Source organism: Populus euphratica, unplaced genomic scaffold (assembly GCF_000495115.2).
Source record: "Populus euphratica unplaced genomic scaffold, PopEup_1.0 scaffold18.1, whole genome shotgun sequence".
Lineage (NCBI taxonomy): Eukaryota > Viridiplantae > Streptophyta > Magnoliopsida > Malpighiales > Salicaceae > Populus > Populus euphratica.
The window spans coordinates 413571-483796 of record NW_011499881.1 but is presented as its reverse complement, the minus strand read 5'-3'; the positions used below and the strand labels follow the sequence as shown (position 1 = coordinate 483796).

Sequence of the window (70226 nt, the reverse complement as noted above, 5' to 3'; positions counted from 1 at the left end):
ACTCCTAAAAAAATTAAAAATTTAAGTGGGCTGTTGACTTTTACCAACTGGTCCCTTTATACACACGACATGTAGAGGAGAGACAAGTAATTAACAGTAAGAAATCACTTGCCTTATGAATCGGGAAGGAGAAACGCTTTGTTCCAGCCTAGGAACGCAATTTCCGACCTGAAGCAACAGAGAGGGAGAGAGCATGGAATCTTCGCGTTGTATTGAAGGAAAGCAATTGATGAGGCACGACGTCAATTCTTGCCCTTATGAGTATTTGGTTTTTATTCAATGTGAACATGAAAAACATCAGTGCCATTTATACCCCAAAATAGGTTCGCTTCAGCAGTCGTCACACATACCAAAGTAAGAACATAGAAGAACAGCCCTCGTAAGACCCCCAATGCATATGGCTTAACCTCCTATCTCCACGTTTCGAGCCCCTGCATTCCACGCAGGAATCACACAGGCTGTTGCTTGTAACTGTATAAAAGGCACATCTACAATCCCATTCCTCAAGTACCAAATCCAATATATTTCATCTTCAAGGTTTTAAGCACAAGAGAATTTAGAAATTCTAATGCCTCCATAAGGAGAGTTTAACTAGTAATTTGAAATGTCATCAGCAAAAAACAATGCTGAAGAAACAGGGCTACATTTTGGAAAGACAAGCAGCAAGGCCGTCCTTTATGCTTCAACCATTCGGTCCGGTTCTGAAGCTTCAGTTGACACAACTGGATAATAATTGTAGTGGAGCTCTGAGACATCATCACCAGATAATTTCTTCCATCCATCAGGTCCCACATAATAAACTGTTTACAAAGCACAAATTGAAACCACAAATTAGCTCATGAAAGCATGCATGTACACAGACATGCACTAGCAAACAAACGTAGGGGGGAATGGGAAGGGGGTGGGGAGAGTACCGCTTGCTACTCCACCACTGGCTCCATCACGGAAAGTTGCATGATAAATAGCTCTTCTGCCCAACTCTGCAGCTTCCTCGATTGACATATCAAATCGATACCTGGCATAAGTGTAAAAATATGTTTAACATAAACTGTGCACTATATTTTTGTAGCAAAGCAATGCAAGTGAAATGGCATAAAATTTCAGAAAAATGTGTCTGGCCATAGACCATCCACCTCCCAATCATTGTTTTTCAAGATTGAACTGTCCACACAAACAAGCATCTTTACAAATTTTTCTTTCTTATAGAAGATACATGAATTCTGCAGATGTATTCAACATCATCTAAGCATTTGTTTCAAGTGTTTGTGTCATATTTTCCTGTGCTTCTTTGCTCTTTCATTCTTCTTCATTGTCATATTTTCCAAAGTGTTTCCAATGAGATGTTTCAAACAAAGACAGACTCAAGCAATGGGCTAGTTTCTTATCTAATTCCTAAATTTAAGGAAAGAATTATTAAAAAGAAAGTGCACTCACCCACTATCCAGTACACCATATGCATATGGAGAACCAGATCCAACAGAGAATCTTGTTCCTTTCAGCCTTCCACCTTCACTGTCCACGTAATATAGTCCAGGACCCTGCAACATAGAAAAGATAAGCACAGGTTATGCAATTTATTAAAGGATACATGGAAGGGTAACATTCACAAGTCTTTACCGTTTCATCCCAACCAGCAATCATGGTCCCAACAGACAAGCCCATTCCACGGTAAGAGTACAGAATGTTTGCCAGAAGCTTTGATGCCCCTGTGACTGATATTCTCCGCTTGTTTGCCAATTCATGCAGTCGGCACTAAATTATACCAAAAATACTTCCATTAGCACTGAGCATTATGCACACAATTACAAATGAACATCAAAGAATTTACATGGTTAATCCCAGAATCAATGTCAGGCAGAAAATAATACCCAGGAACATAGACCCAAACTAATTTTCCACTACTTGATGAGGAGAATGCAATTGTACTTCATTAGACTTAACCATTCAATGAGTATTCTGAAAGGATATGCCTATGCCTGGCCTGACAAATCATTGCCCTAAGGTCTTGCAATAGATAATTTACTTGAACATGTAAGACTCACTTCAGTGAAAAACATAAATCCTTGTCATACAGCTTCACTTCATCTAGTACGACACATGAATGTATTAGAGAAATAAAGCAGGCCTTAGTTTCAGAATTTATAACATAAAATGGTTGCATTTGCATTAGACATTGAAAACATTGCATTGGGCATTGATAAAAAAATTTCAGCAATTGAATTGACAATATTATCAGATCAACAAATAAGAGTTTCCACTGACTTCCCTCTTTTCCTGACATATAGATTGCCTAGTTGTGGAGAACATCTAGCTGCAATGTTATTATTTCACACTTTATTTCATAAGATATTTTGAATTAGTTTTACAGTCTTGTCAGTCCATGGGTGACTAAGGAACAAGAATTTAATAACAAAAGGTAAGACCGTCGAATGTGCAAACAAGAGAAAATATGTTGGTGCAAATGCCACATAAATTAAACATCCCTGAAGCGGTAGAGACCAGACCCAGTGAAGCATGAACCACCACTACCTGACTTTGCCAAGCAATCTACCAAGCTGTACTCAATGCATCTAATAGGGAGAAAGGGAGAGATGGTTTGGCCATTAGGGCCTGATTATTCTCTGGTACCTAAGATTTAAAATAAAATACCACATATACTGTTTCCTACCTGGTCAGTGGACACTTAATTCCAAATTCTTTATAAAGGGGAACACTTTGCCTAAGAAATCTTCATGCCCGTAGGTTTTGCATTGCCCACAAGATTATCTAATATTAGTTAATAATTCTAGCATTGCAGGGAAAACAGTAAAGATACCAACATAAGCATATTACCTTAATGCCCAGATTTCTATGCCAAAACTGACAATCAGCAGCTCCTCCAGCCATTGTACCAAGCATGTAGGGATTGATTTCAATGATTTTTTTAACTGATTGTGATGCTGAAAAAATTTGAGGAAAGGTTAAAAAAGCAGAGCTGGATACACCATGGAAAGCAGCAATATTAATGCTCGAGACATCTATTAATAACAATGCAAGTGATGAAGATGGCTACACAGCATAACTTGATACAAACCATTACAAGGACCAGCACTAAGTGAAACGCATATCCATCCTACAACAACAATTGCAACATGTCCAGATTTTCTTATAACTCAAGCCAGTTGATCTGACTGAGCACTTTACACCAGCAGCATTTAATATGAAAAATAACATCCAATTTCATACACATCGACACACACATATATATAACAAAACAATAAGCCACAAATTTACCCAAAAATGAATCAAATAAACATACAAACATAGCCTCTCACACATATACCACGTAACAATACAATAAACCAAAAACTTTATCCAACAACAACAAAAAAAAAAAAAAAAAAAAAAAAAAAAAAAAAAAAAAAAAAAAAAAAAGATAAAATAAACATACAAATATAGCCTCCCATGCTAGCACGAGAATCAGCCGCGACAATGACACCATCCTTAAAGATAAAGGCAAGCGTAGTTGTCCCCTTGGCCGGCTTCACCATCTGTACAGCTTCCTTCTGGAAGCCATCAAACTGAAACCAAAACGCAAAATCAAACTCGACCCATAAACAATTCTGACTTTCTCCCTCCCACACAAATCGCAAAGCATAACAACAAAACTAAAACTCACATCTGTAGTAGTGGGTAGCTCAAAAGCTGGAGCAGCAGAAAACCCATCAACAAGCTCACTGCCGGCCGTTCCAAAGACCGAAGCCGTGGACTCGAGACCGCTTGTATCAAACTTCATTATCTAAAAAACCAAAGACCACGACAATTCAATAATTTATTTAACAGCATTGAAAAGAATAAAACCTAGCCCTAATTTTGGTTTTGAAAAATCAATCCGTCAAAAGTAACCGCATAATTTATGAAACACGAGATAACAAACCTTAATCTCTTATATCTGATAGATTTTATGAAATCAAAACCATATAAAGCTACGAATTATCGAATTGAACGTTGCTAAAATGTGATTAGAAGTGCAAAGCCCTAAAAAATTGATGAAATATACCTTAGGAAGAGAGATTGCGAAAGAGAAGAATCTGTGCAGAGATCGAGTAAGATTACTGGCTACTGGATTTCAAGCTTAAGGATTGGATTGCTGGGTTTTATTAAAGCTATAATCTTTTCTTGTTCAACAGGCAAGGCAAGAGCAGGGGCTCCGCGCCTGGTTTTTATTTGGGCCTTTTGAGATGTAATAACATGGGCGTTTGGGCTGAGTCTGAAGTGACTTGGATTTTGATTTGAGTTTTAGCCCAATTCTTCATAAATAAAATAAAACAAGGCTTTCCATGGGTGATAAGCTGAGCAACGACTAACGAGACTATATATCCAAGTAATAATTAAAAAAAAAAACTATTTTATACACGGAAAGAGGGAACGTGGTTGACAGTTAAAGTAAAAATTATTTTTAATAGGTTTTTTATTTAAAAATATATTAAAATAATAATTTTTATTTTTTAAAATTTATTTTTTATACCAGAATATTAAATAATTTAAAAATTTAAATAAAAAATATAATATACTAACCAAATCATAAAAGCTTTCATCATTCTTATTTTTTATTTTAGAGTTACTTTGTGTATTAATTATTACCTAACAGTTTTCAAAAGCAAAGTTTTGAAACTTAGTCTGAATGATCGATCGAGCTTAAGGCTCGGATCACTAACTTTTTTAAAATTATTAGGTTTTGACCGGTCATGTAAATCAATTTTATTTTTTTATTTTTATTAATCTACTGCACTGAGTCGATTTTAAAACTATGCTTAAAAGGTCATATATGAATTTTAATAATTTTTTTAGATTATTTTCTATATTTAATTTTAGAACATTAAAATTATGAAAAATATTAAAAAAATATTTATTCAAATTAAAAAAAACTTTTTGAAAATACATAAAACAAAAATAGAATTTCTTCCGGACACCCCTACCAAAACTTTGAAGATCACCCCGCACGCATCAGGTGACTGTCCTTAATTGATATTGTGTTGGTACAATTATTTCATAACCCCACCACTTATGCCCCACTCGTGCATGCTATTGCTGGTGGTGTTTTGAGGGGAAAGAGAGTCCTCAACCCAGAAAAAAAAAATGTTCACTTTTACTTATTTTATGAGTGATTAATGAATAATAATTTTTAATTGTGAATCATAATTTAAATATTGTTTTTATATAAATAAATTGTGACAAAAACGAGTTAACTTAGAATAATATTTAATAAAATTACTCTGAGTAATTATTTTTTTAACAAACATGTTTAAAAGTTAATAAAAGTGAAGAATTGAAAACAAAAATTCGATGATCAACACAAAATTTTTAATTTATTTTTATTTAAATTAAAATTATTTTGGATTATTAAAAAAAAATCTCAAATCAACATATAATAATTATATTCTACAAAATCTTAATGAATTAACACGGGTTCTTACAAGTTCTATAATCAAGAGTTATGCACGCTTTTACAACTATAAAGTTCGTAAAAATTAACTTTTTTAATTTAAATTCTAGTATTTAAAAGTTTACTAAACACCAACTAATCTAGTCAAGCCAAGATGAATTACTAAAAAGTAAATCTTTTTTAATAATTATATATTTTAGAGATGGAATTAAAAAATAAAATTAAAAAGAATTTAGATTTAAATTGTTTTGTTATTTAAGATAAAATTATAAATATTATTAAAAGAAAGACTAGAAAGAAAAAATTTGTAGCGGCTGGGGCTCCTGCCAGCCTCCAGTTGCTGCTTCTAATGTGCTCCATTTACAATACTGGACCACAAGAGTGAAAGAAACAAATACTTGCCGCATTACAGTGCTTGGTTTAGCGGTAAAAGGAGTTTGTCTCTTTTCACTGCACCTGGCTTCGAGCCCTGGTATGCATGCCTGTTACCCCTGCGGTGCCTTACATGTCTACTGGATTTGCAGGGTATTCAGTCGGGCGTGGGGATTAGTCGTGGTGCGGGCAAGCTGGCCCGGACACCCCACGTAAATCAAAAAAAAAAAGTGAGTAAAAACAGCACTTGAAGGAGTTAGTCTAGTGAGAGGGATTTTTTTTTTTTTGCATCTGGATTTTAATTTTATTATGCATGTCCGGTAGCCTTGCAGTGTTTTATATGTTTATTGGGTTTACAGGCTGTTCAGTAGATCATAGAATTAATCATAATGCAATTAGGCGGACTGGAACATCCATTTAAATAAAAAAAAATTAATGAAAACTAATATGAAGCACCCCAAAGAATTAAATAAATTTATGAGCAAGATTTTCATCAGTTAAAGACAGGCAGAAATATGAGCAGAAGTCAAAGCCTGGTGCAAGCTCTTGCCAGGTACCATTAATCATTGATTGAAAATTCCTATGTGGTTTATAACTAATATATAATTTATATATGTACATTGTATTTGGAAAGATCACTACTAGAAAATTAGAAGAAAATAAAACAATGAAAACATCAATATAATATTTTTTTCTGTTTACCAATGAAAAATATGATGGAAAAATTTCATTTATAATTTCTAAATAAAACAGCGAGAAAATAAAATAGAAATTCACTAGCAATTTTGTAGATATTTCTGATGTATCAAATTGAAGACATAATAACATAATTCCCGATAGATTTTTTGTCAAAACTTTAAAAAGAGATAAAACCAAAACGTGCCCCCCTCCCCTTTTCTTCTTTTTCTTTTTTTTTTATTTGATTTCAATTCGAGCTCTAACCTAATTTCTTTAAGCTTTAGACATAACCCTCTAAAACTCGGCCATCCACCTCATCAACACCGACACAATCTCCCTGTCGAACTCATTTCTTATTAAGTTTCACACTATCAAGTAATAAAACTCATTTATTTTTGTAAAATAATTTAAATATATATATATATATATATATATTAATATCAATGGTTTTTAATTTAAATATTATGAATTTAACTTTTGCTATTACATCATGAAATAAATCGTACTTTATATAAAAAAAAATACTTTAACAAAAAACTATCTACAATTCCATTACGGTCAAAATTTATCCGACAAGAACTATAAAATTAGATAAAATATTATCAAAAATAAAATTAATATTATAATACAAGTAAATTTAATTTATCTTAAACTAATTTTTTAAAAAAATCATTGCTCGCATTCACGTGAACAATACAAATAAAATTAATTAACTGTGTTAGTTTTTCAAAAAAAAACCTGTTAACTGAATAGTGGAAGCGAACAGTAAAGGCATGCCTCAACTGTTTCCAAAGAAGAAAACTGTTTAGTGAACAGTAGCATGGATTAGATTTTAGCCGTGTAGAAAGCAGCTCATAGCTGCTTTTTTTTTTCTAGCGTTTCAAACGCAATAGCATGTGAAACCCAGTAAATAACAACACGTATTTATTATTAACCAAAAAGCTTGTTGCATGAAATCACACGAAACGTGGACGCTGCCACGTTACCAAATGATTTCTAAACAAAAGTTGACCGAGGTAGTGCATTTTATCGCGTGGATTATGTCTTAAATCAGACATGGATATGTGTCATTACTTGTTTGACACGTTTTCATGAAGCGGCACAAGATTTTTTAAAATCAATGGATTAAATTATCAAAATAAAAGAAATTAACTAAGACATAAACTCTATCTCCGAGTTACTAGAGGATATAGGAAGAAGTGATTGCTTTTAAATGATGAATAAAAACACTATCAATTGATAACCCAAAACCCTTTCTTTTATCGCACTAGACAGTGTATTCTTACAAATCCCCCCTTGAAACATATGGAGCTACATGCATAAAACTAGACAATATAAAACACTAATCATGTTTGGGCGTGCATGGTTTGAAACATATGCAGAATCTGAGGCCGGAGAAGATTACAATGGAGAAAGCATTGGAGCTCCGAAAATGCAGAATTTATTAAAAGAAAAAAAAACAAAAACATTGTTAGAAATGTTGACAGAATTGCCAGCAAAATAAAAAACCTCACCGAACAAATATTCTGTTGATATCTTCTAATTTCCTAAGTGGATAAGGAGACTTAGAACTAGTAAACCATACAGATTAATAACGACGACAAAAAAGTATCGACTTTTTAAAAAATAATAAAGAAATTTAATTTAATAATTTAAACAAAATAAACACATTCTTAAGGATGCTTTTATTAGGTTTGGGGACGAGGAAAAGCGGGAGCAGACAAGTTTACATGTAAAAAGAACCCCTCGTTTCAACTTTCAGGTTAAAGCAGTCAACGCACCTCCTAACCCTATCAACGATGTCGGACGAGGAAGGAGGCATCTGCATGAGCACCATGCATCACTTAGAACGATACGACTCTTTTATCCTTGAATTCCCCTTTTCCTCTCTGATTACCTCCCTCATCATGACGAGTTGGTGGTGGTTCTTGATTGCCGACGAAAAAGGTTTTTCACATGTCCCTGTGCTCTCGACCCAGATTCTTTTATATTAATTAATTACTATATGTTTTTTTAAAAAATGACTTGTTATCCTAAATAATATCATCAAAATCAACATAAATCCCCAAACAAAAAAATTAAAAAAAAATCTTCAAAGTTTCAAGAAAAAAATAAATATCGGGAATTTATCCAAATTTATCTGGGGTTGGTAAGTTGGAATTTGCATCGCTTGATGATACACACAGATCTGTATTATTCTGCAGGAAGAAATTTATTAGATACATACTCTTGACATGATACTCCTTTTCTCGAAGAACAATATTGCACTAGAAAAAACCTATTTATTGCCATTAGCTTTTATGTTCAAAAATTGTATTCCTTCTCTGGTATAGACATGTAATTGGAGTGGGTTAACTTTGATTATGATATTTATTTACACTGTAAATCAAATGTGTGTGTGTGTAAAAATATATTTACATTATAAATATAAATATTAAATTAGCAAGTAAGGATATTTACTTTATCATCACAAAAATATGTTAAATAAAAAATAGTTAACAAAAACATAGAGTTTATATTGTTTAAAATTATAAATATAAAAAAATATAACTAATAAAAACATTGATTTTAATACAGAAATAATAATAAAATACTAAAATTCATATAAAGCATATTTTCACACTTGTAATTGATATAGAATAAGAAACTTTAGCATGCATAATTAATCATGTTTAAATTAAAATAAAAAGGATACATCATTTGTCTTTAATTAAGGCTTTATTGTTTCTAATTTATATAACTAAGATATTTGTAATACACGTCTCAATATTCTAATACCACCATGTTAATTTAGAAACACTTCAAAATAAAAATTTTGAATTGAATATTATGTAACTCAAATATCTCTTAACAAAAATAACTTAAACTCTGAATTTGAGAGAAAATTAAATCAAAATATATATATATATATATATAAACACTAGAGACTAGATGAGGGATGAGAAAGAGGATATAAAATCTGAAAAAAATCAAATTAGAGAAATCAATCCTTCACCCTCTTTTCTTAATTAATTTTAAAAGTTAGAAATTTGAAGAATTAATAAAAATTAGTTATCATCATTATTAACTTTTAACTAACCATCATAAATTAATATGAATTAAATCTATAAAAAAATAAGGATACTTCAACTAGAAAACTGATTTAATCAAAACAAACTTCCAGCACATGCCTCGTATGAACATGAAATTAGTGGCGAGGAACACAATTAATTAATCAGATCATAAGCATAAGTTCAAGATCATGAATGTGGATGCCATTGATTGCTTTAAAATATGAATTAGGAACTTGGCTAAACGAGAGAGTGGTTCGAAAGTGTAGGGCCAGCATCATGTACATGACCGAAAGCTGAGACCATGTCTTGGTTCGAGGGAGCATGGATAGCAAATGCATTAGTCTTCGAATCAAAATTGAATTTGCGTCTTTAAGTATCTAATTAACGTGCAGCTCCATAATTCCACGCACGATGCTTGCAGTGGCACAAAACCATTGACCAAATAAAGCACATAATTTGCGTTGAGAAGGGGAAGACTCGCTCATTAGTATGAGCCAGAGTCCAATCATTTCATTTTCTAACTAAGCTCGAGATACGAAGTTTTTCGAAAGGGAGATAAACAAATATAATACCATGATAGCTCCTTCTCCTTCAAGCTTGGCTCGTATGATGGAATTGCTTTCCGCATACCATTTTAGATTCGAGTATAATGATAAAATTGTGAAAAAGTTTGTCAGTATAAATAACCTAGTCAAGATCAAATCGAATGAAGATTTATATATCCTTACGTTAAATTAAGAAGAAGAAAAACTACTAACCCCTAGTTGTTTCTTTCATCTGGTTGCGTGATATATATATAAGGCATTTTCGGGGCTTCGACGATTTCGAATCACCAAAGTGGGCTAGTTCTAATTACTATTGCAGCTTTCGGGTCTGCTATTGGTAAGAATGAAGCCAATCTCTCATGTTGATGGTTCATAAGCACTGCTAGCCCCGTAGAAGCTATTATGGCATAGCCGCTCTTGGGAAAGTACCAGCTCTTCTAACCACTGCTGGTGATCTCTTTGAAATATCCACCGATAGCCCTGTTGGAGCTCTTGGTCTATGAGTTCTCGTATCAGCTGTGATTGAATTCTCTCTGCCACTTTCTTTTTTTGAACTAAGGGCACATCTTCAGGAGCTGAACTCAAACCTTGTCTGCTATAACTTGAAAACAAGGTTTTAAATGTTTAATACTAGGTTAATTTTATGTTCTATTAATTTGGTTAATTTTTTTAGTCAATGTAGCTAGTGGTCATGTGTGCAAAAAAAAAAAAAGAATTTCGAGACTTCCTAATAGTTAAATAAATATATTTTTGAGAGAAAAATATAATAATATTTAAAAAATTAAAAATTAAAAACCTCTTTTCTAAGAATTTAGGTTTTTATAACTCGTCCTTTTTTTTTGTAAAAGAGAAAAAATATACTTAATTTTATCAAAGAAGAAATATATCTAACTTAATTAAAAAAGAAAATTTATACATACTTGAGTTTAATACATGACTAAATTCATCAGAGTTGGGTTTGGCAAATCACCGTATTAATACATAATTGGACTCAGTGCTTAATCAAGCTCAAAAAAATTGAGTTACACAAGTTAATAAATTTATACATGATTAGATTCGGTATTTGACTGAGTTCATGAAAGTTGGAAGTGGCAAATCACAATCTTTATTTATGCTTGAACTCAACGCTTACGTGAACCCATGAGAGCTAGGTTTGGTAGATTCTTAGACCCAGTCATATCTAAACTTAACACTTGACTGGACTAGAAGATATTGGGTTATAATCCAGTATTTGGTTTCTTTGGATAAAAATAAAGAAAAATTATGTTGATGCATCATGTGTGTGTATTTATATACTAATTATATGACTTTGTTTTACCATGGGTTATATATTTAAATTTTTAAAAAAAACTTATACATGCATGTTTTTTTAATGTATTTCTATAATATAAGAAATTTTAGTGTGAATCAAAAAATTCATACATCCATGAAATTAAATAAACCAAAAATTATGTGTGTTGATATATAAATAAAAATTCATTTACAATATCTATAAATAAAACTTAAAAAATCAAGAGATAGTTATAAACTAAGATATTTAATCTTGAAATATAGAACATTTAATTGGTTATCTTTGCTAAATGTTTTTTATTATAATATTTTTTTTGCTCGGTCAAACAATAATAGAAATAGACAAACACATTAAATTGATTGCATAAAAAAATAAAAAAAATATTATGCAATGCTATATGTATTGGAAATATTATCTGAAAATAAATATTTTTTATTTTAAAAAATATAGTTCATCTATATAAAAGATAAAAAAATTATTAATGAATTAGAAAATTTTCTTTAGAAATTAAACACATAACAAAAAAATAATTTTTATTTAAATAAGACTCTCCAAACAAAATAAAAGAGAAGATAGGTAATAATCTAAATATAAATGTATTTTAAAAAATATATAAAAAAAAACCATTTATTTAAAAAAAAATAATAATAATAACAAACACTGCTGGGTTGGCAAGCTAGACTAACCTTCTTGTCCCATTTTGTTAGGATCCGCACAATTAAGTCCCTTTTTTGTTGCACCTGAGGTGAAATGTTGTTCGCCCCAGTTCTTTTTGAAAAAGATATCAAATGATATGTCATTTGATTTTGCCTAAATTTTAATCATTGTGATGGTTAAAAAATTGAGATTTAAGTTTTTTATCTAAAAACTTTATTTTCAATTCATTTTAACTCAAAACACCTTAAAAACTATGATAAATCTATTAATAGCCTAAAAAACCAAAAAATTATCTCAAAAACTAAAATCAACCAAAAATAAAAAAATCTACCTGAGCTCACATCTGTTTTTTATTTCATGAATTTTAAAGTTAAAAAATATATATTATGGACTTTCCTTGTAAAAAAACAATTTGATACAAATATTATCTATTTTGGTGGTCTAAATTAATATTAACGATATGTTTTTTTTACTATTAAAATTCAACGAACTTTCTCTCTCCTCTCTTAATTAGAAACTAAAAAATAATAAAAATAATTTTTTATATTAAAATTAAATTTAAAAAATATTAAGACACCAAAATTATATAATATATGTTATTTTTAAGTTTAATAATCAAAGTATATTTTTTTAAAAAAATTATGACACACCATCCATATTCAATGCCATTTTCATCTAGATTTTTTTTTTTAGTCTTGTACTTTTCCAAGAAATTAAAATTAAATGGTTTCTAATCAGGACTAAATTATTAATAAAAAATTAAAAATCAAATTGAAAAAAAAAGGCATAACACATATAAAAATATATATAAAAAGGATGAATAGTAGCATTATGCATATTAAAAAAACCCAAACCTTCTAATTAACGCAACACAATACCAGATACCCCTCGAGCTATCCCTCCGTTTCTAGCTCTAGCTTTTATATATATATATATATATAAAAGCTAGAGCTAGAAACGGAGGGATAGCTCGAGGGGTATCTGGTATTGTGTTGCGTTAATGAGTTTTGGTATTAAGCTATTTTAACTCTAAGGTTCTTCCGTCAGGGAAGGAAAAAGGTTAATTTATAATTTCAAGAGCACAAGTTTTTTGCAAAAAAAAATAAAATAAAATTGTGATTAATGGAGAGTAAAAGAAATCTAATTTGCACCATCCAAATCCCTTTTTTACAGTTTAGTAGCCTGTTAACCTCTAACGGTCCTCCGCCATGCATATACGCAAGATCTGATGGCCCCCTCCATGATTTTCTTTTTCGAAGGCGAGATCAGTGCTCGACGACTCGAGGCAATGCCATTAGTCAAAGTTTGTGGGCTATAGTGTTGACTCGGGCCTGTCCGTTATTGCTGTTTGGCCGTGACTTTTTAGATTATTTTTTTATTGATTTGATGTTTTGATATAAAAGTAAATTAAAAAAATATTATTATAATATATTTTCAAAAAACCTCCAACAATATCAAAGACTTCCCGAAAGCGGCACATTGTGATGTTAGACAAGAGTGGATCCACTCCTTTATCGGAAAAAAAGGTATAAATGGATTTCTTTTGGCAGAAATACACTCCCTGATATTTTTATTTATTTAAAAGGTGTTTGAGAATATTTATTTTTAAAAAATTATTTTTTGTATTATTATATAAATGGATTTCATGGCAACGACAGATGTCGTGCTCCAAGAGAGCCAGGCATTCAATTTTTCCCCTGATCGTGCTGAATTGAGCGGGTGTGGAGCATAAAATCAATTGATTGCCATGTGTTGTCAAAAGGAGTGATGTGAAGTAGACCCGGTCGATGTGAGCGAGGCCAGTGATGCTCGGCCTGCAGAAGACTTATTTAAAATCACAGGTATTGCATGAAAGGCAAAGATGCAAAAGCCTGCCACTCGATTGGTTGTTGGATGCCTGGCTGCGGAGGTAAGACGGAACAAAATCTATCCCTTGTCCAGGTGACCGGATTCTGACTTGATGGTAAGAAGTTGCTTAAGAGAAAAAAATCACAAATCTTGGAGGAATTTTTTTAAAAAATATAATGATAAAATTTTAGAATGTATGCTTTGTGTGTATGTGTATAATTTAAATTTGGAATTATATACTAATAATAAAAATATTTAAGTTTAAATTAGACAAAGAAAGGTACAAACAAAACATTAAAAATAAGGTGAGTAAAAGCGTACAAACATAAAAAAATCATGAAAAACTCTTTGTTCCTCTTATTTTTTAAAAAAGTTAAAAGTTTAAATAATTAGTTATAATAATAATCAAAATTAATTTTTATTGTTATCTATTTTTAATTAAATAACACAAATCAAGAATTAAATATGAGCGGGACATGAATACGAATGTTTGAGCTAACAACTATTAATAATTATGAGCTGAATTAAACAAAATAATGAATTAGAATAAATAATTTTTCTTAAACAAAATCCAATTTTAGTTTGTGAAAAATAATGTTTTGGAATTAGTGATCATTGTAATTACAATCATGAGTTTTGTTTTTATTTAAGTAAATTATCTTATCGAATTAGAAGACACCTGGAGGCGAGAAAGCCATCCCGGAGCGAATTGTTTTTTTTTTTAAAAATCTAGGTCATTTATTTAAATCAAGAAAAAGGAACGTCACTTATTATGAGTTTACGCAAATTTTGTACTAAAAAACAAATTAAAAAAACTGTCAGCGGGAATCATGCAATCAGATAACAAATTCTCAGTTGAACATCCTTTTATATATGGTAGAAGTTTTTAGCTGCTTCCACGCTATACAAGAAACCCAATTATTTTAGGGTTGGGGGACAATTTTGTAAGATTTGATTTGATTTGATTTGATTAGATTAGATTAGTTTTTTATTACACCGCCTCCTGTGGCCCATTTAAAATTAACAGCAACAATAACGACACCGTTTTTTTCCGAAGAGATAATAGTGAGGTGAGGAGTGAGGAGGTGTCTGGACTTACTTTTTAAAGCGTGTTTTATTTTAAAATATATATAAATATGTTTATTTTTTTATTTTTAAAATTTTATTTTTAATATCACCATATTAAAATAATATAAAAATATTAAAAAATAAATTTAAAATAAAAATATTTTTTATAAGAGCTTGGTCGAAACTTGTCCTAAATGAATACGGAATGTTTTCCAAGCGAGACATTTGAGGCAGGGATGGAGGAAATTATATTCCTAATTTGTTGTGGTATTTTCCTTTTCTATTGAAAATTACATCCAGAATAAATATTTTCAGCTCACTATGATAATCGGGACAAATATTCTGTTGTTTGGTAACCAATTTGGACCCGGAACATGGAATATTTAGTTAACGGCTAATCAAAAGTCGGTCTGTTTTTTTTAATTGACCGCAGGGCAAAAATGTTAATGAGCAGATATCACCTGAGTCTGTTGGAGAGCGTGAATGTAATTATTTTTTAAAATCTTTTTTATTTAAATAATATTTTTTATTTTTTAAATTATTTTTAATATTAGCATATCAGAATAATTTTAAAATAATAGAAAATTTTTAATTTAAAATAAATAAAAATAAAAAATTTAATTTTTTTTAATAATACTTTTAAAATATAAAAATGAATTTTCAAATGTGATATTCCTTGAAAAAAAGGCGTGGTTTCTGTTTTTGTTTTTTAACTAAGACTGGATTTTGTAATGGATTTTGAGGAATCACGTTTAAATAATGTTATATAACTATTTTTTTCTTGTAAATACTTAAAAAAATCTACTTTGAAAGGTAATTGATAGGATTCAAAAATTTACATTGAAAGGTAAATGGTAGGATTCTAGTAATTATTTATTTAGATCTATTTTAAATAAAAATTTAAATATAGATAGAAAAAAATTTGAAATCAAGACTTCCATACTTTTTTTCATGAATCACAAGCTTTATACATGCACACGCTAGTTACATGACCTGTATAATGTCGTGGGTTATTTTTTTATATAAAAAATATTAAAAAAATAAAATTTAAAAATATTAAATTTTTATGTAAAGTTATACCCAAGAGTTTTGAGTTTGGTTGCAACACCTGCCTTAAAAATAACATTTATAATATTAAACTTGCATGATCTTAGTTTAAGTGAGTCTGGCTATAATACAAAACCCAAGAGTATTGGATATGAGCCTGACTATAAGGTCATATCACAAAAGTGTGAAAATTAAAAAAAAATGAAGAAAAAAAACTAACATAAAAAAAAACAAACAAACAAAGAAAATTTGAATTAACTAGGTTAATACTTCAAACTAGATTAACTTATCAAATTCAGAATTTGTGTTGTGAAATTTTGATAACTAAATAGAAAAAAAAAATTGACGGGTTTACCTAGAATTTACTGAGTTAACCAATCAGACCAAGTTAACCTGTCAAGCCAAGGATGCATGTCATGATAGTCTGATGATGAAATAAAAAGAAATTTAACATTAACAAACTAAAGTAAACTAAAAAAATTAGAGTTAACTTATCAAATCAGATTAACCCGCCAAGCCCGGGATCTTTATCATAAAAGTCTGATAACTAAATAATTTTTTTTTAATATTAACAAACCAACTCAAACAAAAAATTCATTAAAAAAGAAAAAAAAATGACAATTCTATGACAATAACAACAATAACAACAACAACAACAATAATAATATAAAAAAAATAAAAATACAGTTCTATAGTATAGTATAACATAAAAACCCCATAAAGGTATAACAAATAAAAAAATAAAAAAACAGTTAAGAGTTTCATTGTGTATTGTGTGCATAGTGAAACACTAATATATAAAAAATGCAGGGAAGCTACGGTACTTTTCCATGACTGTTATTGATGAGAAAAAAATCTGAATTAATTGAATTAATTCATTAAATTATGTTAATTTGTCAAACCTGAAATTAATTTTATAAAAGTTTGATAACTAAAAAAAAACAACAGGTTAAACGAAAAAAACTAACCAACCAAACTAAATAAAAAAATTTAATAAAAAAAATATGGGTTAACTCGTCTAATCATGTGAACCTGTCAAATTTGAGATCCGTAACATGAAAATTTGATAATTAAATAATTTTTTTTCATATCAACAAACTTAATTAAACAAAAGAAAATTCATTAAAAAAATAAAACCATAAAGACATAAAAAATAAAAACAAAAAAAATAAAAAAAATTATAAAAAAATAGTTAAGAGTTTCACTGCACTGTGTGCACAGTGAAACATTGATATATTACAGAATCAATCTTCACTTTTCAACCTCCGTGATGGATATAATACAATAATAACTATGTAGAAAAAATAAAAAGGTCGTGTTGGAAAAGTTACAATGCTTTCAGTGTTTTCCTTATATATTTTAGAGTATTGTATAATTTATTTTTAAATAGATCTAAGTAAATAACTAATGAATTATTATTTTTTAGTGACAGATCACCATAAAGTATTTCCTAAATCCTCGTTAAAACGCAAGTGCATGCAGGTTGTTTATTGTTTTTTTTTTTTCTATTGGAAATCGATTATTTATCATATATATATGGAATTCACACTACTACTCATGATTTACAACTCAATTCCTACAAAATTCAATGTAAAAATCTTGTTTGTCAATGATTTATTATCATGTTTTTTACTACAATAGCATGTTATTGGTCTCTTACATGGGATTTAACTAGGTAATTAATTATCTTAACTATATTTATCTCAATGACACGTATTTTTTTACTGTCAATGTTCAGCCCCTGTGGTCAATTTAAGAACATATTTTTTTACAAGTCTTTTTTTTTTTACGTGACAAGTCTTCCGGTCCTTGATAGTGTAACTTTGACTGGTCAAGAGTAAAAGAATCAAGGCTGTCCAGCCCCATAGTTATATACTTACGTGTTTAGTTGAATCTATATTTCTGGAAAATATCAAATTAATATTTTTTTATGTTATAAAACAAAAAAAAAACACGTGTTTTTCTTGTAATCAACGTTTACCTGTTTTTTCACGAGGTTGCAATTTGCTTGTTTTTTTTTTCTTAAAAAACAATTACCGTAGATTTTTACTTTGGGTGGTGGATTAACAGTTACTTGTTAAGAATTTATCTCAGTTATTTTTTAAATAATTTTTATATTACAATGTATGTTAATGATATTTTTTATTTTTTAAAAATTATTTTTAATATCAAAATATTAAAATATTTTAAAAACACTAAAAACATATTAATTTAAAATAATATTAAAAAATTTAAACATTCTAAAAACACAAAAACAAATAAAACCTAACTCTATAAATAAATAAAAATAAAAATATTGATCATAGTTTATAGAAAAATAACATGAGTGAATTGCCTTACTATAAATAAAAAATAAAATCATCTAAATACTAACCGAATTTTTTTGTTTATTACAAATATACAGTGCTATTTATTCAGGATTATAAAAATCCAGAATACAAATTAACTATTTTTTCTGGAGAGAAAACGAATGAAATTGATAAATATCCATATCATTTTTTTTAACATGCACGTCCATGTCATTAAACACACGTCCATGTCATTAAATACAGCTGTCATTCCACGTATCATTTTTTTAGCATGCACGTCCATGTCATCAAACACAGCTGTCATTCCACGTATCATTTTTTTAGCATGCACGTCCATGTCATCAAACACAGCTGTCATTCCACGTATCATTTTTTTAGCATGCACGTCCATGTCATTAAATACAGCTGTCATTCCACGTGAGTTAAAATAAACCGCATCAAGGTGATTAAAAAAAAAAACAGCCAATGAGGAGACGAATGCTTCCAAGAAGTAATCTAATTTATATCATGCTATGAGCAGCATTTCTAGTCTCTCTTTGGTATTTTGTTTCTCGGTGCCACTCTTGGATGGCATTTCTAGTAAATTCTTAATTTATAAGTTAAAAGAGTTATTTTTTTAATCTGAAATATCAACATTATTTTTTATAAATATTTCAATGTCTAATATTAATTGCTGGTAATACTAATTTCAAAAAATAAAAGAGGGCAGCTTACCTACTAAAGAAGTCAGTGGGAGTGTCGTTAGTAACCAGATGAGTGGCAATAGCAGCGCCCATCGTGAGATATCTTTCACCGTTGATTAAGGAGAATACTACAAAGAATTCCCTGAAATGCGGGTCTGGGTGGTGAGGAGTTATTAGCTTGTTGGAATCGAGGATGGAAAACATGGCCACGGTGGTGGGCCCCGCAATTTTCCCAACTTTCTGATTCCGTGCTTCTGTGATGGAGACATCCGCTGACAAATGCCAATCAAGTTTGAGGATTGTTATCTGCGAGAATACCCCCTCCTCCCTCTTCCTCCTTGTTTTCAAGCCTTTCCCTCTCGCAAGCACAATTGCCCTCGCCGGATTAGGAGGCAAACCGTCGTCTCTCCTCTTGCCAGCACCAGGCTAGGAAACTAGTGCTGGAGGAGGTGAGATTTGAGCATGTGAACTAGGATCTAGGTGGGCACGTTGTTAGAGAAGACAAAACCAGTCAGATCAGTTGCCTCGGTGGCACTATGGAATCTGTCGTTACAATTATTGACAGGTGAAGCGGGCATGGACAATCTGTGTCCATAAAATGAGCATATGCAATTTTTGTAATTTGGTAACCAGATTCTGTGATGAAGTCACCTTTTGTCGGTGCTTGGATTTCATAGCTAAGGTTTCATGTGATGTCATGTTTTTTCCCCGTTTTTTGTTCGTTTTAGCCGAGGTTGATGCATTCTGTAACAGAGAAAAATAGTGGATATACACAACGCTTAGGTGGCGCTGTCTTGATGTGCAGAGTATAAACGAAGAAGATAAAGATAAAAATATATTTAATTAAAAAAATAAATATAAAGATATGAGAATAAATATGTTTTTTTTATGATTTTAAAATAAATTTTTATATTTTTAAATTAAAAAGCTTATGGAGACATGTCTTTATAAATAATATTTTTTTATGTTTTATTTTTTAAATATTACTATAAAAAACTTTTAATTTCAAAATTGTTCAACTATAATATACAAAAATAAAAATAATTATTAATACAATTTTAAAATCAACTTAATTGTTGATTTTGGGCAAAGTCCGGGTCTTGTTGATTTCAAGATCATTGGAGGGATTAACCTAATTCAATATAATGATAAAAATAATTATTTTTATAATTTCAAAACTCAGTTTAGGAGTTGATGTAGTATAAAGTCCAAGTCATGAATGAGGTTAATTATTGATCCAAATCAATATAAAAATAAAAATAGTTATTGTCATACTTTTAAAATCCAACTCGAGAGTTGACTCGCTGTAAGACATGGGTCACATGTCAAAAGAATTAATATGAAATAAAAGTAATTATTATAAAGTGATTATTATTTAATCAAGATTAACACGGGTTAATATAAAGATAAAAATAATTGTCATCGTGGTTTTAAAACCCGACCCAGAAATTGATCCGAGAAAATGTTCGTATCATGAGTCGGAAGGATCAGCCTAGTTGACCAAAAAAAACTCATAGCGGCCTAGTTTTAAAAGTTTTTTTTTTAAAAAGCAATGCATTTTTTACCCGTGTTTTTATCATTGACTAATTTTGATTTTTGATCGGGTTAAATCGAGTCAATTCTTACTCTGTTGGTTTCTTAAACTTGGATCAGTTTAGGGCCCGGGTTAACCAATCAAGTAAGTTTTGGCTTTATAATTAGTAGTATCATTATGATATTATTAATTTTAACACTCGATATAAATTAAAGTAAAAAAATATCTAATTATTTTTTAAAAATATATAATTTTGACAATATATACTATAGATAAAATAGACTTTTCATATTTCAACATCACGTATTGTCTATTATAACCAAATAAAATATAAAAAGAATCACTTTATCTTGTGTCTTATTATCAAACATATTATTTTTTTTAATTTGTCTCCATCATCTCTATTTCTTTTGTCCTGGTATAGTAATCAAACATTTTTTTATTATGAATATTTTGTTTTTTTAAAATATTTTTCACTTAAAAATATAATTTTTATATTAAAATCATTAAAAAACATCGTAAAAAAATATTAATTTTATTTTTTTAAAACAAATATAATTTAAAAAAGCAGATAAAAATAAAAGATGCAATGCTTCTAAACGATACCTTACTCGTGTAGTTTGATTTGAATGACCATGTAAAACGATTATTTGTGTCGTAGCTGAGGAATAGCTTGCTTTTGAAAAATCTATATAAGTAAATGTTTAATCTCAGAGGGCAATCAATTGCTTAGGAACCATGGGACTTGTTCAAGTGGGGGCTGTAAGAATCCTCTTCTAACCTTGAATATTTTGCTTTCTGGTGAGTGATGACACTTGCAGTGAGGTGTTGTCAAATTTCAATTTTTTTTTTATATATTATATATGAAAAAAAAGATTATCTCAAACTTAATCAATGTCATAGATGACAGGATAAAAGGATAATTTTAGGGCTGGTTGGAATTATGTTCCAAACAGTTAAAATATTAAAATTTTTGTTTTGCTTATAATTGTTTTTTATATTTTTTTAATGTTTTAATATAAAAAATATTTTTTAAAAAAACCAATCCCTACTATCCCAAAAATCCTAAAATATTTAATTTGAAATGCAGTCAAGTGCAAGTAATTTGTTTTTTGGCCATCACTCATAATCTTCTTAAATTTCACCTGACAGTTTGCATTCAAATCGAGAATTTAACGAGTCAAATACTTTCAACATTATGAAATTTACACACGACACTTATTGCGTATTTGGTGATGTATTATATGTTATTTTTTTATTTTTAAATATATTAAAATACTTTTTTTTTATATTAACACATAAAAAATATTTAATTTTTTTTAAATATTATTTTTACATACTATAAAAAAAATCTAAAAGAAAAATCTATTAATATAATTTGATTATAATTGGTATGTCTTATAGCTTGGTTTGAAAAAAATATATTTAAGTTGGTATTTAATTTTAAATGATGATTACTTATTTTTTAGAGATATTATATCATAATATTTTATTTAATAGTTTAAATTATTAGACTCAGGTAGTTTTTTGATATGGTATCAAAAATTTAATGATATAATATCAGAGTTTAGAGTTATAATTTTTTTTATTTTAATTTACCTAATAAAATTAAATAAGACCTATATGAAATTTAAATTTAAATTTTTTTTATTTGAGATAATATATTAAAAAATAATATAAATTTTATTTAATAATTTAATTTAATTATTCGATTGAAATGATAATTCAATAATAAAACATCTTGACAAAAAAAAAATCGCTTACAAACCTCGTAACAAAAGAAAATTTAATAAACACTCATTAATTGTCGGAACCTTTTCCCAACCTTGAATATTTTGCTTCCTGACGAGTGATAATTATCAAATTTCATTTTTTTTTTATCTTCCATGTACGTGAAAGAAAGAGTATTTTCAAACTTAATCAATTTCATACATGACAAGATAATGGTATCATATAAATAATTTTATTATAAATAAAATTCAAGGGTCATTTGGAATTGCATTGCAAAAAATATTTTATAAAAAAATAATTTTTTTGTTTAGAATATTTTTTGATATTTTTAATGTGTTGCTATCAGAAATAATCTAAAAAATAATAAAAATATTATTTTAATATATTTTCAAATAAAAAAATAAAAAACAATCAATAACATATTACCATTCTAAATTTAATATGAAATACAATCTTAAATGTAAGTAATTTATTTTTTGGCCACCAGTCATGGACTTTTTAAAATTCACACGACAGGTTGCATCCATTTGGTGAATTGATCAAATCAAACAATTTCAATGCTATCCAATTATAAAAACAAAAGTTTAATGGCAATAAAAAGTAGCTTTGCAATTTTTATTAAAAAAAGGGGCTACAGAGACAATTAATGAGTGGAAAAAGATTAATTAAGTTTAGCTTAGTTTCGTTATTGGTTGTCAGTGACGATAAGCAATCTCAATAAGACACGTGTTGGCCATTGAAGACAAACAATCAAATACAAGCATTGTACTGGGGGAGACAGCTGTGCCAATGAGACGTGTCTAATTGATTATCACCAGTGAACATTTTGAATCATTTCGATACTGTACGGCATAAATGAGATATTTGCAAATTTACTAGCTTCATGCCCTGCGCAGATTTAAAAATTCAAATAAAATTATTTTTATTATTTAAATACATTAATTTATATTTAGACTAAATTGATCAAAATTACGTGTATAATTAAATAAACTACCACTTTATTTTGAAAATTTGATCTCAAGTAACAATAAATACTTATACTTTTAGTTTTAGCAAGCTCGCATTTAAGTCCGTTATTATAATAATAATTGTTTTATAAATATATATTTATTAAAATATTATATATATATATATATTTTAATTAATATATTAAAATAATCTAAAAATACTAAAAATATAATTTTTAAAAAATAGAAGATGGGTGATCGTGACTATGCCTCTATCTAGGAGTGCCGCGGTGGCCTTAATAAATGTTGATCAAAATTTAATTTTTTTTTTTATATTTATAAATTATTTTGATATATTAATATTAAAAATAAAATTTTAAAATTATAAATAATATTTTTAAATAAAAAAGACTTAAAAAAACAACCATCATAACCTTTTCAAAACCTTACTATTTTTTTACCCTTACGAAAGACCGAATTCTCATTGCGAAGTATTCCTGCGCCTCAGGATTGAAAAGGTAAAAAGAAAAAATAAGAACTTGATGAACAGTAAACGACAGTCGGTAGCTGCCCGTGGCTGTTGAAGGAAGGAAAGCACCCAAGGGGGAGGGAGTGATGCGTAATTGCACACAATAAATAGTCGTAAGAAAAAAAACGGACAATATGGTAATCCGAAGCATTTATGACAGATCTGCTAACCGACAAACAAGGAGGTCGGCAGTTGTCGGCCGGCGAACGTGGGAGGCGACATAATGAGCGGCGAAAATTCAAACCACACCCCTCCATTTTTCCCTTCCCCAATTTCAAAAACAAAATTAACTAACTTTAATCTAATTTATCTCACTTAATTATTATTAATACTGTTAAGCATTAAGTATTATTTTTCATAGTCACAGACAGTTACTATTTTATTTTATCACATCACTACGTTATTATTTATTTCTTTACCATTGATGCCCACTAGTACCAGAATATAAAATAAAAAAATCGTTTCATCTCCTTCATCTTCCCTTCATAACACAACCGATTTGAGCTCCAACTCTAACGAGATGGAATTGTATAGATCATCATAGAAACTTTACCGATAATCCTCTGTCCCGTTACTTTTTTTTTTTTTTTTGTAAATGCTCTTTTGTAAAGCCTCCCTGACTCGCCCAGACTCTCCCGGTATGCATCTTCATCCTTTTGTTTTTAAACCAAACCCTTAGTTTGAGCTGTTTGTTAGTTGTAACTACTTCCCTTTTTGGATTTCTTCTGGTTTGTGCAAATCATGTTTCAATAAGTTGTTTTGTCGTTGCTACAATTGGTGGGTGTCCTTTTCTGTTGCCTTTTTTAGAAAATGAAAAGAGATTATGATGTTCATTCTGTGTTTCTTACCCTGGTAAAGGATCTCAAAGTCATTCTCGACACCAACCTTTCTTTTCTTTTTATTTTTTTCGATTCCGATTTCATGTAATTGGAGGCAACGTTTTTGTTTTCTCCTTTAGCTTCTCTATGCAATGTCTAAATCAATTTTGTTTGTTCTTTTTAAATTCTCTTCTTCTGCTTTATAACTTTTTTTTCCTCCTGTTTTTGAGGTTTGGTGAAATGTGTTAATCAAATGGCGTTGTTAGTTTTTTTCCCTTTATAGAAAGATGCTAGATGCGTCAATTATTATTATTATTATTTGTTTTTTGAACAAAAATTGAACGATCTCTCCTGTTCATTTTCATAATGCTGTTTTTTCGTGTTTGGTTGCTGAGCGGTGTTGAGATTAGAAGAAAATCTATTCGAATTTTTCAATTAGTTGGCATTTTATTGTCTTCAAGCTAGATGGTATTTTTTTGGCATTTTTTTCTATCCCAAGAAAATTGTAGCATAAACTTTGGCTTCTTATTCTATTTAATGAAGCTTAATTGAGTTTGTTTGATTTGGAAAATTAGGAGGGTTTGTTTTGTGTTCACTAATGTGTTTTGTTCATGTTTCAGTTGATATAAATTTGTACTATAATTTTCCACGGTGGATGTGAATTATGGATATTACCGAGGTTGAAGAAAATTTGTTTGCAGCAAGTGATGCCAAGGTACGAATTTGGTATTCTCTCGTTAGAAAGTAATTGGATTTGGTGTTTTTGTGTACTAAGCATTAGAAATCCCCAGTACCATCTAGGCCAGGCAGCCTATTTATCTGTTTCTTTATTATTATTTTTCGATTCCAATCATTTTCTGATATTCATATGAAAAATGCAATGCCTGTTGCCTGATTGGCTAGTAGACTTGGGTTTGGAGTTGTTGTGCTTCTGGTGCTTGCTATTTCTCTCATTTTGCTGAAAGTTATTTTCTTTGATATTTTTTCCCGGTCATTTGGTGTCTTTTTTACTACATAAATATTAAAATGTTCATATTCCTAACTGTTTTTTAGCCCATGAAAGCATGTTTGCTTTAAGGTCTTCAAAGGCTAGCGTATTCATGAACAGTAACTAAGTTGATGATATCTCTATATGTTTTCAGCTTCATGGAGAAATGTGCAAGGAACTCTCTGTAGTTTATTGCAAAATCTCTACCATTTTCCCTTTCTTGGAAGCGGCAAGACCTAGGAGTAAATCTGGCATTCAAGCATTATGTTTGTTGCATATAGCCCTTGAGAAAGCCAAGAACGTTCTCAAGCATTGCTCAGAATGTAGTAAACTTTACCTGGTAAGATAGCCCTTTTTTTATAGATGCACTGAAATTTGCTTGCCTTTTCCATTTTTTGTTTCTCTGGTTTTATTTATTGGTTTTTGTGATATCTTTTTTTTGATGGAATTGATTTTATGATACAGGCTATAACTGGGGATTCCGTCCTTTTAAAATTTGAAAAGGCAAGATCTGCTCTTGTAGATAGTCTTAGGCGTGTTGAAGATATTGTTCCAGAGTCAACTGGATGCCAGGTAGTAATTTCCTTCTGAAGTCTATTTTTGATAAGCTGATGTGAAAATGATATCATCAATAAATTGGCCTGTCTAAACAAATTGAAAACAGAAATGAAGTATCAGAAGTGTGATTGCAGAAACTTCTTATATTCGTATCCTTGCTGTGTATCAAAAAGAATTCGATCATTTCTATATATTAACATGTCATCTGTAATGATTATATTAACATACCAAGACCATTATATTGAATTAACCAAAATGTAACCTGGCATTATTTTGTGGCCTTTTTCTTCCCTTGTTTCTTGTTCCTGCATAGTTTAGAAGCATTTTTTGATCCCCTTTATTATTTGAATATTGTCAGATTTTGGAGATTGTTAGTGAACTTGAGGGTACTGAATTCTCACTTGATCCATTGGAGAAGCAAGTTGGTGATGATATAATTGCATTGCTTCAGCAGGGGAGAAAATTTGACGATAGTAATGACAATAATGAGCTAGAATCATTTCATCAGGCTGCTACTAAACTTGGTATTACCTCTTCTAGAGCAGCTCTTACAGAGAGAAGGGCTCTTAAAAAACTCATAGAAAGAGCTCGTGTGGAGGAAGACAAGCGGAAAGAGTCAATTGTGGCCTATCTCTTACATCTCATGAAAAAATACTCGAAGTTATTTAGAAGTGAACTTACTGATGACAATGATTCACAGGGTTCAGCACCTTGTTCGCCAACTGTTCAGGGTTCTCTTGAAGATGGAGGCCCTGGTGGCAATGGCCATGCCTTTGAGCGACAGCTATCAAAGCTTAGTTCGTTCAATTTCAAACCAACCTATAGGAAATCTGGGCAAATGCCTCTTCCACCTGAAGAATTGAGGTGTCCTATATCATTACACCTGATGTATGATCCAGTCATCATTGCTTCTGGACAAACGTACGAAAGGATCTGCATTGAGAAATGGTTCAGTGATGGGCATGAAACCTGTCCAAAGACTCAACAAAAGCTTTCTCATCGCTGCTTGACTCCTAATTATTGTGTAAAGGGTCTCGTTGCTAGTTGGTGTGAACAGAATGGAGTCCCAGCACCTGATGGCCCCCCTGAGTCTCTTGACCTCAACTATTGGAGGCTGGCAATGTCCCAGTTCGACTCGTCCAATTCAAGAAGATCAGTGGGGAGTGTCAGATCTGGAAAGTTGAAAGGGGTCAAGGTAGTTCCTCTGGAGGAAAGTGGTCCCATTGAGGAGGCTGAAGAAAAAAATGAAAAATTGTCACCGCAACAGGAAGATTCCATGCCAGAAGATGGCTTCGGGGACAGTATATTTGAAATATGTAAGAATTTCCTGGCCATTTTGAATGGCGATGAAGAGTTGAAGAAGAAGTGCAAGATAGTAGAACAAGTGAGGCTTCTGTTGAAGGATGATGAGGAGGCCAGGATTTATATGGGGGCCAACGGGTTTGTCGAAGCACTATTGCAGTTTCTAGAGTCAGCTGTGCGTGCCAGGAGTCCAGTGGTTGAGGAAGCTGGAGCGATGGCTCTTTTCAACCTTACCGTCAACAATAACAGGTGCGTGGATTCTCTAAATATCAAATGAACATGTAGTGGTAGTGATAATAGTATGAAATATTCAATTCATTTAGGTGTTAGAATCATTATTAGAAACAAGAGGTGTTAGAAATTTAGAATGCTTATCTTTTATAAAACTGACTGGAATGGAGTTAGGATGTAGAGATAAAGCGAGCGACACATGCTTTTTCTCAATGAAACTGTTATGGATCTTCTTGTTGATGGAGGAAATCCTGCTAGAAAGGAGGAGTTAGGTTCTTGAATCATTTTCCATAGGTCTGTGAAGTGTGAAGATGTGCCAAGAATTTTATCATAACTGATTTCCTTTTCCACTATTCCATTCCAGAAATAAGGAAATGATGTTGGCTGCTGGTGCTATCCCATTGTTGGAGGTTATGATTTCCAACCCTGACTCTGATGGATCAGCAACAGCCCTCTATCTAAATCTGTCCTGCCTTGATGAAGCGAAGTCCATTATTGGCTCAAGTGAGGCCGTCCCTTTTTTAGTCCAAATCCTTAAAGGTGAAACTGGAGTCCAATGCAAGCTCGATGCCCTTCATGCTCTCTATAACCTCTCCTCTCGGTCCACCAATATTTCGAATCTCCTCTCAGCTGGCATCATCAGTGGCCTCCAATCCCTTCTTGCAGTACCTGGTGATCATGCATGGATAGAAAAATCCATAGCAGTTTTGATAAACTTAGCTTCTAGTCAATCAGCAAAAGATGAAATGCTATCTGCCCCTGGCCTTATTAGTGGGCTGGCAACGATTTTAGACACTGTTGAACCCATGGAGCAGGAGCAAGCTGTTGCTTGCCTTTACCTTCTGTGCAATGGAAGTGAGAAGGGTAGTCAATTGGTCCTACAAGAAGGAGTGATACCTGCGCTGGTCTCAATCTCAGTGAATGGGACCACAAGAGCTGCGCTGGTCTCAATCTCGGTGAATGGGACCACAAGAGGGAAAGATAAAGCTCAGAAACTTCTGATGCTGTTTCGGGAGCAGCGGCAGCGAGATCAACCATCTGCTGAGGTGTGCTCTCAGCGAACCGAAAGTAGTTCCAAGTCCATGCCGGTTCCTGAATCAAAGCCGCAATGTAAACCTGTCTCAAGAAGAAAGACGGGGAAAGCTATGAGCTTCTTTTGGAAGAGCAAGAGCTACTCAGTTTACCAGTGTTAAGTTGGTGTTGTAAATTTCTGTTGTATCATGTCTTTCTTTTGTTCCTGGGGCGTTCTTTGTTTTTGTTTTCATAGGGAAGAAGAGATGTACATGCCCTTGTAAGCTATGGGTTTTGTTTTTACCTTCGCCATCCTCTTCTCTTTGGAATTCATGTACCATATATGGAAATTATAGTGGAAGCCTTGCTAGATTTAACCTTGCATCAAAACTTGTGGTGTTTTTTTTTTTTAATGTTAGAAAGTGTTATAGCAAGTGTTTTTCATTAAAAAAAATTTAAATAATGTTTTTTTATAATTTATTTTTAGTATTAGTATATTAAAACAATTTAAAAATCATTTTTTTTAAAATTTCATTTTTGGCTTGGGAGGCTTCATGCCTTTAATTTTTGAAAGGCTAAAAAAAATCTCATATCAGCTTTCATTATTTAATATTATAGGACATGTGAAACAAATAATTCTACCAGTTCACCAATTCATCATAGAGGAATCATCACGCATGAGCTTTGGTTCAAACTAGTATAGTAGCTAGTCTTTCACTGCTTGTTAGATTATATATATTTTTTTAAAACTACAAAAAATATTAAGGGTATATATTTTTCTTTAATTATTAAATTTAATTAATCAGTTTAATTTCAAAATTTATTGATGTAGCTCTTAATTGACTTAAATTTTAAATTAAATTATATAAAAGTTAATTTAAAATAAATCATTTAATAGTTTTCTAAAAAAATATTAAGAGGATATTTATTTTAATATTAGGATGATATCAAATTGAATCGCTTTCAATTATCTTATAACCTAAGTCAATATAAAAAACCTACAAATTAGATAATAGATTATATTGGGATTGATAACTTTTTTTTACATTATTTTTTATTTAAATATATAATAATAAAAATAGATATTTATAAAATTCAGTATCAAACCAATGTTGAAATATTTTTCTAAAACTATGATAACCTCATAAAAAAAACAAAAAAAATTATAACACTTGCTAAACTTATTAACATATTCATAGAGTTTCTAAAATTTAATAATATATTTTTTATAGAACTATTTTTTTAACTATATAATAAAAAAATAAATAAACAATCACATAATCAGGTCTAATTAATAATAAAAAAATCACCGCTAAACTTGTAAACTGAAGCAATTAGGGTTATTTTGCCAAACTTATAAATCAGGTCATTGACTTTACAAGGTTTAATATCCTAGTTTTTTTTTCAAAAAATGTTTTTATTTAACTAATTTTTTAAAAATAGATAATACCATAATATTATGATATTTTTTTAATACAAATCCAATGATGAGATATTTTTTGATATCATAATAACCATATAAAAAAAAAACTAAAATAAATTATAAAACTTAAATCCATATAAACACATCATATAAGGATTAAATAAAAAAAATAACCAAAGGAAAAGAAAGGTCAAAATACAAAAACAAATAATGACTATAGATTATAATCTACGGCTAATAAATATATAAATATAAAAATCAATATTTTCACAGACCTTTTAGCTGCTTAATAAGAATTCCTTCTGGTCACCCATCAAAGTTAAAAAGTCTCCAGCAAATTAATGTTGGACTTTTATATCAAGTTTATTTTAATAATATATATTAATTTAGTATCATTGATAGGAACGAGCCCGTCTAGCTCAGTTGGTAGAGCGCAAGGCTCTTAACCTTGTGGTCGTGGGTTCGAGCCCCACGGTGGGCGTTTTAACTTTTATCCCCTCATCTTTTCCTCTTTTGCTGCTTCTGCATTTTCCAACCCTCTCCACGTCCTTTCCAACCATTCCTCGTATTTTTGCATATGACCTGATCTTGAACCAAACCCTGTTTCAGCTTAAGCTCTCAGTCACTCAGATACAGAGCATAAACCACATATTACTGGGTCACTGTTCTATATATTTGCAGTTTGGCACCTTCAAGATCAAGAAACTTCTTGGTGAACCGAGGCTTGAAAAGAAATCAATGGAGGGATAATTGTTTCATACTTTTTATTAATATAGTTGAGAATATGTGCTTCATACAGTAAGCTATTCAAGAACAAGAGACGCAGTAGGATTTATTTTACTTTATGGAATCAAGATAGAACACCTTCGAGTTATCCTCTATTGCTTTCTCCCTTTTGCTCTTCTAGCCATCTTCCTCTTATTTCTCTTGACTTTCCTCTTCTCGCGCTTCTCCTCCATTTCCTGGCTTTCATTTTTCTTGTCATTTTCTTCCTGATTTTCATCCCCTACCTTTTGTTCTTCGACACCAGATTGTTTTCTTTTCAATCCTTTTTTTCTTTCTAGAAATCCAATGATCCCTGTAAGCGCAGTATCAACATCTTCATTCTTCATGAGTTCCTCTGCAACTTCTGCTGGAGTCACTTCCACTTCCATTATCAACTCCTCAATCTGACTGAAAAGGCTGTGGTCCTTAACGTTGAGATAGTTAGAAGCAAGAATCCTGAATCCACAAGGAGTGCAGTAGGACATGTGGATGTGCATGTCCATACGGCCTGGTCTCAGCAATGCAGGATCTAGCTTGTCTTTGTAGTTGGTTGTGAACACAATTATCCTCTCATCTCCACAGCTTGACCATAAACCATCGACGAAGTTAAGCAGTCCAGACAAAGTTAATTGCTACAAGAGAGAAATTCTTAAGGATCACCAACAATATGCTAAATAATGTTAGCGCAGAAGAGAAGCAAACACAATGAACTCACCTGGCTCTCACCCTGGATGTACGCTCCATGTTTTCGGTCCGGCAACTCAATACTACAATCAATGTCCTCAATTACAATTATCGATCGATTTGTTGTCCTAGTTAGCAATGACCTCAGATCTGAATTGCCACGCAAACTTGCAAGTTCCAGGTCGTAGATATCAAACTTGAGGTAGTTAGCCATAGCTGCTATCAAGCTGGACTTGCCTGTGCCAGGAGGACCATACAACAAGTACCCACGTTTCCATGGTTTTCCTACTCTTAGGTAGAAATCCTTTCGCTTCACAAATCTGTCAAGGTCATCCATTATCTCCTTCTTGAGTTCCGGGTCCATTGCTAGTGTGTCGAAAGTGGACGGATGGCTAAGGCTGACACCTTGGTAATTTCCAAGTGCTTGCAGCTTGAGCACCCTGTTTTCATTCTTAATGGCTTTGGATCTTTCGAGTACATAGGGGAGGAAAGTGTTCAAAACCTTTTCGTTGTGATTCTTGTGGAAGCTCAGCAGTATTGTTTTATGCTCCTTTTTTTCTGATGATTGGGACCAGCTTTCAACATCTACAACCGTTTGTTGGGTCTCGGTCGACGCGAATTCCCAAGCTAGCTCAATTCCTTCGAATGTGTCGATAATCTGTTGGCCTTCGTTGATCGTGACAGAAAGGCCTTTGTTCCCTGGATCCTTGAAAACCTTAAGCTGTCCGATAGAGCGAGTGATTCTAGTGCTCAAGTAGACCTCAGAAGCCTCGTACATTTCATTGATGGAGCAACCATTGTATTCATTGACGATGATAGTCAAACGAGAAGAGTCATCTCCAAAAAGGCGTCCGAGACTTGATGATATTCTTTCTTGCAGTTTTTGGGGGATTAATTGGTTAATCACGGCCTGAACTTCATTGAACACTGACCGGACAAGCATTGCAGACGCAGCAAAACTAGTGTATGTTGATAAAACTGATGTTGTTGAAGGCATGCTTGGTAGAGAATACATGTTTGATATTAAAGAAATTACTGCAAGTTGGTGACTTGGGATGAAGGGAGATTTCTTGGCATCGGTTTTTATTCTGCAAAAATTAGTGAATATAGCTTCTAGTTGAAGCCACCAGATGAGAAGAATAATAGAAGCTTGCACCGAAATTTTCACAAAAAAAGGAAAGAATCAGTCACAGCAAAATCGTATATCATACAATTTCCAGTCTCTGGTCAGCGACCGAACAGGTTAATCTTCTCGAGCAATCTTGCAAAGTAGGCGAGCTGTCTGGGCGTCAATGACTTGGACCTTTTCCAAGTCACGGAAAGGAAGTTATTTGTATTGAAAAAGTGGTTTTTTTTTTTTTTTTTAAAATGATCTTGTTTGAAAATATATTCATATAATATGTTTTATTTATTTTTATTATTTATTTAAAAAATAAAAAAATAAAAAATTAATAATGTAAAGTAATTTTTTTAAAAAACATATTCATACTAAACAAATAAAAGCTGCAGTAACTCTTTGATAGAACGATCTGTTTGATCAAAGAAACTTGGTTGGAATAATTAATGGGAATATCTCTTTGGTTTTTGTTGTGCATCCCACTTTGTTGGCTCAAAAGTCTTTTTTATTTGTATTTTTTTAATATATATATATATATTTATTTATTTTTATGATTTTAAGTTGATTTTTTTGTTTTTGTGTTTCAAGTTATTTTAATATATTAATATTAAAAATAATTTTTTATATATTTTTAAAATTTTAAATTGATTTTTTTTTGTTTTTATGATTGTTTTTATTTTCAAAGCAAACCATAGAAAATATACATAGCTCTAAGTTGTTTCACAGACGTGCAAGTAAATTTTATTTTGTGTTGTTCTTTCTTGTAAAGTGAACAATACAAATTAAATTAATTCATCCTACATTATTTATATATTTATATGAGTAATGAATAACATTTTTATTATTCATAATTAGACCGGATTCGGTTTGAATCTAAATATATTGGAACGGTCTGATCCAGTAAAAAAATTTAATTTTTTTAATTATGTTTTATTTAAAAAATTAATATTTAATATTATTTAATGACACTACATAAATTAGAAGGAGATTATATAATTACATAAAATTTATAGAATTTGATCATAATTTTAATTTTATTCATAATGATATTTTATTTAATTTTATTGCATGTTAAAAAACTCATAAAAACTGTAATCCTTAACTGAAGAATTTTATACGTGATAAAATTATAAATAGTTTAATAAAATAATAAAAAATATTTTATATAAAGTATTATGTATTTCAAGATGTAGTAGAAGTAGTTAAATCTATAATATTTAAATTAAAAATAATATATATATATATTAATTTTTTTAATAACCTTAATTTGAAAAATATTCTTAACTAAATATATTAAATTATTTTTATTAAATCTTAATTTTAACTACATTTTTAATCAAACATATATAAATACTAAATTAATCTTAATTAAAAATATTTTTTCTAAAATAACTTTTACAAACTACAAAAATTACTATAACACCAAGCACGTTTAAATTGCAGTAGCTCAACACCTTGCAGCCCTTTAGTAATTAACTTCTGTAAAGTGACCATTACTTTCATAAAAAAAAAAAAAGAATCAAAACAGACTATATAGTAGGATTTTTTTTTTGTTTGAAAGGAAATTTTAAAAATAAATTATTATTTAATTTTTTACTTTAAATTATTTTTTATTTTTATATCATTTTGATTTTGATGTATTAATATTAAAAATAAATTTTAAAAAATAAAAATATTACTTCATCATTAAAATAATTTTTCTAGATTTTAATTATTTTCATATTATTTTGATATATTAATTTTTAAAATAAGTTGAAAAAATAAAAAATATTATTTTAACATTTCTAGAAATAAAAAAATTAAAAAAACATTATTATATTATTGAATATTAAATAGACTTTGCGAATGTATATGTAATTTCTCAGAAAATGTTATACAGCTTTTCACGGTGCACGCTTCTGTTAGAGGTACTTGCACTCATTATTAAAGTTTTCATCATGGATTCCCCAAAACACCCATTCATTTCAAAGCCAAAGCCAAAACTCAAGTAGTCCAAAGCAAGGCTGCTGATAAGTACTAAATATCTAAATAACTTAGAAATAGGATGCTAATATTGAATAATCAATAAGTATTAACAATATTATTCATTCTCCAAGGTTAAGGCAGGGTGATTATTAACTTGTAATTAATTTTTATAAACCAAGATATCTCATGATTAATTATTGCTAAAAAATTCATTAGATTTGATGGAGGCGTGCCAAACCCAGTCTCGAGGTCATGATAGTGTGTGTGCTAAGTCCATCCACACAGGAATTTAATAGTACATCAAGTCCAATCATGCAAGAGTTATAAGAGTTATAATTTGTTTGCTAAATAAAATAATTAAAATATAACTTATAATACAATTCAAAATATTACATTTAAAATGTTCTCATTTAATCTATTTTCTCTAAAAAAACAAAATATATTAATTATAAATGAACCATGGGGTTTTTAGAATAAATATTTATGATTTTTATATTTTATTGCATATACACTTTCAGAATTTTTTCTCTAGAATATTATTATATTTTTTTTATAAAAAATATTAATTTAAATATAAAAAATCTCCTTCTTTATTAAAGAGGACATTTTATAGGTAATAACCATAAATCATCTTGACTTGTAGAAAAATTTATATAAATTATCAATCATTTTAACTAAAAAAAATAAAGTTATTAGAAAGAATTAATTGACCGATTATTTACTAGAAAATTCTATTCCTAGGCTATTTAAATTTATGGAACTTCATCAAATACAATGCCCCGAGTCTTCACTCTTATATACCACAAACTCATCGTCTCATCCGCAATTTATCATTTACAAAAATATACTGCAGCTTTTACGATAGCATAGCACAGCGCAGGGCAGAACCTACAAATAACAAAATATACGCAGCATTCATGAACGAACTTTAATGCTGACTCTTCAGTAATGTCCTCAGATCAAGAGATTGAAATCCCCCCACTTTTCATGTTCAATTGGTTCAAATAGAAAATTACATAAGCTTCCTTTATCATAGGTATGAAGTAGAACATTTACAGCAGCTTTCGTTGCGATTTTATATGTGCCAGGCAGATTCGAATAGTGCTAAAATTGGATCTTCCTTGCTGATGCTTGTCAGCTTTTTATTTGCAGGCAAACTGATTAGATTACCTTCGATGACTGCAGTATTATCCCCTCCTTCTCCAGTTGCTTCCTTGCTAGGCCTCGCTTCTCCTGTCTCCTCCTCAGCAATACATTCTTTCTGTTTCATGCTCTCGTTTGTCTCACCTTTAGTGCTAGTTTCTTCACCGCTAACAATGGATTGGATCATCTGCTCTGTGCTGGTTTCTTCACTGCTAATGACAGTGGATTGGATCATCTGCTTTGTGCTCTCCTCTGAGTTCTGTATGCTCTCTCCTGTCCCCTTCTCTAGTGCATCCTTATTTGTGGTTTTCACAACTTTTTCCAGTGCATCCTTGAATGTGCATCTCACAAGTTTCGGACTACCTGTCTGAGATTCCGATCCTGATGTTGCAGACATGGGACAGAAACATACCTTTGTTTCATTTCCATCGTGATTTTGGAACTCTATTGCGTTACTATCTTCTTCTTGAGCAATTTTCTGTTCAATACTGTTGTCGTTACAGTTTACATCGACCACGATCTCCTTTTCTTTAGTAGTTTCTGATCCCCAATGAGTCAGGATAGATAACCAAAAGTTCAGCCAACAGATAGCACATGACAGTGCCCAGTCTAGAAATGGAATTTGGTTGATTAAGATGGGAAACTTGTTAACAGCAGAATCAAATTTTGCTGGAATGGTTTCTACAATTTGGACGAGCTTGTCAACCTTGTTGAACACATATCTTGATGGTGGGAAAATACCCTCAGCCTTTCTTTCAAGGGCTAATATTATATGATCGTCCACAAAAGAGAGGATTGCCAGGAAGAAACACTCATACCGCAGGACACATTCAAGAAGGGAAGCAAACGAAGCTAACCTGATCAACTTCTTTGTCACTAAACCTAACGGTCCATTAATTTCTTTGGCTTCTCTGTAAGCTTTTCGAGTGATTTCCATGAAAGAAACTCCACATGCATGCAACGGAGGACGCCTGCCACTCATTCTGCAGGTTCCTGCTGTTGATTCCTGATAAATTCATCCGAAACATGTCAAAAGGTTTGGTTTCTTAATTTCAGCAATGCCATTTGATCTAGCCAAACTTTAATAATCCAGATAAACATTTTTTGTAGGAAATATATTTCCCTTGATAGTTTTAAGAATTAGAGTTGAAAATACCCATCAGGCACCTCCGTTTTTGCTGGGAATGATAGAGAACAACAGAAACCATCTAGTTCAAATATCATCAAATTGTAGTATCCAGTTTATCACCCAGAAAAGCTTAATGCATGCATGGCTAATTATTTCTACAATCCTTATGCAAATAAGGATGAAATCACAATTGAAATTAACACTAGTTAATTTACCATCAACAAGAATTCCTTGGCGAACCACCTTGCAACAACTTTAACCAATGAATAAATTGAAGTTAAAACACAAATTAAGACATTAAAAACTAACAAAACTGATGCCGAGGAAGAGAACGCTGAAAGGAGATCCGCACGTTTATTCTATAATTAGCTGGGGGTACTGCACAGTTGCTATTTATTTTAGCACCGTTTTAGGAACTTCGTATTTTAGGCCTAGAATTTAGAAACAGCTTTGAATTTTATTTATTTATTTTGAAAAAATCTCTATACTTATTTATTTTGCAGGGGCTAAGATTTTTAGTGGTTGTGACTCGGTGACTCTTCGAGTACTAAGGGAATAAAAAAATAAAATATAATTTAATGTAAAGTATCACTAATTATAAAGCAAATTAACTATGTAAGAGAATAACACACCTTAATATCCTAATTAATTTAATTATTTGCTGTTCATGAGGTAAATTAGAGGGAGTAGTATAAAATGAAAGTTAAAAATTAAAAGGAAATAAAAAAGAATGAAGAAAAAAGCTCAGAGGTACCAAGTTTTTCTTATGATTTCTTGAAAAAAATATTAATGTAAACGAGGAAATCTTTCTCATTAAACAGCCTCAAGAAAAATAAATCTCGGAGCACAAAGACTAGGCTCTAACAAAGGAAATACCCAGCTCCTAACAAAACAGTATGAAGACCTGAAGGAGGAATTTCCCAAACGAAACTGGGAGCCTGAGAGGTCGACTCTAGCCTGGCAAGAAAGCCTGCGCATCGATTCCCTTCCCTTCCCTCAATGAGTGAAACAAGCTACGATTTAGCGAAGAATTTATATCCTCCAACAGAGCATGACAAGGATGAAAAGGACCACTGTTACCGGAAATCAAATGAACTGCCTCAAGGGAATCAGCCTCCACCATTATGCTTGTTGTCCACCCAATGTAGCTATGGAAACCTGCAATGCACTTCCCCTCCTCATTCCCGATCAAACCACTCATTCCAGTATTATTTGGATTCCCCATATAAAGAACTTCACTGAAACCACAAGGAGCCTTAACGCAGGAAACCAATCTCGATCGGTTGTATGGACTCTCTCCTGCCACTTTGATCTGCAAACGCAAGACTACAAGCTGATCTACTCTAAAACTATTGTAAACTATCTGATGTCTGATGCTTTTCACGCCAAACATGTTTGAAAAACACTTTTAGACATGATGTATACACATTAGATAGATACAGGGGTGTAGAATATGGTCAGGTTCCAAAATAAAAATAAAAAAAACTCAAGAACATAGGGGCACGAGTTTATTTAAGAAATGATTTTTTATCGAGGAAGAAAAATTGAAAATGAAAAATTGTTCTATGTTAGCCTAAAAGATTTTGAAGCGGGAGAAGGGGAAACAGTTTAGAACGTGGGAATTTTATCCATGTAAGATTTGCTCCGACCGCGTCCATCAGCTGACATGAAACTGTTCTCGCCTAGGTAAGATTCTTGGTTCGAGGTTTGAGAATGCAGCTACGTTGTATTTTAGATTGTTTTTACTGGTTAATTTTAAACATAATTTTTAAAAATTTTAAAAATATTATTTTAATATATTTTAAAATAAAAAAAAAACAATTATAATTACACGAGTAATTTTCTTAGTTAAAAATTACTATTTATATAATTAATAATAAAACCCAGAAATTCTCTGTCTCTCTCTCTCTCTTTTTTAAAAAAAGACTACAAAATTATAATGTAAGTGAATATCGGCGTCCAGGCGAACCAAGAAAGATTCTTGTGAAAGAGGGAAACCAAAATACGGTTGCATGGGAAACGTGAACAGCTAAAGCATGGTGACTGCGATGGTGCTGCAAAAGAAAAGGAAAGGGAGGGCATGGAATTCGATTCTGTGATCGATTCTTCGCGCACACACCACAGCACTTAAAAAAAAGGACCGCTGTCCCTCTCTTATCACTCATTTTCAAGTTCACTCTCCTTCTCTGGTAACCAATAATTTTATTCATTCCGTTTCTATAAAATCGAATCGAATCAACAACACGAAACCAAACCAGTGGCATGTCAAAAATGCTTTTAAAATTTTCTGCTTACTAAGTAAACAAAACAGGAGGTCTGCTCCTCTCCTGTTTGGATGCGTTTCTTTTCTTCTCGCAAAATGCCTAGACCAGAAACTGCCCTCGGTAAATCTTGTGTCATTCAATTTTCTTCAAATCTTGTGTTTCTTTGAAGATAAGATTAAAGGGAAACTGAGTTTTGAGGAAGTAAACGAATGCTTTTTTTTATTTTTTTATTTTTTTATCTTTGCTCTCAAGTTTGGTTTGAATTCTATTCTTGACTTGCGATTTATGCTTTTCTCTTGCTTAATTTGGTGGTTTCCATGCTTTCTTATTTTGGGAATTGTTTTTTTTAAACATCCTCGGAGTAGGTTTTGAATTGATATGGATTATGGCGTAGGTACACTTTGTCTTTATAATTTCTTATATTTTGCTTGAATTCTGTAGAGCCCTTATTTTTCGCATGGTAGGTAGAAAGCGAGTAGCTTTTTTCATTATATGTCGGAAACTCATGGAAAATGCGGACAGTTTTTTTTTTTTTTAAAAAAAATTAAATGGCGCCAGCCTTGGATATTGGCTTTAGTTTGAATTCTTTCTTTAATTTTTTTTTTACTGTCCTATTCAAGCCAATGAAGCGAGAAGGATGGTTCTTGAAGAAAATTGACTAATAAAGTTTACAATTTGAGCTGCCTTAACGATTGTTTTTTGTTTGCTACAATATTGATGGGCTATAGGAGACAAGAAACATGTTTTCCATGTTGGCTTTAGTTGTTAAATTTGATTAGTGATGTTTTATAGCATCTCATCATTCGCGGAAATGGCATGAATGGTGCGAAATCAACTTCAATTCGTAAGATATGCAGTGGACAACGTAAAAATAAGCAGCATGTGTTTATAAATACGCCATTATGTCCGTCCTTTAACTTGCTCCGGGACAGATTGATGTGTTTATGTTTGATCCGTGCAGGCATACCTGGAGATGGAAGATGTTTGTTTCGGTCTGTGGTTCATGGTGCTTGCCTTAGGACTGGGAAACCATCTCCAAGTGAAAGCCTTGAGAAAGAACTAGCAGATGAGCTTAGACATAAAGTACGAAGTGAACTTAATTTTTCTTTTTCATTCTCAGCATTGTGTCATTGGTTGCTGCACTGTTTAATATGGTTAAGAAATGTTTTGATTTAAGAAATTGCAACTGTAGAATATGATTTTTGCATGTATTTCCATTTACTGCATACCTCATTACAGTGTAGACCATGCTTATACCATTTTCCCAAATTTGAGGAGAGTAAAATTTGCTTTCAAATCGGCTCTCTCGTTCATTTTTTATTTGTACATGTTCCGAACCCTTTTTTGTGCTTGTGTTGTTTTTATGTGCATGCATCAGAACAGTTTTCTATATTATTTACACTATTAATTTCTTAGTTTCTCATTTCTGATATAGTGTTTTGGCCCTCTTACTGAAATTCTTAGGATCATTTCTGCAGGTTGCAGATGAATTTATTAAGAGGCGGAGGGACACTGAATGGTAAATTTGCTTGAGGATCCTTGGAATTTTTTTTATCAAATCTTGTATCATCTCACGGTCTGGTTTTGCAGAAACATCACCTAGCAGGTCTGATTATTTCAAGGTTGTTGACAAGGATAGCCAACTTTATGCACAACTAACAGCTATGCATTCAGCATGGCTATTTTTTTTTTGGTTTATTTATTTATTTATCAATGAACCAATCTCAATGATTGGCAGTGGCCTTTTCTTTTTCTTGCCATTCAGCAATCCTGATGACTATCTACCTACTCATTCTCTACAACAAGTTGAAAGTTTGTGCATTGGCAGGTTTATTGAAGATGATTTTGACACTTATGTTGTCAGGATGAGACAGCCCCATGTTTGGGGAGGAGAGCCTGAGCTGCTCATGTCCTCACATGTCCTGAAGTAAGCTGCCCCTCTCCCACTCTATGAGACATTAAAAGCTAAAATTTTATGCTGTTCTGCAATTTTGTAAATACGCATAATTGTAATTACATGATTTATTCATGTTCAACTAGGCAATTTACCTTTGTTTTGAATTATTAAGGCTTGGACTTATTGCCACTGAACTGAAATGTCCTTCATAAATGTTTTTGCAAGGCAGCTGTACTGCTACTTTTCACAAACTATATTTGTCATGAACTCAAAATTATATTTATTTGCTATGTAAAATAGAAGAATCTTATAAATGTGACCCTCTTCTTTTCAAAATCTGTGAAATGCATGAGATTATGTTTAGGTTTAATTTCCTACTTTTAGTTAGCCATGTTTAGTTGAAGTAGTTTAAAACATTCTCGTTTGATGTCTTACACTATTTTCTTTTCTAGGATGCCAATCACTGTATACATGCGAGATAGAAATTCTGGTAGCCTTAAAATTATTGCTGAATATGGTCAAGAATATGGTAATGAGAATCCTGTGCGTGTCCTGTATCACGGTTATGGGCACTATGATGCATTGCCCGGTCTGAATGGTGATGCACAATCCAAGCAGTAAGATCTCTTCCCTATTACTTTCATTTCTGACAGAATGCAATCACTTCATCAGCATTCTCCTTAAAAGGTTTAAGATAGTTGATGTGTTTGCTTGTGAGGATATATTTTCAAAGGATTTTGTGCATCTAGGGATTGAAGGTTTAAGAAAAAGGTTCAACTTATGTGTCAATTGATTTCGAGCTTTGTTGGGATCTTTTTTAACTTAGATATATTGTCAAATCTGGCATGCAAGGCTTATTCGGACTCAAAAACTTGTTCTTGTAGAAACTGGATTATCTAATTTGTCAATATAGATGACTACATTTTGCCTCTCATTTTGCTTCTCACCCTGACAACTTTGGTGTGCAAATTTGATAAATATTCTGCATTTCTATTCTTTGCTGAATTTTCCTCATCCTTGTAAAATTCAAAATTTCCTCCTCTCTGTCAAGTTACAAACTGTTAATGCTAATGGGAATGTCTTCTGGGATTCTTGGCAGGTTCAAGAAAAGATGAAGAAATCACAATACGGGATGTAATGCTTTCTAGTCGGAAGATTTCTCTTTGGTACTTGAAATTATCTTCTTTCTTCATGGACTTGAAGTTATTCAATATGAATCTCACATACAGGAATTTGATGGGATCACAAGATGCAATTGCCCCTAATTAACTTGGCCAAATTTTCATTAAAAAAAAATGTGATGGAAAGAATCCGATGAACTGGTTAGATAATTACGCCCGTGAACTGTGGTTTTTTAACATGCACCTTATGATTCTTCTACCTTTTCCAATTGGCTTTTGCTCTTGGAGCTATTTTAATTCTAGTCAGGCTTATAAAAACAAGGTATGCCTTAAAATACGTCTAGTCATAATCAAATATATCTGAATTCTTGAACATCATGTGATCAATGATTAGATTTGGCTGCGTCCCAGTAAATTGATGGTTTGATCTGTTTACTGCTTTGAGATATACGGATCAATGTATTTACTGCTTCATCCTTTTGCGTTAGACTGGTGGCGAATGCTGTATTTGTGCCCGGGTATGTCTATAAAAATTATACAAGTTCTCAAAACAGTTCTCTTTTTTCCCTTTCTGCGGACTGGGGTGAAAAAAATCTTCTTGTATTGCATGGGATCCGCAATGCTATTGCCAAAACAAACGCCAAATGATCTGGATAAAAAAAATAATCCTGTGAGCAAATAGCGATGCCTATTTTAATCCATCATGCATTCCTGAAGGCCATCACGACTGCCAGGCAGCAGCAATAACGGACCTGCCCCTCCCCGGCACTCTGCCTAACTTTACAAATCCCTGCCTACGATCCATCATCGCACGCTAAAAAATGTTTAGACCCAATAAATTGGAGCAGGCTTGGAACCAAAATCCCTTTGACTGCTATCAAGCTAAATTAAAACTCAGGAAAAATCCTGAAAGGTACATGCTGCTGGATGGCAGGCAGGCAGGCAGGTTTGCACATACAGTATCGTTTGGATACTCGAATTAATATTGGGCAATCGATGAATGGAAAATGATGCATGTTTTTGCTGTCGCTTATTGATATCTTTCATAAAAAAAATTTCTGTGAGACTCGAATGTAGTTGATAGTTTTTGTCCACAAGCAAATTATCTAAGGCTTCCAACTTTTGAGATGCCAGGCTTGTATCCTGTAGAAATGTGACTGGCTTGAAACTCACGCATGTGTGAAAACTCAAAAGATAAATCAAGTAATATAATCATCGATTATTGTATGCTCCAATGAAATCAAAATACAAAATGCACGAGTGTTAAAATTAAACCAACCTGCACAAAATCAAAATCCATACATGTGCATGTCAATATCTCCACCTACCTATTTAATGCTAGCACACTTTTTATCTATTTATTCCTTTTTTTTTAATTAAGATATATTAGTCACATGTTAGATATTTTTAAGGGTTAAATCAGCCTATATTATTTCTTATATCAACATGTATTTTTTTTTTTAGCTTATAAATTCTACCTAAATAGTAGGCAATTCTCAATGAAAAGACATGTAAGTTTATTTAAAAGACTTTAAATTATCATGGTAGCAAAGCTACCTACAACTCTGAATTATTATTTGCTATCAAGTTTCTTATTCTTGGTTATTCTTGATCAAAATTCTCTTGACCTCATGTCTTCATATAAGTCTGATGTTTCTATGATTCGTTTCAATAGCAAGAACTATTCTGTTTTAGCTTTTTATTTCAGAATTTCTATCAAAGATAAGGAGCTGTAGGGACATATTGATGGAAATAACCTAGCTCCTAACAAAATCAAATACATAGACCAACATGCCATATGAGAAGTCAAAGATGCTTAAGTTATGGCTTGGATTTTCGATCCGTCGAATCTAATACATCTTGAATCTTCGATCCTCTCAGACTGCAGCTCAGATGTGGACTTACTTAAAGAAAATCTACAGCTAATAAAACACTGTTCATCAGTTTTATCTTAAACATGAATTGAGCACTCTTTAACAAGATAGTCTTTCTATTTCTGATTTTTATTTTAGATTCACCGATATTTGAATTGAATACACTGATATAGTTTATGCTAGCTTACTATCCAAAGGTTTTAGCTCTATTCAATTTGTTCATGAAACTACTCAACTAGATCAATTTTTAATGAAACTGAAACCTAAATTTGAAGGCACTAGATCTAACCTGATGAACCGCTAATTTGTTCCCTCCTTGGATACATGCCTCAGTGACCTCCTTTGCGAAGAACAATGCCTTCTCACTTTAACCACTATGGAATAATGATAATCTATATTTATTCTTATGGTCTATACAACACAAGCTAAGCTAAGAGGCAGGGATATAAACACTATTTAGTGTTTTTATTTTAAGAGATTTAGTCATTACACTGCAAATTATCTCTAAAAATTCTGAAATCACTACAAAAAAAGATAGTCATATCATCAAAGAATACCCTTCTCGACCTCCCAAGAAAACAGAGACAATATATACTATCTCAGTTGGCTCTTCACATCTAATAAAAAGTGCTTCTCCTCCTGTCTAATCCATGATTCCTGCCATGATTCAACAAATGATCATTTTTGCATTTTTAGCTTTGAGACTCTCATGTAAAAATCTTTCTACATCATCTCCTTGGTATTTTGATTCTGCGGCTTCAAATCATATGACAAACAATGTTGTTTCTCTTACCAATATCAATGAATATTTTGGAAATCTCAAAATTCATATTGTTGATGGCAGCCATTTACCTATCACGGCCATTGATGATGTCTCTGCCTTTGCCACTAATGTTTTTGTACCACCTAATCTTACCACTAATCTTATGTTTGTTGGTTGGTTGATTGCAAATGATTATAAACTAAAATTTTTCAAATTTGGTTGTGTTATGCAAGATTAATGGTCAGGGAGGATGATCGCGAGGAGGCCTAAAATGGGATGTCTTTTTCCTCTTTATTTTTTTTTCTCTTTTTTCAATTTTCTTTGTCACTTGTAATTCTACTCATGTTGATTACCGAGCGTGGCATAAACTTTTTAGACATCCAAACTCTAATGTTCATCATGATTTATTGAAATCTAGTTTTATTAGAAATAAAGATTCACCATCTCTTAGTGCTATTTAGTTTGATTGGAATTCTTACAGGCTTGGCAAAAGTAAAACTCTACGCTTTTCTATTCACACACCACATGTAGTCCAACCTTTTAATTTAATACATAGTGATGTGTGAGGCATGATATCAGTCACTTCTCATACTAATTACAAATATTGTCACTTTTATTAACAATTTTAGCCATTTCACATGGATTTATTTTCTTCATTCTAAAGATGAAATATTTTTTTGTTTTTTAGATTTTTCATGCACATATTCAAACCTAATTTTTAGCCAAAATCAAAATTCTTTGTTCTGACAATGGGGGTGAGTATATGTCTTATTTGTTTCAGGACTTCTTGCAGCATCACAACATCATTTCTCAACGGTCTTGCCTTTCAACACCTTAACAAAATGGGGTGGTTAAAAGAAAGAATCGTCATCTTTTTAATGTTGTTTGTGCTCTCCTGTTAGATTCGTTTACACCTTCTTGTTTTTTTTATAAAGCTCTTTCCATTACTGTCCACCTTATCAACATATTACCTTCCCTCACATTGAATCATGACACTCTTTTTATCAAATTGTTTGGTCATCCTCCAACTTATTCCAATCTCTATACCTTTGGTTGTGTATGTTATGTTCATCTTTCTATAGATGAACGCACAAAACTCACAACTCAATCAATTCAATGTGCTTTCCTAAGATATTCAGTGCACCAAAAAGATTTTCTTTGCTATGAATCAAATCTGCACTGTATTCAAATTTCTAGAAATATGATCTTTCTAGAAAACCAATATTTTTTTTCCATGCATCAAGATCTTGTTCCTCCATTTTTTGTTTTGCCTATGTTTACTAACTCTTTTATAGCTCCAGTCCCTTTTAAGCATCTCCTAGTATATCAAAAACGTTCATTTGCTACTTCCCACCAGCCTCCAGACCCTTTTAAACCCCCTCAAGTTCTTTCTTCGACTATTGCTCTTATTCCAGCAATTGCAACTCCCTCTCATCAAAACAAAGTACTTGAGTTTTTAGACCTCTTGATAGGTATGGCCACTCTACTCACTCATCCTTCATAACCACCTTATCTTCTACCTTTCTTCATTCATCTTATAAACAGGCAATGAAGCATGAGTGCTGACGAAAAGCTATTAAAACTAAACTTCTCGCACTTGAAAAAAACCAAACCTGAGATGTTATTTCATGCCCCTCATCTGTGAATCCCCTTGGTAGTAAATTTGTGTTTTCTATCAAGTGTCATTCTGATGGATCCATTGACCATTATAAGGCTCGGTTAGTGGCTCCTAGCAACAAATATGAATATGGTCTTGACTATGATAAGACCTTTGAACTAGTCACTAAAATGAACACTGTTCAAACTACACTCATTCTTGCTGCATTGCAATTCTTAACTATGATAAGACCTTTGAACTAGTCACCAAAATGAACACTGTTCGGACTATACTCACTCTTGCTGCATCTCAATCCTGGCCCTACATCAAATGGATATAAAAAACGCCTTCCTTCATGGTGATCTAAAAAAAAAACATTTACCTAAAACTTCCTTCTAGTATTTCCATTTCCTTATCTAATGATGTTTGTAAACTAAAACATTCTTTGTATGAATTATTGAAGCAAGCACTAAGAGTATGGTTTGACAAGTTTCGATCCACGTTGTTGGGTTTCTCCTTCACTCAAAGTCAGTATGACTCCTCTCTCTTTCTATAAAAGACATCCATGGATATCATTATCCTCCTTGTTTATGTGGATAATATCGTCATCATTGGCTCTAACTTGAAGACAATCTCTGTGATTCAGACTTTGTTATATTCTACATTCCACATGAAAGACCTTGGCTAGCTCAACTATTTTTTGGGCTTGGAAGTGCATCATCAACCTCGCGATCTCTCTTCCTGCATCAGCACAAGTAAATTCAGGAACTCGTTTACTTAGCCGGCCTCACCAATACTATTTCAGTTGACACTCCTATTAAACTTAATGTGAAATATCACCGTGATGAAAGAGAGCTTCTTAATGATCCTACTACTTATTGAAAGCTAGTTGGTAGTCTTATTTATCTAATTATTAGTTGACCAGACACTTCTTATGTTATTCACACTGTCAGCAAATTCATGCAAGCTCCTAGTCATCTCCATCTATTTGTTGTCCTTTGTATAATTAGCTACATTCTTGACACTCCTAATCACATCTCCATCTATCTGTTGTCCGCTGTATAATTCACTACATTCTTGGCAGTCCTAATTGTGGCTTATTCTTCTCTACAGGTTCTTCATTTCAACTACAAGCTTATAGTGATGCTGATTTGGCCAGTTGCCTTGACATCAAAAAATCTACTACCGACTAGTTTATGTTTCTTGGTGATGCCCTTATCTCATGGAAATGCAAGAAACAAAACCACGCCTCCAGATCATCTACTGAAGCAGAGTACAAACCATGTTTGTTGTTTGCTCTGAGATCATTTGGTTGCGTGGTCTCCTCACAGAACTTGGTTTCTGTCCAGTTCATCCTACTCCACTTCATATTGACAACACTAGTGTCATCCAAATTACAGCCAACCTTGTCTATCACGAACGTACCAAGCACATTAAGGTTGATTATCACTCAGTTCAGGAAGCCTATGATCATCAAATTATCACCCTTCCATATATCTCCACCACTCTACAGATAGTAGATATCTTCACCAAATTCATGCCTTGTCAGCGCTATCATTTCCTCACTAGAAAATTGATGCTCATCCATTTATCAGCATCAATTTGAGTGAGATGTCAGAGGAAATACCTATACCTACATATTTAATACCAGCAGATTCTTTGTCTATTTATTCTTTCCTTTATTAGGATATACTAGCTATAGGTTAACTATTTCTAAGAACTAAAGATCAACCTGTATTATTTCTTGTTTCTTAACTTGTAAATTCTACCCATATAATAGGCAATTCTTAATGAGAAGACACAATTTTATTCAAAAGACTCTAAACTGTCAATATGTACATATGCATGTGAAAGAGAAATGAACAAGACTATTCACCATCCTTCCATACCTCCCGGAGGAGTTGATATCTAACAACTTTCCTGCCTGCCTTTCCCTTTTGCATCCAATTCCATGCTGTAGCTGTAGGAGAAACCTTGGAGCTGTCAATGATGGAAGTCATGGGTGAATCCAGCTCATCAAGCTCATCATCACTAGCGTATGACTTTCTAAGCATTGCTGATCTGCTCCTGTGCAGAGTTTGGCCTCCCACTTCTCCTATTATATTTGTTAGTAATGCTGCAGGAGGTGGTGAGTAGATTGCGGGAGCTGCAATACATGGGAAGTTTGTGATAGACTCCTCCCCAGAATCAGCAAGATCCTAAATGAAGATGTAGCCAAAACATTATCAGGTGACTTTGTTGCATGTTCAAGAAATATGAAAGCAAATATTCTTTTTCAAAAAGGTAATGGCTTTTCAGGGTGGAATAACCTCTGAATTGAAGGACTCAAGAATCGTCTCAGGGACAGGGTCAGGGTTGAATTCGTCTGGGACAAAATTGTCAAGAACCCTCTTGATTATTGGCACGCCAAATGTAGGGCATACCTTCAGGAAAATATATTTAAAAACGAATATGGAGAAAGTCATTTCTAGAGAACAAAAAATCTAACAAGAAGGTAGGGAGGATAGCAGGGACATATCACTGAAAATATTTAGGATTTACCTCTTTTCTAGTTGACCTATCTCCGAGCATTTCAAATGGAAGCATCATGAGATCACTCAATGCATTCAGGAGTTGGAAAGCCTTGAAGGATGTCTCACATTCACGCCTGTTTCTATCAAGTTCATCCTTCTCTTCTGGAGAGTCATCATCATCAATACCGAATAAATCTGTGAGCCATCTGGACCAATTTCCAACCTAGTGGGAAGAAGAGAGAGGGCAAGATCCTTTCATCAACCAGAGAAAAAAAGAAGAAGGTTCCTTTGTAACTAATACAGTTGATGTTATTCACAGTGTTAGAATGATTGGCATCAGTAAAAGTCTTCTGTATTGCAAATATTTAGTGAATGCTTAAAGAAGTGATCTTAAATTGGAAAGGAGCACATATTTATGTAGGATTTAGCAGATTTCTTACTGCTTTCACTGTTTACTAATCTGTGTGGAATGCTTTTCGGAAATATGTATTTTGACCATCATCTTGATGAACATTTTGACTAATACTCCTCAAAGGAGCACGCAAGTACACTGTTATCCAAATGAACAAGTCCAAGGGGTGAGTGATAAGATCAATCATCCAGAGTTAAATTCGTTCGACTAATATCTCAGTGGTGAACTATGTGAAGTTTTTGTACGAAAATAAGTTAATAGTGTTGAAGACACTTACCATGTAATAATATCGCAAAAATCTATTTCAATGAATGAATGCATGCAGCCTGAGGCAACGATTGTGTCTACTACTTACAGCATTTTTCAATTGTGCACCAGCCCCAAAGCTTGAATTTCCAGCTGGGATTGGAAGAACCTTAGGATCACTGATTGGGTCAGAAACAGGATCTGTTGGCATCTCTTCAGCTGATTCCCGAAGTATAGCATTGAACATGGCCACATCTAGTCTACCCACCAACTGTTCCATTACCTAGAAACAGAAATGCAAACTGTCACCTTTCTACGGTTCTACCAGAAAGCCTCTGAAAGTATCATAATGCCAAAATAAATTACATATAATAGAAATTGGTCCACAGATATTCAAGATGAAGAGCATGGAACTATTGTTTCTTAAAAAAGAAAAAAGAAAAAATGTGACTGGAAATCAAGTAATTAATAGAAAATAAGATAATCAAGAGCCAGCGTGGGATCTTATTTTGTAGGAAGATGATTATTTTTTCATTAAAAGGATTGGAGGCATCAGGCAAATAGTACGATTGGATTTATGCTCGTGAGAACAACTTGTACATGGATTATATCCCTTGGGATGCACGAAGCCAGAAACTTTAATTCCACTGGGAAAAAAAGCAACGAATCATGTAAGATATTTCACTCTAATATATATTAACGAGATCGCTGTCTAACAATAACATACCAATCTAGACAGCACAGGCAAGCAACCACATTCATGCCCCCCAGCTCGAACCGGACAAAGCCTTTCACATGCATCCCTGAAAGCCTTCTTCCATAAATCAATGGCAAAATTCCCCTGTTCTTGATCACCCAATCCATGCCTCCTAGCATTGGTCTTCCTTGAGTTTGAGCTCTTCACAGCTGTGGACTGCATATGTGGTGTCAGAGTCTGAAATGCATAAAACAGAAACCAATGAAAGGACATTCAGTTATACTACAATCTTCATAATTGAGAACCTTAATTTCTCGGCAATGAAGAGGTAGGGACCTGCCACCAAACTGACGTGACAATTCGGGAGAAGATCCAAGCTTCGATCTTCTTTAATGCTGCTATATATGGCTCAGGTTCTGCCCAATCATCAGAACTTTCTGTTCCATCAGTTTTCTGTACTTCACTAGGAGAGGATTCATGCCTGCCCTTTGGACTTCCATTGTTAATTATGGATGGTACTGAAGCAAACTGCAACTTCTCAACAGCCTGGGTTACAATTGCTCTTAGCACAATTGAATTTGACAACCAGAAAGTTAACCTGGTTATAGGAGGTGGGATGTTCAACATGACGTCCAAATAAACATAAAGCTTTTGGTAAATCCAGGGAAAGTTAAGGAGAATGATAAAATTATTTATAAAGCGGAAAGATGAAAGCTTCCTAAATGGCATCCATTCAATTATTTGACAACATATCCTGGCATGAACAATTTCCACCACTTAAAGGAACATAGACAACATAACTGGTTCTAGTGTCACTAGTTATCAGTGCCTCTACTATCTATTTTGTAAATCATGACCAGTATTTCCATCCATAATGGTTATTGTTAACAAAAATCAGTTGACAATTACTGGCAAGGTTTGTGCAATGAGACATTACCTTGGAACATCATTTCCACATGCTTTAGAAACCAAAATTAATCCTGAGATAATAGCTCTAGCTGCATTTGCACTCTTGACCCGGGACCTTGCCTTGCAAGCATGAAGATAGAACCTTGAAAGGCGCCTTGCTGGAGCTAGGACCTTGTTTATAGAACTTCCATGCTCGGCAACAACTGAGTAAAGGCCAACCTCAACAGCCGCAGCTTCCATCAGTTCTTCCTCAAGCATTTCAACTTTCAACTGCAGCTCAACTTCGTTTCCAGAAAAGTTGCTCTCTGTTTCTTCTTCCCTTTTACTTGGTGTATAACTCATGTCAACTTTATTTAAATTTTCAGGAAGATCAATTTGCTTTTCCTTCTCCATTAACTGGAACCTTTTTGTGGAGTTTCCTTGCTCAGCAAGATCATCCTCAGCAGCAGCTCCACTTAACTCTTCCTCAAGTATTTCAACTTTAGAATTTGATTCACCTTCGTTGTCAGAGAAGCCTTTTCTTGATTTTTCCCTTCCACTATGTTCATAACCCTTGACCCCTTTATTAACATTTTCAGAAACATTAATCTTCTTTGGCTTCTCTATCAATTTTCTATTGATGAAGGGATCATCGCCTTCAGCTGAGTGAAACTGTAATTGAACAGACTTCAGGTGCTTCAGTTTATCTCTATGGGTACCCTGCACTCCAATCGCTGTTCTGTCGAGTGCAAGAGTATTGCTCCTTAATTTGGCTTGCTTTTTTGACGCATCTTCAGGTAATTGACCAAGTAATTTTTCCTCCAGAGAAGGTTTCTCTACCTCTAAAATAACTGAACCCCGTTCCTTGTCATCCAGCTCATTTTTCTCTTTCCCATCCATAAGATCACCATTTAAATTATTAGTTGAAGGATTCTCTGGTCCACTTGTTTCATGTCTCCAGGCTTTTCTATCAGTACCTTGTTTAGAATGAGACTCTTCCAAGCTTACACAATTTGAGTCCTTCACCTGACTACAGTCATCTGACAACATATTATTTTCTGCAAGATTATTTACAGGATTTAGCAGATTAGCGGGCATGTCTGTAGGCAATGAAGGAGAAGCTGCTCCATTCAGATGTTTAAATCCTTGAGACACTGAGTTCACATCTGGGTTTGAAGGTGCTACACCTGAGGGCAATGCAGGCTCCTCATCGATACTTCTTGTGCCACTGTTTCCTGTCCGTGATTCCTTCTGCAATTTAAGGCTACTCCTAACTAAGCTTACAAAGAATAGCAAAGCTTCATACAGGCAAATGGTGGTTCTGACAATATGTGAAACAGGACAGGAAATACACTTCACAGTTATAGATAATGTGAAAATACATGTATGGAATGAATTATAAATTGATTAATATCACCAAAAGCTACGAATAAAGATGACTCATTGGAATTGAATCCATTTAAAGCTGCATAAAGCTGCCTTCAACGGTTAGAAAATGAGGATAGGTCATTGCAATGAGAATGCACATGGAGATTGATATAGTATAATACATTATCAACAACAACCACCAAGAATAAAATGGTATTAAAGAGTACCTTGTCAGATTGACCTGGAAAACCTCCAATAGACTCTAATGCAGAAGAGGATACAGTCAGTGATGAATGTGAGGAAACATCATCGTCATCAGTGAATGAGGCAATCTCAATTTCATTGTCATTCCCTTCATTTGCCACTTCTGAAACAGTTTCACTTCCATCCTTGTCCAGTGATACTTCTTTTGACAAGCTGGACTTATCTCTGTCAAATGGCTGAATATTTAAATAAAGAACTGCCGGCACCGCGCTCCTAGAAGATTTCTTGAAATTAATTGGGGCATTTATGGTTACAGCATCCATGATGATTCCGTAATCTGCAAGGTTTATGAGTGCAGATCCCAGGAGTTGACCTTTCATTGCCTTGTCCTTTCGAGATTCATAAAAGTTAAACTCCAAGTAGTTCTTCAGGAAACTGTCTCGAGCAGTGCCTTTTCTGGACACTTCCTTACATAAAGTAGCTGAAAGCCTAAAAGACTCGATAAATTCAACTTTCCCATCTCCAACATTAGAAGTGAAGGAACCAGAACTCTGATCACCATTTTCCCATTGAAGCAACAAAGACTGGACAGATTTAAGAGACTGTGATGGGGGCCAAGGCTTGATTTCTTGTACATGAATGATGTAATCAACCTGCACTGAAGAGTCTGAAGTACCTTTTCGGTTCTTTGATCTAAGCCCGAGAACCATTTTTTTTTTAATGGAGAACACTGTTTTTTCTCTTAGCGAGTCTAATCAATTACATGCCTGTAAATTGATCAAACCTTATGCAACTACAATTCAACACAAAAAAGATCCAGAATTCAGCATACATACTCAAAATGTGCAGGAAAACAGAAACAGAAAATCAAAAGGCCAATTAACGTCTAATTTCAAATAATTATGCAATGCATTAGGGTGAAGTTGAATTTTTTTTAAAAAAAAAAAACAGAGAAAATGGTGTTGACACGAAAGAAAGGGAGAAAGGCAGAGAGAAGGTGGGTAGGTCTTAACATTACAAATGAGAATCAGAGAATATGTGATTCACTCAAAATAAAAATATACTATTCCATGTCCGCCTCCGCAAATAAAAACATCTATTATATAGCCAATTAATGAAGAAAAATCTCCCATTTCATTTCAAGAGAGAAAGAGAGAGTCAAAGGGAAAGAAACCAGAAACCAGAACAGTGCTTCAAATCTTAAGAAGATAGTTGATTGATGAAAATGCAATATTCAACAGAAGTGAGGGAATGGAAAGAAAAATGAAGATGATAATAATAAATATTACTAGAAACCATTGAAAGGCAAGCAAGCATCAAGAGAGAGAGAGAGAGAGGGAATCCGAGACAATAATAAAGACAAAACCACTCACTTCATCGAAACATTGAAGTAATAAAATACTGATCATGTCTAAGTCATCATCAGATCCAGATAAAAGCAACCCAGAACAAGATCAAGACAATGCAATCAGAAAACAAGAACCAGAGTACTAAAGACAGAGTTATGTAACAAATGAGCAATACACACACACACACACACACACACACGACGTGAGGGCTGACAGCGCTAGATTACCCCTACCTTCCTTTCAGTACGTGAGGCTGAATGTAAAGGTTGTTGGGTGCAGGTGCAAAGGACCAAGAAACACAGACAAAATATATAGTAGTAGTCGCAGCAACTGTACAAAAGAGATGATGAAAGCTAATAATAAAGTTTCTTCGTCAAAGATGGACGAGTTGAGGTTTCTTTTTCGGTAGTTAGCGTGTCAGAGTCAAATGTGAAAGTTGGAATGCAGAGCTCGAAAAATCAGGGAAGGACGCATATCCAAGCAGCTGCCTAAAAAACAACCAAGCCTCGCTCACCGCGGACATCCCATGGTTAGCTCAAGCTATCTTCTCTCCCCTTGTTGGGGGCCAGTAGCTTTTCACTAGTGAAGCACTAGCTAGCTGAGTGCACAGTGTTTGAACCAAAAAAGAAAGATAAGAGCTGGGAGATTTTTCTTCAATAATTCTCAGATACTAAACTATTTTAAGAAAATAAAATCATCATATGTAAATAATACCAAATCATATCTGATAGAAGTGGACGAAAGAAATGAGGGCAACATGAGTTTTCAATCTGTGTGCGCCCGTGATGGTGTTCATCGGTAGGTTGTCATCATTATACCATACAAAATATTCTCTTGTCATTGGTAGCAGGTAGGTTGACGACGACGAGTCGCACATGCCATGCCGCTTCTTTCAAATTTAAAGAATGTTTGTTTTTTATTTTAAAAGTTTTTTAAATAAAAATTACTTTTTTTTATATTTTAAGTTATTTTTTTATGTTTATAAATTAGATCAAATCTTATTTAAATTAAAAAATTAAAAATAAATGCCTCTACTCTTATAAAAATAGACTAATAAGATTAAATAATGTACATAACTAAATATTATTATTGTAAAAATGGATCTGAATTCAAATGGAAGGGAAAAAAAAATTCTTGTGTTGATGTAATAATATTAAAAAATAAAAATATAATTTATTAAGGTAAAATTGTAATAGCAATTACTTTTTAAAATATTTTTTATTTAAATATATATATATATCAAAATAATTTAAAATTTAAAAAAAATAATTAAATTATTTTAAAAATTCCTTTTGAATATAAAAAAAAATATAAATCTATAATCCAAACTTATTCCATCATTAGCTCAAGGTAGTGCGTGGATGGTAAATCGTTAAAATTGATTAATAACTTCAGCAATAACAACATAATTAACCCCATCTTTACACACCACATCTCTTATCACTTTCACTAATCATATTTTACATTTAGGTTTATGAAAAAAAAAGATTATTATAAATTTAATACCTATACTTTAAGAGTTATTTTATTTTATTTTATTGTGTGTTTTGATTATTATTTTTCTATTAGATTATTTGTATTTGAAAGTTTCAACATGTGCATTGAGAAAAAATCAAAATAAAAGGAAAAAATAAAATATAAAAAAATGAAACTCAACATTCACACATCTTTTTTAATCAAATAAAATTAAAGATGATTCGATAAATATAAAAATTATAAAATTTAGACACTAAATATGTAATTTTATCTTTCACAATTTTCTTATCGGGGGCCACCTTTTTGTCACGAGCACTTAAAAGGACTAAATTAAAAGCGAATAGTAAAGATAATGTACTAAAACGAAAGAAAGTAAAAGTGGGGATCAAATATATAGTTTCTTCATTAATTTTTTATACAGAAATAAAGTTGGAGCAGCGTTTCTAGTGACCCCATATTGGGCCCAGCGTTTCAAGTGATCTCAACGTGTTAAACGTCGCCGATTTAACAGTTTCCTTCTCCTGTGCCTGCTTCTGCTGCTGCTGCCTACAATCCATCTGCTCACAGATTGCAAGATCCACAGGTATCGAAATCGTTTCTTCTCCTTCTTTGATCTGATCATGCAAGTCAACACCCCCGCCCTTTCTCTCTTCTGCTTTGTTGCCTGGAAAATGTGGGTTCAGAACTTTGCTTTAATTCTACGTCTGCTTGTTGAAGGCTGGGTATAACCCTCCCTCTCAATTCATTACATTAATTATGTTGATGGTGATAGTTGACTTTGATTTGGTATGTAACTTGGGTTACACACATGGAGAAAAATAAACTTTTTGGAGTTGTATTTTGTGTGTTTTATTGGCTCAATCTGAGTAATTTAACTGAGTCCGTTTCGCTGGTGGGTCTGCATGGAGGTTAAAGTTTCTGAATTTGAATGGAAATTTGTACACTAACTTTATGATATGTTCTCCACTTGCTTTATCAGTTTTCTATCAGATGTCCGTTGAGGTGGAGAATCCTAAAGCTGGTGGAGAGGAACAGAAAGGTACTGGAGCCCCCTCTTCTGCTGATGAAATCAAGGAAACCTGGTATAGTGGCTTACTCAAGCTAACGTCCATTTATGGCGTAGCTGCTGGATATTGCATCTCAGCATCCCTGCTCTCCATTATCAACAAGTGGGCAGTCATGAAATTCCCTTACCCTGGGGCACTAACGGCATTACAGTATTTCACTAGCGCCGCAGGTGTAGTCGTTTGTGGGTGGTTCAGGGTTGTAGAGCATGACTCGCTTGACCTGTTGACAATGTGGCGGTTCCTACCTGCGGCTGTCATGTTCTATCTGTCACTCTTTACCAACAGTGAGCTCTTACTCCATGCTAATGTTGATACATTCATTGTCTTCCGCTCGTTAGTCCCCATCTTTGTTGCAATAGGAGAGACCTTGTTCCTACACCAGCCATGGCCATCATTGAAGACATGGCTGTCACTTGCCACCATCTTTGGTGGAAGTGTGCTATATGTGTTAACAGATTACCAGTTCACGGTCATGGCTTATAGTTGGGCTGTAGCTTACTTGGTAAGCATGACTATAGATTTTGTTTATATCAAGCATGTTGTCATGACCATTGGTTTAAATACATGGGGTCTCGTGTTGTACAACAATCTCGAGGCCCTCCTGCTCTTTCCCCTGGAATTGCTTATAATGGGGGAGCTTAAGAAAATAGAGCATGGAATTTCAGATGAGTCGGACTGGCACTCTTTTGGGGTGGTTTTGCCAGTTGGTTTATCTTGTTTTTTTGGTTTAGCCATCTCTTTCTTTGGGTTTTCTTGCCGGAGAGCGATCTCTGCTGCAGGGTATACTGTTCTTGGTGTGGTGAACAAGTTGTTGACGGTTGTAATCAATCTGGTTGTTTGGGACAAGCATTCAACATTCATTGGGACTGTGGGTCTTCTTATTTGTATGCTAGGTGGCATTATGTATCAACAGTCCACGAGCAAGCCCAAGGCTGTGCCTGAAGTAAAAGCAGAGCATACTGACGAAGAACAACAGAAGCTACTAGAAATGCAAAGCAACAATAATGAGAAGGAAGTTACTCAGTCACATCAGGGTAAATGAGATAGATGTTTCGTTGTTATCCGAATAGTAACAACATAGAAAGCACCCTATCTGTAGAATTTGACCTGGAAAAACAGATTGGGTGGTATACATCATTCTTGTTAGAATACCTCTAGTTATCCAAACAGTCACAGCAGTAGTGTTCTGAAAGTCCAGATTCCTGCCACCGCCTGAAATTCATCCGATGAAGCATGCAAAGTTACATTGGTTGGTGAGCATGAACATCTTTTTTACTCCATTCTTTTGCAAATGTTAGTACTTTTGTCAAAGCTGCCGGGCCCTGGCATCTGCCTCCACCAGCATCGATTGGCTGAAGGCGTCATTACCTGTATTTCTTGTCTTGTATTTAATAATAACCTCACTTCAAGCCCCTTTTTGCTTTTAAAAAGCCAACCTTAGGCCTTTAATGGCAAATATCCGAATTCAGTATTCAAACTGGCACACTCACACAATTTAAAAAAAAAAGAAAAAAGAAAAAAAAAATGGTTCCTGACTGAAACAGAAAACAAAAACAACTATCCAGGGCAATATATAAGTTCGCAGAACTCAAAACACCGAGAAATAGAGAACCGGCTCAACTTTCTCTTATTCAAGGACCTCTTGATCATTTCCCTTCCGTAATGCGCGAGCGCATCTTCCCTGTGTATCAAATCTTAGACGTCCAGATAATCATCCGTGCCATAAAATATATCCCCGATCATATCACATTTTGAGTAGTAGTAGTTGCAAGGTATCCTGCTAGGACTGTCGATATGTTCCACAAAGGAACAAGATGGCAAATAAATATTAGAACATGGAATCAGGGCTTCACCGCCTCCTCTGCCGCAATCACCACCATTGTCATCACAGCTTGGAACTCGTCTGGCCATCGATGAAACTGCCTGGAAGAGAGACAGCTAAATAAAGAAAAGAGAGAATAATGAGAAGAAATAAATGAAAGCCAATAAATTCACCAAAAAGATGTTTGAGTTTGTGGGTAATGAGCTCTTTATTTTGGTATATAAAGAAGTCCACCAGACCTTCAATGCATGTTTAAACTTATCAACAGCAGCAACAGGTCTCTGTTTACACTCTCAATTTTTTTAAAAAATATATATTAAAATAGGTTTTTCATTTTAATTAATTTTGTATATCATCATTTTGAGAAATATACATTGAAGATAAGATAAAGAGGAAGGATATAAATAAAATCATTTACAGGCTTCCGTTTAAAGGATCCCTTATTCGATTATTGCAGGAGTTTGTCTGGATCCTAATCCAGCAAAATAGAATTAAAATTTAGTAATTTCAAAAGACAAAAGGAGACAGACACGTGCTATATCCTACCCAAAAAACATCAAAAATAAAAAAAATTAAGATAAAACACACCCTAATACTGAATCTTCGCGTATTTAAATAAAAATGGATGGTGATTTTTTTTAGTTTCAAATTTAAATTTAAAGAAAGAAAGAGAGTGTTTTTTTCCTTTTTTTTTTTAATAAGCGCTTGGATGAAGAGATTTTTAAGAGTCTCTTTGTTTTTATGGCTGCTTCTATTTTTAAAGTAAATCGCAGAAAATAAATATTTGATAATTGATAATGAATAAAACTCTATTTATAATTTATAGATCCTATCATTTTTTGAGATGAAAATGCAAAATCACTAAAAGCAGTACAATACTGCTTTCTACCGTGGATAGTGAATGTAATTTACTTTTCACTGTTTACTCTCTGCTGTTTATAAGTGAACAGTGAAAATGATTTTACTGTTTAGAAGAATAAAGGAGAATATTTTTAGTATTTCAGTTGTCTGGTTTAAAACTAAATATGTTGAAGAAGGTACAATCTAATAAAATAAAAATATTAAATTAAATAAAATTTTTATTTTTAATTATATTTTATTTAAAAAATTAGTGTTTAATATTATTTAATGACACTTTATAAATCAGATAAAAATCGTTTAATAACGTAATATTTATAGAATTTAATTGCAATTTCAATTCTATTCCTAATTATATTTTATCTGATATTGTTGTGTGTTTAAAAAATTAAAAAAAAATATAATTTTTATCAAATATATTTCATACATGATGAAATTATAGATAGTTTAATAAAATAATAAAAAATATTTTATATAAAATATTATTTATTTCATGATATAATAACAATAGTTATATCTATAATATTTAAATTAAAAATCATTTATATTAATATATATTTTTTAAAATTACTTTATAATTTCATTTTAAAAAGGATTCATAACCAAATGCGTTAAATTATTTTTTATTCAATCTTAATTTTAATTATAATTTTAATCAAATATATATAAATATTAAACTAACTTCAACCAAAAATATTTTTTATAATTTTTTTTAAATTATAATAATAAAAACTATAACATTACCAAAGACAAATTCAAACAACATGAGATGGCTGACATGCTGCCTTGAGGATTTTAGCAGAATTATTTCAAAGATTTGAATAACATGAATCCATAGATATTATCAACTTACGTGGAATAATGGGGTGTCCAATTGTGTCTTAGCAAGCACAATAAAAAAATAATCACATAAACCCTAGTTTGCGATTTAAGATGTCTGCAGTTACTTCAATAAATTCAGAAACCAGCATAGGAAACATAAAAATAAAGAAAAAAAATTAAAAATCCTAATTAAATTTGGAAAAAAAACTATTAAACATAATATTTAATTTCCTAAACTAAATAGGAAAAAAATAAAAATAACTAAGCCTTTAAAATCCTCCTGCTGCATCACCTGCCCTCTTTATTGATGGCTCTTTCCTTGTGCTCAGTGCCGAGCACAACATAGAATTCTGTAATTTAAAGTGAGGTCCCTCATTCAAGCTTAGCACAAACTTGAATGAACTGTTCATAATTTTGTAATGCAACAACTTTAGCATCCCAAACAAGAAGTCTGTTGTTCACAAATCACCTTTAAAGCTGCAGCGAACAGCCTCCATTTGAATTCTGTTCTCCTTAACTTGCCATAAAATGAAACTACAAACTATTGACAACATTTTCCAGAAGTGTCCAAAGACATGTTAAAAGAACAACAATGAACGACGAGTTATCCTTCCCAGACATGTTAAAAATAACAGGACTGCAGGTGTCCGAGGTCAACTAACCAGCAACCACCCACACTATAGGTAGTTCCTTCATTTATCTCAAGAAGTTCATGAATAAAGCATTTCCTGCACAGAAGAAAGAAAAGTCATTTTTGCTCAGGTTAAAAACCTTGGAGAAACATAAAAAACAAGTCAGTATCTAAATACACTCTCCACCTCTCAAAAAGGTGTGCACTTTCGTTGTAATGTCTGAGTATACTCGATGTTGCTAGAGATTTTCACCTGTCAGACCACGCAGCACTATTATTATGCTGTCTTGTGTTTAAGAAGACTTGTGCTTAAGTTCAAAGAGAGGAAAGGAAGCAACTTCTGGGAAAGTTCAAAAATGCCTCGGGAAGCTTAAAAACAGAAACACTGATTATATCTTTCACTTTGCTAGAAAGGAAAAAATTGAAGGAAAAAAAATCAAGATCCTTATGTTTAAGGGCATTCTTCCTACAGAGTTGAAAGCAAATGCCGAGATTTGTAATGGTTAGAGGGAATTCAGGACAGTGAAGAACCCTCCAATCCTCTTAAAAAAGGTTCAGTAGAGATTGAATAGTTTATTCCTCTCTTCCCCCCAACTCCCTCCAAAAAAAAAAAAACAAACCCTAGACATAGTGCAAGAGGCTGTTTGGAAAAAAAATTATTCGCTTCTGGCATGCCTTCCCTGTTTCTGATGTTCTTCAAGAATAAAAACAGACACAACACTGTCCAAACAGGGAAACAAGAGAACCAATGTCGTGATTATTCCACCTTCTAAAATGCCTGCCACAAATCAAGTTTCTTTGTCTTTTTTCTTTTTTCTATTGGTGGGAAATGACTGCCTAATTTGAATAAACAGGGGACATTGACCCTCAATCTGCCCAGGCTTTAAAAGCTTTTATCCAGGACACTTCTAATTCTGAAACAATAATCACAACAACCCATGTATATTAATGAACCAACAGGAAATCATTGTACATTTTCTTTTTAATGTCTCATTAAGAACAATAAGATGCAAGTAGAAACCGGCATAATATTCTTAAGCAGCAGTCTCCAGCAATTCCCTCTCTGCACGCTCCTTAATCCTTCTCTCAAGCTCTGGCCTAAAATGCCTTATGAGACCCTGCACAGGCCAAGCCACAGCATCACCCAAGGCGCAGATAGTGTGGCCTTCAATCTGTTTGGTCACATCCTGGAGCATATCTATCTCTTCCAACTTTGCATTCCCAACCTTCAACCTTTCCATGATCATCCAAAGCCATCCTGTTCCCTCCCTGCATGGGGTGCACTGTCCACAGCTCTCATGCTTGTAGAAGTAAGACAGCCTTGCAATTGCATCCACAACATCAGTAGATTTATCCATCACAATCACTGCGGCAGTAACCCATCCTGACGTGACAGCCCTTAGTGCATCACAGTCCATAAGCACATCATCACATGTGCTTGGGGAGCAGTGGGACAGAAGAACTGCCTGGTATTACAGCAAGTAAATTGTCCCATCCACCTCGAAAACCTCCACAGTGCCTCTCTATTAACTCCTTCAGTGGAATGCTCATCTCCTCTTCAACTGTGCAAGGCTTGTTCAAATGACCTGGCACGCAAAATAACTTGGTCCTAGAGTTGTACATCGGCCAAAACTTGCAAACCACTCTGGACCATGCCTTAAAATGGTGGGAGAGACAGCCACTGTTTCTGCATTTGTAACAGTGGTGGGGCAGCCATACAGCCCAGCATTAGCTGGGAAAGGAGGCTTCAATCTTGGTTTCCCTTGTTTTCCTTCAAGGCTTTCCAAAAGCGTTGTCTCTTCAACACAAATGTAAGCACCAGCACCAAAGTGGATATGGACATCAAAATCATAACCAGATCCACACGCATTCTTGCCCAACAGCCCTGCTTCACAAGCTTCTTTTCTGGCTCTTTCCAGGTTTAATTCATTCATTCACATATCCACCCCTAATGTAGATATATGCAGCAGAAGCTCTCATTCCTACCCCAGAAATCAAGCAGCCCAATAAGAGCTTGTGTGGATTATGCCGCATGATTTCCCTGTCTTTGCAGGTCCTAGGTTCACTTTCATCGGCATTGACAACAAGATATGAAGGGCGACTGTCTGTAGTTTTTGGCATAAATGACCATTTCAGGCCAGATGGGAAACCAGCACCACTGTGTCCTCGGAGGCCAGACTTCATAACTTCATTAACAATCCAGTCAGAACCCTTGAGCACCACGTCTTTAGTTCTATACTAGTCACCCCGTTTCATGGCACCTTTGAGGAAAGGGTCATGCCATCCGTACAAATTGGTAAAAATTCGGTCCTCATCTTTGAGACCTCCAAAATGGGTTTTCTCTGGAGGTGGCAGATGCTGAGGAGCACCATTGATGCAGCTTGGGTACTAAATAATCTGAAACCAACTCCCAACCTCTCTCTTTGACGCTGCACCAAAACTTCTCTTTGCAAGGAAAAAATACCCCTGATGGGTGACTATACAAGAAAACCAAAAATCAGCATATGCCGTAACATTATGAATTTCAAATGTTAATTCAAATGCCTAATGTAACATCCACATCCACTACATGTTTTCTTAAGAACTCAATTCACAACAAAACAAACATAGAACTTGCATAACCATACTGATAGCACGATTGCTAAAAAGTATAGCTGAAACCCATCAATAAAATGTGACTCACCAATCCACGAATAGAACTCAAATATACCACCAAGCCCGCACCCATGCCCATTCCAGAACAACAACAAAGAAAACTCATTAACAACCGAAAACAACAGTCCACCACAAACACAAGCAAATTCTAACTTCCAAAACAGATTACAGATTAGGCTCTGTTTTAACACTAAAACCTAAGCCAAACACATTGATTAAGCTAAGCTAATTAAAGCTTCTAAAAAAACCAGGATCTAACACATAGAATTGTTTAATGATCGTTCATATACTGTACTAAAACATGATTATCTACAAGAACTAAAAAAAATCATGAAGATTAAGCGAAACCCTAAGACAGTGAGAAATGAATTTAAGAAAAGAAAAAAGGCATCCGAGAGGGCAATACCATAGCACGAAATGTAGCTGGCGAGCTTTGATGATTCGAGAGAATCGGCTACAACAAATCCAGATGAGAAATGAATTACTAAGAAAATATGGAAATCATATTGTCATTGAGTATGCAAGATGAACGGCAATGATTTCTGATCTTAACTGGAATGCCCGTGGTCACTCCGGGTACCACGTTGCAGAGACACCCGACTGCTGTTATCGTGATTCTCACGGTTATTTTTTTTAACATGTAAAAATATATTAAAGTAGTATTTTTTAAAAATTGTTTTATTTTTAATATTAGTAAATTAATATTAAAAAAAAGTTAAAAATTAATTTGAAAAATAATTTGATGTTTTTCTAAAAAAAAAATTAAGCTAGAGTATTTAAAATTGTAGTCATAATTGTTTTTAAAGTGTTTTTATTTAAAAAATATGAAAATAATATTTTTTAAATTAATATACTAAAACAATTAAAAATTAAAAACGTTTTTTTAAATACAAAAATACGTTCAGAATTCAGCCTGGATCATCAGCTCAAGTTGTTTGTCGGAGCATAAACCCAAGCCCAGTTACGCTTGAGAAATGATACACTGACCACGCCTATTCACCTATTCCTTCCACTAGAGTATACAGGTGCATTTTGGTCCTAAACTTTTATAATTACACAAAAGAGTCCTTGAATAAATTAGAAATCTTATCATTTGATTATGTTTATCCCTTCCAACATCCACGGAATTACACAGACAAAACTATGCAAGGAAGAGGTGCTTTAAGGAAGATAGCTTCAATCGATGCTCGGCTTACTTGTCTTCGCTTGACCCAACTTATGTTCTGACAACAGGTTCACCATGGGTTCTACTAAATAATTCATAAATCATTAAAGTGAGTTTAGAATTATAGTTGTAGTAGTAGTGATTTAATTTTTTTTATTTAGAAATGTAATAAAATAAAAAAAAATATTTTTTAATATTAACCTATTAAAAAAATCTAAAAAAATAAAAAAAAATATTTTAAATAAAAATATTTAAAAGTTTTAAAAATATAATTTATATCATATTTTTAAACACACCCCAGTATTCAACGAGATGTTAACATGAAAATACTTCACATACAAATAAAAAAAATAAAAAAAGTATTCCACATTATGAAGTATGAACAGATGAAGATTGAACGTTCCTAAACTATGTCGTGTATCATGAACTCATTGCCACGTCACTTCCATACATTCGCAATGTACGGGTTACCCTGTACATGCATAAACGTTAAAAGACATCTGTACAGATTGCGGTTGATCTGGCGGTGGAGCTTGGCAATTGGCCTTTTTAAGCTTCCTTGCCTATGTTATCGTGCTACTTTAATCAGGGGATCCAAGGCCGATTAAAGTATTTTCCCTAACCTAATTATTTTTCCGAGCATGCTTGGTGATAAGGATTGAAAATAACAACGGGACTCGTCATGCCACACCAACTTGCTTAATAAAACAACTAGGAGGACAGCCATTAATGTCAAAATCAGAAGGGAAAAAAAAGAAGTATAAGGGGTTTAATTTAATTGATTAAATTTATTTTAAAAAAATTATTAGTTTGAGTTTTATAAATTTTAAAATTATTAAATATTTATATAATTATTAATTTTAAAGCTTATGAGATTAGTTGAAATATATATAAATTAATTCAGATATTTATGTTAATAAAAAAAAAAAAAGATTTTATCTAAAAATTTGGTTAGAAAAATGTATAATATTGATAGTTATTTTTCAAAACTAATTCTTCTTAATATAAATTTGTAAAAATAAGAGAAGAATTTCAATATGGAAAATAAAATTAGATTCGTAATTAGCAAGACAAAATATAATTAGTCTTAAATCCTTTTTTTTTCATATAGTAACAATTTTGAATATATTAAGGGTATACTTGCTTGCATGGTGTTTTTTTTATTTGATTTGTTTTATATTATTTTTTTATATTTTTAAATTGTTTTAATATGATAAGGTAAAAAACAAAATTTATAAAAATAAAAAATTATTTTAATTTATTTTTAAATAAATAAAATTTTAAAAAATAATGTTAATGCTAATTGATAAATATTTTTTATGAGAATTATTTTAAAAAAATAAATTTATCATAAATCACAAATGAAAGGAAAATATGTAACAAGTAATTACTTTACATTCCAATAAAAAAGTCTCGCGGGATTCAAGCAAGAAGCGACAAACACCATTTTCAACGTAAAGCATGGCAAGGTACAGCGCATACACTTAGCAGCAGGAGTTCGTCACTCCAAAACTCCCTCGTCCTTTCTGTATCTTTCATCATCTTCACAGCAACGATTCCCGGCCGACAAGAAAGAAAGCAAGAAAGAAGGTCTCTTCTCTCTCGATCTATATTAGCTTCCCTGTTTTCACTCTGAAATAAATTTTTTTTTTTTTTTGTGAGATTGGATTGGACTGACTTGGAATTTTGATAAAAAATATTAAGAGGGAGAAATGAAACTGACACCAAGAGAGGTGGATAAGCTAGGACTCCACAATGCTGGATTTCTCGCACAGAAACGCCTTGCTCGAGGCCGCAAGCTTAATTATACAGAGGCCGTTGCTCTTATTGCCTCTCAGGTAATTTACCTTTCTTCCTTTTCTTTTCGTGTCCGGTTCTGGCACAGTAGCACTGATTCTACGTTTTTATGAATGGAGAATAATTTTAATACCAGTTTCCCCCCCTTTTTTAATAAAAAATAGAGTGTTATTTGTATTTTGAATTCATTTATTTGCTATAATTTATAAGAAAAATAGAGGTGCCTAACGCCTATGGTTTTCTTCTTTATAGATTTTGGAATTTGTTCGCGATGGTGACAAGAGTGTAGCTGAATTGATGGACATTGGGAAACAGATACTTGGAAGGTAGGTATAATAATAATAATAATAATTCTAACACTAATTATAATTATCTTAATTAATATTTGTTCTAGTTAGTTAATCTTTCTTTGATGGAGTTGCAGATGAGATGTCTCGTTAAGACACATGCTCCTCCAGTCTGTAATATTAGTAGACATATAGGATTTCTCCATAGCAGTTAGTTACCTGTGATTCTCACTAATGAGCCGTGGATTGGAACTTTTTATGAGATCTTGTTTGTTTTCTCAGTTTATTTTTCTGTTGAGATGCTGTTTTTTTTATTAATTAATATTGAATCTGTGCATTGGAATTTTTTAATTTATAGGTTCTGATTTGTCCGTGTTTAATAACAGGAGACAAGTTCTTCCAGCAGTTCCACATCTTCTCGATACTGTACAGGTATTAAGAAGCTTCATTAAGTTCTAAATAGCTTTGAAGTCATGCTTTATGAACTTTATCAGTTATCACACGATTCATCAATCCAAATTCTCTAATGCGGATAGCTACTTTGTGCCTCAATGAATTATGAAAGAAGATGAAGATTTACTGTTTCTTGTTTGCAAGTATGAGTATGAGTGATGCATCAGCACAAACAAACATGAAAGGGATAAGAGGATCAAGGGTATAAAAAATACCGTGTACTGTAGTTTGAAAGTGAAAACCTGGCAGATATTCTGCTTATGTATTGATGTCTACTTGATGAAAAGATGATGCCAGAATATATGGTGTCAGATCTTTTATCAAACTTATCAACTTGTTTATTCATCATAATCTTCCATAAACTACCTTATTAAGTAAAACTAACTGTAGGTTGAAGGGACATTTCCTGACGGGACCAAGTTAATCACTGTACATAATGCGATTGCTAGTGAAAATGGGAATCTGGAGCTAGCTTTACAGGGTTCTTTTCTTCCAGGTAAGGGCTTGCCTTGGGGATATCCCATTGTTTGAAATACTTTATTAATGAACCTGATCCGAGAATCGAAGCTTCTAGTGAAGGTTCTCTGTTTTACCTTTATACTTAATGAAGGTTCAACTTCAAAATAAGCATTATACAAAACCCAAGATTTTTTCTGAATGAAATTATTTGTACCCTTATAGTTTCTGTTGTTGCTCGCTGATAAATGTTCACAGTATGTTGTTGTCTTCTCTCTGTTTATTTTTTATGTGTTTTATTTACAATGCCATTTTTTTCCTTTTTACTTTTTTTTATTTATCTTGTAAGAAACTGGTTATAAAAAATTATTCTTGTTCCATATTCTAAGGCCACAAGTTTTTTTCTTGAGAAGATCATTGTGCATAATTGAGGAGTGACTTGGGAAATATGAGAACAAGATAGATACTATTGCATTATGGTCTCGGGTTGGTTGGTGCATTAGAGAACTTAGAATCAAATTATTTTTAACTTGACAGAAAATTTCACTTGCATATCCCGCTTCTCATCATCCTTGCATTTTACACTCTTCAATCTTCCATGATGTTGTTTGTACTTGAAATGCTCTATTATGAGCTTTCCATGCACACTAGTGTAGTATTACGTGAAGGCTAGTTTGTACAAACTTGTATGCAATTTAGTTTCTAATAACTTGATGGAGGGAAATTATTCTGCAGTTCCTTCTCTCGACAAATTTCGTACAATAGAAGATAATGAAATTCCTGGTGCAATGATTAATTATTTTTAACTTGACAGAAAATTTCACTCGCATATCCCACTTTTCATAATCCTCGCATTTTACACTCTTCAATCTTCCATGATGTGGTTTGTACTTGAAATGCTCTATTATGAGCTTTCCATGCATGCTAGTGTAGTATTACGAGAAGGCTAGTTTGTACAAACTTGTATGCAATTTAGTTTCTAACTAACTTGATGGAGGGAAATTATTCTGCAGTTCCTTCTCTCGACAAATTTCCTGCAATAGAAGATAATGAAATTCCTGGTGCAATAATCTTTGGAGACGGGAATGTCATAATTAATTCTGGAAGGAAAGCAGTAGCCCTCAAAGTCATTAACACTGGAGACAGGCCAATTCAGGTGCTCTTGCTATGTGCTATTACAGTCGTCTCTTCCCAGGATGCCCAGCCTCTGTGTGGCAATAAATGAAGCAACTGCGTTGATGTCTTTTCATTATTATGTTTGTCAATGATATACCATTGTTTCAGGTAGGGAGCCACTATCATTTTATTGAGACAAATCGGAATTTACATTTTGATCGAAGAAAAGCACATGGCATGCGCTTGAACATCCCGGCTGGGACAGCCATACGATTTGAGGTTGAAATTTGTAACTCTTACTGATTTTATCACCTTTTCATGTTTCAGTTATTTAATTTCAGTGAAAGCATTTTTCTTTATATCTTTCTGTTACATTTAGTTTTCTTACAGAAATTGTAAAATGTGGCATATTCTTGAATCCTAAGAAATCTTAGATGCTGGACTGCTGGTAAATTACTCAACTTCAAAGTATTCTCTGTGTGGTGATTTGAAATGTTAATGTGTTGAAAATTGCGGGTAGGAGTTAAATGATGCATGATTAGGAGAACCCATCCAGCAATTGAAAGTTCCTGGCATAAAATATGACAAGATAGTCACAAGATTTTCATAGCATGCTTGTAGATTATTATTCCAAGGAGCAATTTGATATTAAGATATCCCAGGGTATTAGGAGAGAAGTTAAAATAACCTCTCTCTATCTCTTTTTTTGGTTGAAATCTTGTGGTATAAAGTTGTTTCCTAACTTGGGTATCATCTACTGTAGTCTTATCTATTTCGAAATCAATCCTGTCATTGCATTTTCTGTGATGTGCTAAAGGTTTTTCTACTTTGCCAGCCAGGGGAAAGTAAAAGTGTAGTGCTTGTAAGCATTGGAGGCAAACAGGTTATCAGAGGTGGAAATGGCATTGTTGATGGGCCTGTCGATCATGAAAACTGTACCAATATCATGGGAAACATAAAGAGGAGAGCATTTGGGAATCGAGAAGAAGAAAATGCTAGGTTTAGAATTTCTTACCTAACAATTCAGCTGCTTGTTGCTTCTATTCTGTGTTGTCCAAAGGATTTATTGATTACCCTAGTCAGCCACACTGATTAGAGATAGTGAAGATGCATGACTTTTTTGCAGTGAAGGTTTAATTGGAGAAGGTTCTGCATTCAACAATACAATTTCTCGTGAGGCTTATGCTAACATGTATGGCCCTACTGCTGGTGACAAGATTCGTCTTGGTGATACCAACCTGTATGCTGAAATTGAAAGAGATTTTGCATTTTATGGTGATGAATGTGTCTTTGGAGGTGGAAAAGTTATAAGGGATGGAATGGGTCAGTCATGCGGACATCAACCAGCTGACTCACTTGATACCGTTATAACAAATGCTGTGGTCATTGATTATAGTGGAATTTACAAGGCAGATATTGGTATTAAGGATTATCTTATTCATGCTATTGGAAAATCAGGAAACCCAGATGTCATGAATGTTACCTCTGATATGACTATTGGGGTAAGCTCCATCTTGTGATGACAAAGATAATCAGAATTCCTGGTGTCAGCCATGTCAATGACTCATTTGGTCCAC

The 70226-nt window shown here is 32.8% G+C and overlaps 8 protein-coding genes, 1 non-coding gene and 1 pseudogene across 15 annotated transcripts in view; 5 read left to right on the top strand and 5 right to left on the bottom strand.

Annotated features, from left to right (window-relative positions):
* Nucleotides 1-499: 499 nt before the first annotated feature.
* On the bottom strand, nt 500-4174 carry LOC105129357 (proteasome subunit beta type-5-B-like). Its single transcript, XM_011031371.1, has 8 exons — nt 4040-4174; nt 3659-3778; nt 3431-3560; nt 2833-2939; nt 1618-1752; nt 1435-1538; nt 915-1015; nt 500-800 (listed from the first exon to the last, which is right to left on the bottom strand). Exons 2-8 carry the CDS (start codon nt 3773-3775, stop codon nt 676-678), a joined length of 819 nt encoding a protein of 272 aa, XP_011029673.1. The 5' UTR covers nt 3776-3778; nt 4040-4174; the 3' UTR covers nt 500-675.
* Nucleotides 4175-24139: 19965 nt separating this feature from the next.
* Nucleotides 24140-29016, top strand: LOC105129354 (U-box domain-containing protein 45). Of its 2 annotated transcripts, XM_011031369.1 has the most exons (7): nt 24140-24355; nt 25156-25250; nt 25678-25863; nt 25989-26096; nt 26440-27632; nt 27979-28519; nt 28559-29016. In XM_011031369.1, exons 2-7 carry the CDS (start codon nt 25200-25202, stop codon nt 28805-28807), a joined length of 2328 nt encoding a protein of 775 aa, XP_011029671.1. In that variant the 5' UTR covers nt 24140-24355; nt 25156-25199; the 3' UTR covers nt 28808-29016. The 2 variants fall into 2 exon arrangements, with proteins under 2 accessions (XP_011029671.1, XP_011029670.1); XM_011031368.1 differs by having other exon boundaries at nt 27979-29016.
* A 1440-nt stretch (nt 29017-30456) lies between these two features.
* Nucleotides 30457-30529, top strand: TRNAK-CUU (transfer RNA lysine (anticodon CUU)). Its single transcript has one exon. It is a non-coding gene; the product is annotated as a tRNA-Lys (tRNA).
* Nucleotides 30530-30798: 269 nt separating this feature from the next.
* On the bottom strand, nt 30799-32632 carry LOC105129353 (26S protease regulatory subunit 6B homolog). Its single transcript, XM_011031366.1, has 2 exons — nt 31529-32632; nt 30799-31445 (listed from the first exon to the last, which is right to left on the bottom strand). Exons 1-2 carry the CDS (start codon nt 32510-32512, stop codon nt 30927-30929), a joined length of 1503 nt encoding a protein of 500 aa, XP_011029668.1. The 5' UTR covers nt 32513-32632; the 3' UTR covers nt 30799-30926.
* Nucleotides 32633-35559: 2927 nt separating this feature from the next.
* LOC105129352 (uncharacterized) lies at nt 35560-38480 on the bottom strand. The gene is made up of 2 exons (XM_011031365.1): nt 37756-38480; nt 35560-36728 (listed from the first exon to the last, which is right to left on the bottom strand). The coding sequence occupies exon 2, from the start codon at nt 36702-36704 to the stop codon at nt 35655-35657; it is 1050 nt and encodes a 349-aa protein (XP_011029667.1). The 5' UTR covers nt 36705-36728; nt 37756-38480; the 3' UTR covers nt 35560-35654.
* Nucleotides 38481-39046: 566 nt separating this feature from the next.
* LOC105129351 (OTU domain-containing protein At3g57810-like) lies at nt 39047-42506 on the top strand. Of its 3 annotated transcripts, none has more exons than XM_011031363.1 (6): nt 39047-39235; nt 40077-40198; nt 40594-40634; nt 40944-41042; nt 41465-41629; nt 42112-42506. In XM_011031363.1, exons 1-6 carry the CDS (start codon nt 39187-39189, stop codon nt 42125-42127), a joined length of 492 nt encoding a protein of 163 aa, XP_011029665.1. In that variant the 5' UTR covers nt 39047-39186; the 3' UTR covers nt 42128-42506. The 3 variants fall into 3 exon arrangements, with proteins under 3 accessions (XP_011029665.1, XP_011029666.1, XP_011029664.1); XM_011031364.1 differs by having other exon boundaries at nt 39047-39509; XM_011031362.1 differs by having other exon boundaries at nt 39047-40198.
* Nucleotides 42507-43312: 806 nt separating this feature from the next.
* On the bottom strand, nt 43313-54881 carry LOC105129350 (uncharacterized). 4 transcript variants are annotated; one of them, XM_011031361.1, is made up of 10 exons: nt 54278-54881; nt 52719-53488; nt 51173-52374; nt 50572-50797; nt 50266-50472; nt 49648-49821; nt 48909-49103; nt 48677-48790; nt 48201-48565; nt 43313-43439 (listed from the first exon to the last, which is right to left on the bottom strand). In XM_011031361.1, exons 2-9 carry the CDS (start codon nt 53403-53405, stop codon nt 48236-48238), a joined length of 3135 nt encoding a protein of 1044 aa, XP_011029663.1. In that variant the 5' UTR covers nt 53406-53488; nt 54278-54881; the 3' UTR covers nt 43313-43439; nt 48201-48235. The 4 variants fall into 4 exon arrangements, with proteins under 4 accessions (XP_011029663.1, XP_011029659.1, XP_011029662.1 ...); XM_011031357.1 differs by having other exon boundaries at nt 50572-50833; nt 54278-54880; XM_011031360.1 differs by having other exon boundaries at nt 50572-50833; nt 51173-52371; nt 54278-54880.
* A 1103-nt stretch (nt 54882-55984) lies between these two features.
* LOC105129349 (GDP-mannose transporter GONST3-like) lies at nt 55985-57999 on the top strand. Its single transcript, XM_011031356.1, has 2 exons — nt 55985-56103; nt 56500-57999. The coding sequence occupies exon 2, from the start codon at nt 56511-56513 to the stop codon at nt 57627-57629; it is 1119 nt and encodes a 372-aa protein (XP_011029658.1). The 5' UTR covers nt 55985-56103; nt 56500-56510; the 3' UTR covers nt 57630-57999.
* Nucleotides 58000-61449: 3450 nt separating this feature from the next.
* On the bottom strand, nt 61450-63765 carry LOC105129348 (NADH dehydrogenase [ubiquinone] flavoprotein 1, mitochondrial-like; annotated as a pseudogene).
* Nucleotides 63766-65960: 2195 nt separating this feature from the next.
* Nucleotides 65961-70226, top strand: part of URE (urease) — a 9015-nt gene continuing 4749 nt past the window's right edge. Inside the window, exons 1-9 of the mRNA XM_011031355.1 lie at nt 65961-66130; nt 66245-66378; nt 66590-66663; nt 67011-67056; nt 67468-67573; nt 68547-68689; nt 68818-68928; nt 69485-69648; nt 69776-70151. Coding sequence (XP_011029657.1) covers nt 66253-66378; nt 66590-66663; nt 67011-67056; nt 67468-67573; nt 68547-68689; nt 68818-68928; nt 69485-69648; nt 69776-70151 — 1146 coding nt within the window. The 5' untranslated portion in view covers nt 65961-66130; nt 66245-66252. The remainder of the gene's footprint in view (nt 66131-66244; nt 66379-66589; nt 66664-67010; nt 67057-67467; nt 67574-68546; nt 68690-68817; nt 68929-69484; nt 69649-69775; nt 70152-70226) is intronic.

What these genes read in the sequence shown, in the direction of transcription:
- LOC105129357 (XM_011031371.1), bottom strand. Translation starts at nt 3,775, where the DNA reads ATGAAGTTTGATACAAGCGGTCTCGAGTCCACGGCTTCGGTCTTTGGA. An exon ending in AGCTACCCACTACTACAGAT is followed by an intron (nt 3,561 to 3,658) that starts GTGAGTTTTAGT and finishes TTTTGGTTTCAG; the next exon opens with TTTGATGGCTTCCAGAAGGA. An exon ending in ATAGAAATCTGGGCATTAAG is followed by an intron (nt 1,753 to 2,832) that starts GTAATATGCTTA and finishes GGTATAATTTAG; the next exon opens with TGCCGACTGCATGAATTGGC.
- LOC105129354 (XM_011031368.1), top strand. Translation starts at nt 25,200, where the DNA reads ATGGATATTACCGAGGTTGAAGAAAATTTGTTTGCAGCAAGTGATGCC. An exon ending in AATGTAGTAAACTTTACCTG is followed by an intron (nt 25,864 to 25,988) that starts GTAAGATAGCCC and finishes TTTATGATACAG; the next exon opens with GCTATAACTGGGGATTCCGT. An exon ending in CTTACCGTCAACAATAACAG is followed by an intron (nt 27,633 to 27,978) that starts GTGCGTGGATTC and finishes ATTCCATTCCAG; the next exon opens with AAATAAGGAAATGATGTTGG.
- LOC105129353 (XM_011031366.1), bottom strand. Translation starts at nt 32,512, where the DNA reads ATGTATTCTCTACCAAGCATGCCTTCAACAACATCAGTTTTATCAACA. An exon ending in ACATCCAGGGTGAGAGCCAG is followed by an intron (nt 31,446 to 31,528) that starts GTGAGTTCATTG and finishes TCTCTCTTGTAG; the next exon opens with CAATTAACTTTGTCTGGACT.
- LOC105129352 (XM_011031365.1), bottom strand. Translation starts at nt 36,704, where the DNA reads ATGAGTGGCAGGCGTCCTCCGTTGCATGCATGTGGAGTTTCTTTCATG.
- LOC105129351 (XM_011031362.1), top strand. Translation starts at nt 39,932, where the DNA reads ATGAATGGTGCGAAATCAACTTCAATTCGTAAGATATGCAGTGGACAA. An exon ending in CAGATGAGCTTAGACATAAA is followed by an intron (nt 40,199 to 40,593) that starts GTACGAAGTGAA and finishes TCATTTCTGCAG; the next exon opens with GTTGCAGATGAATTTATTAA. An exon ending in AGGCGGAGGGACACTGAATG is followed by an intron (nt 40,635 to 40,943) that starts GTAAATTTGCTT and finishes GTGCATTGGCAG; the next exon opens with GTTTATTGAAGATGATTTTG.
- LOC105129350 (XM_011031357.1), bottom strand. Translation starts at nt 53,405, where the DNA reads ATGGTTCTCGGGCTTAGATCAAAGAACCGAAAAGGTACTTCAGACTCT. An exon ending in TGCCTGTGCTGTCTAGATTG is followed by an intron (nt 49,822 to 50,265) that starts GTATGTTATTGT and finishes TTCTGTTTCTAG; the next exon opens with GTAATGGAACAGTTGGTGGG. An exon ending in TTGAGTCCTTCAATTCAGAG is followed by an intron (nt 48,566 to 48,676) that starts GTTATTCCACCC and finishes ATCTTCATTTAG; the next exon opens with GATCTTGCTGATTCTGGGGA.
- LOC105129349 (XM_011031356.1), top strand. Translation starts at nt 56,511, where the DNA reads ATGTCCGTTGAGGTGGAGAATCCTAAAGCTGGTGGAGAGGAACAGAAA.